Raw genomic sequence first — 69120 nt, 5'->3', positions numbered from 1 at the left:
TGAGATGGCAGCTGCTCCTTCCTCCTGTGCAAGAGAGGAGAGAAGGGAAGAGCCACCACAGGTAGAGGTGGAAGCAGAAAGAATCTGGAACTGTCCCAGGTGTGGGCTCCCTAGTTCCTGCCAAATGCTTGGGGATGGCCTCAACATCAGACAGGGAGGACTGGGGCTGCTGATGGACCCCTAGGACCTGCCAGTTACCTCAAAGGCTCTGGCTCACGATACCAAGCCCTGAGCTGGGCCTGCACCAAAGGCCGAAGACTGGTCTGCCCAAGGCGTCCACACGTCCCCGTGTCCAGGCACCGGGCAGGAGAGATGCAGCTCATCCCACAGATCCTCACTGAGCTCCTGCTGTGAGCCAAGCACTGGGCTACAGCACTGAGCAAAATAAAACCCCTGCCCTCATGATGCTTAGGTTCTAGGGGAGGGAGATGATGAAAAGAAAAATAAACATATAAAATATTTGATATACTAGTTGATAAGTGTTTCAGAAGAAAAGGAGGCAGGGAAGGAGGACTGGGAATTTAGGGAGGAGGTGGGCTGTGATTTTAAATAGAATGGGCCGTGAAGGCCTTCCTGAGAAGGGGAATTTCAGCAAAGGCGTAAAGGAAGTACAGGAAAGAGTCATGCAGGGCCAGGTGTGGTGGCTCACACCTGTAATCCCAGCACTTTATGGGAGGCTGAGGCAGGTGGATCACCTGAGGTCAGGAGTTCAAGACCAGCCTGGCCAACATGGTGAAACCCCATCTCTACTAAAAAATACAAAAATTAGCCGGGTGTGGTGGCGTACGTCTGTAATCCCAGCTACCCGGGAGGATGAGGCAGGAAAACAGGAGAATTGCTTGAACCTGGGAGGTGGAGGTTGTGGTGAGCCAAGATTACACCACTGCACTCTAGCCTGGGTGACCAAGTGAGACTCTGTCTCAAGAAAAAAAAAAAAAAAAAGAGTCATGCAGACATCTGGGGAGAGGCTTCTAGGCAGAGGGAACAGCAAGTGCAAAGGCCCCGAAGTGGGGCATGCCTGCTGTCTGCCTGCTGTATGACAGCGAGGAGCTGTGAGGAAGCTGGTGGAGCTGAGGTGCAGTGAGAAGGGGGACGGGACAGGATACAAGGGGAGGGACTCTGGGTTTTCCTCTGCCTGGGACAGGAGCCATTGCAGGATTCTGAGCAGAGGAGACATGAAGTCTGATGTAGGTTTTAATATTACTCTGGCTACTGCATGGAGAACAGATTTGCAAGAGGAAGTGGAAGTGCAGGGAGAGCTGTCATAACTCAGGAGAGAGGGCGGTGCCTTGGCTTCTTTATGAGGCTCAGCCTGGGGCCCAGAGCTGGATTTGAGGACCAGCTGAGGTTAATGTCAGGGCTTTCTTTGGGACTGGGATCAGAGGTCTGTCTGGAGAGAATACTAAGAATCATGCTTGGCCTGGGCTGGTGTGGGGCCTGGCTAAGCACCAGTTTCCTTTATAAGAAGCTGAGCACGTGGCTATAAATAGGAGGCGCAGGCAAGCACTTCCAGACCCACACATGCTCCCACCAGGGCATGGTGGGTCTCTGAAAGACCATCAACCCCTTCCGCCTCTCGCAAGTGCCCCCACCACAGCCCAGCCTTCACCTTCTTGGGTCTCAGCCCTGGCCCTGCCTGTCCCTCAGCACCCCTGTACTAACCACCCACCCACCCCCATTCTGACGCCTGTCCCCCTCCACCAAGCCCACGCAGCTTGGCAGGACAGCCACTGGGCTCTCCGTGTGCCAAATGGCTTTGTGGAGAATGGGAGACAGCAGATGTTCCTGGGCAGCTTTTCCCTGGGTTTCCTGCCAGAGCAGAGGAACCACACCGGACACTTCCACGTCCACTGACCTCCGTCCGCTGCCCAGCATAGCACGGGATAGCCTCGGCCTTCAGCCAGGCTTGGCCCCAGGAAAGGGATAAGGGAGTGGCTGCCCAGGCCTTGGCTCCAGATTGGGCCCCTCCTTGGCCTAGAAAATGCAATGCCAGCTCAAAAACAGTTCTGCCTAATGCCACCAGCACTGGAGGCCAACATGGCTCTGAATCCACAGACCCACTGGGCTCACTGGGCTAAAGCTGGAAGCAGTTGTGAGAGTTTAGTCTCCTCCCACTTTACTGAGGAAGAGATCGGGGTTCACAATGGTTGCATGGCAGCTGGAGGGCCAAAGAAGAGGCCTGGTGAGCCCTTCTAGTCCTACCTCCCTGTGTAGTCAGGGTCACTGAGGCCCAGGCAGGCACGGGCCTGCCCAAGGCCATGCCCCGTGCTCTAGAGCTCTTGCTGCCTCTCCAGGGTACAACTCCACATGCTGCCATATTTAGGGCCCACTGAGCCTGCCATGGGGCCCCCAAAGTGTTGGTAACAGAAGCTTAAATAGCAGACCACCCCTCCATTGCTACTTCTGGGAAAGGAGAGCCCAGACCATGGTGAAGGAAGGCCGCTGAGAGCCCCAGGCTGGGGGCCCTTAAAATGCCCAGAGGACTCACAGCCACCCCCAGGAGGACGGGCCTGAGGTAGGGCATGAGGCTCCCTGCCCACCCAGACCTTCGCCTAGAGATCACAGGCAGTGGTCCTGAAGATGCTTTTTCCTTAGAGTCCCAGCACCCACTCCTGCCTCTTCTGATGAGCAAGCCCAGACCCATGACAACCATTTCACAGGTGGGGGGAAATGGGCTCAGAAAGGGCACTTGCAGAGGGCCGTCCTGACTGGTCATGGTGTGAACCAGGACTAAGGTGTCCTGACCTCAGGCCCAGCTCTTCCACAAGGGAAGGGGTCAGGAGTGAGACCAGATGGAGATAGGATTTAGCTGCACAATTACCCCTCTCTCTCCTGGCAAGGCTGCCAGTGAAGACCTGGCCCACAGGCCTTGTCACCCCTCTCTGGGCTCTGGAGAGGAGCTGGTGGGCTCAGGAACCCATTGGCCAACTTCTCTCTGGTGGAGCTGCTTGAAACACACAATTTTAGTGCAAGAAAATGGCTCTGCCAAAGAACAAAATGTTTGCTATCACACTGTGTGGCTCCGAAACCAGGGAATCCCATCTGCTGTTCCAGGAGTGAGAACTGAAACATCCTCCTTAGCACCCAACTTGGCGATATCTAGCCTCATTTAACAGGCACATACCCTTTGACCCAAGAATCCCACTTCCAGCAACTGATCCCACCTAGAGCTGCCCAAAGCTCTATCTGTTTCTGATAACACAAGATGAAAAACAATGTACATGTGTACAAGCAGAGAGCTGGTGAGAGAAGGGATGGTGCATTCATGGAGAGGAGCATTATGCAGTCATTAAAAAGAAATTTCAAAACCCCATATGTCCCAGTATGGAGCAAATTCTAAGACGTGAAAAAAAACCAAAACAGAGGCCGGGCGCGGTGGCTCACGCTTGTAATCCCAGCACTTTGGGAGGCCGAGGCGGGCGGATCACGAGGTCAGGAGATCGAGACCACGGTGAAACCCCGTCTCTACTAAAAAAATACAAAAAATTAGCCGGGCGCGGCGGCGGGCGCCTGTAGTCCCAGCTAATCGGAGAGGCTGAGGCAGGAGAATGGCGTGAACCCGGGAGGCGGAGCTTGCAGTGAGCCGAGATTGTGCCACTGCACTCCAGCCTGGGTGACAGAAAAAAAAAAAAAAAACCAAAACAGAATAGTGTAAATAGTATGTTACCATTTGTCTATAAAAACAGGGGAGACACACACATACCCAAACATCTTTGCACCCATATAGTTCTTTCTGAAAGAATATACAAGAAGCCAGTAATAGGGACTGCCTCTGGGGAGGGCACTGGAGGTTGGAAAGCCACAGGTAGGAGGGAGACTTTGGGTTTTTTAAATCTTTACCAAGTGTATGTGTTAATTTGTATTTTTAATGACAGCCAGGAGCTCTGGGCTGGAACTCCCAACTGCCCCAAGACACCTCTGGAGCCTGAGAAGGAGGGGGCAGGGAGGTGTGTGAGAGCAGTGGGGTGGGGAGAGGGCCCAGGATGAATTATTTACAGGCCCCTGGGATGCTGGAGCTAAGGGGGAAGTCCAGGCTCCTATAACAGGTGTCTGCTGAGGGGCTGACCACTCCCAGCCACCTAATAAGTAATCCTCTGGGCCAGATGCCAGTGGATTACTGGGCATGGGTAGGAGGGATGAATGGGTAGGAGGGATGAATGGGTAGGAGGGAGAATGGGGAGCCCCCTCAGCTCTAAGGGTGAGCACAGAGGGGAAGAGCCTTGGGTAACTCACTGAAATGGGAGGCTTTCTCTCTCCAGTTTTGGGATGTGCAGAATGTCCCATCCATGTGGATCAGGCCACCACGAGAGGTAGCAAACTCTCATCCCCTAAAGCATGCACAGTACAGGCCAATGGCTCCCAGTGCCTGACCAGCAGCCTTGGAACTGCCTGGGAAGCTTTTTCACAGTGCAGATTCTGGCCCCAGAAATTCAAATTTAGTGGCGCTAAAATGGGTCTCAAAATTTGGTACTTGAATAGTCTTCCAGGTGACCCTAACATGTGGTTGGTTGGACTTTAGCTCCACAATTACTCCTCTCTGTCCTGGCAAGGCTGCCGGTGAAGACCTGGCCCACAGACCTTGTCACCCTTCTCTGGGCTCTGGAGAGGGGCTGTGGAGCCCAACAGAGGTACACTCTGTGACTCCAGAGGTGTCTTGGGGCAGTCAGGAGGTCCAGCCCAGAGCTCCTGGATGTCATTAAAACTAAACCTCTGGGGTTGTGGAGTGCAGCTTCTCACTGGCTGGGTAACCTAGGACAGTCTCCCCACCTCTCTGAGCCTCATTTTCTGTATTTGTAAAATGGGGAAGATTAATATTCTAATAATAGCCAACACGTCCATGTGCCAGGCCCTTTGTATACAACTCTCAATGACCCATGGAGTTGGGCAACTATTACTCTATTTTACAGATGAGAAAACTCAGGGTCAGAGAGGACCACGCATCAGGCAGGTGGGATTCAAAACCAGGTCTATCTGGCCTCAGAAACAGCAGTAGAACCTATCAGTCAAATGGTACAAGGTTTCTTGTAGTTCTCTCCAACCCTGCGGCATACAGGGGCTCACTTGAGATAGACGGACAATGTCTAAAGTCTAGCACAGTACCTGGCATGCAGGAGGTGCACGGGGAAGGGCAGATCTTACTCATTTCCAACAGTTGTGGGACGACCATCTGGCAGGAATGCCAGGAAATGGATCTGTGCAATGGGCGGTCTGCTAGAAATGACCATTTACTTATAAGGTCCCTTCCAATTTGGAAACGTGAACCTCCCAAAGTTTGTTGATTCTCTGATCGTGTTTGTTATTGTAGCTGAAAGAATTCTAAGACCAATTTCACAGTCTGAGAGTCTAGACACTGGGCCTGCCCACGGGGAGGATGGGGACAGGAGCCACAGTGGCCTGCAGCGAGGGCTCCCCATCCAGCCTGGGCCAGGCAAGGACAGTGTGGCTTCTGCTCCAGCACAATCAAATGGCCCCTAGGTCAGCACTTCCTTTGCCCTCTTCCTGCTGGGTGTGTGGCCCTGGGGGATGACCAGCTTTGGCCCCCCAGGCCTGGACCACAAATCCAGCCCCGAAAACCTTTGTGACTCCTCCCTGGGTGGTCCAGCCCCAACTGGCTGTGCTTCAAGATCCTAACCCCAACACACACATGCACACAGGCAAGCATGTCTGTACACACAAGGGCTTGCTAAAAATACAGATTCCCAGGCCCCACTCCAGATCTATTGCATCCTAATTTCTCTGTCATCTTTAGCGAGGCCCCTACGGATTCTGAACCACCAGCTAAAGTCAGTGGGTCCTGGTCCCAGTTCCATGCCATCTGTGTGGCCTAGAATTAGTTCCTCCTCTCCTCTGGGCCTTGGTTTAGCCTGTGCACCAGTCCAAGTGCCCTCGAGACTCTGCAGCTTTGAGCCCTCTGTGCAGCTTTGAGCCTTCCCTTAAAGATCAGACCTCCCGGCACCCCCCGCCACCTTGCTGCCTGCCACCTCAGGCAACCCCCACAGGGAGCACATGCCCCACACACCCTCCAGCCAAGTCCCTCAGAGACCCACACTGCATGCAGCAACAGGCACGGGGAGCTCACCCGTGTCTGTGATGCCAGCCTAGGAATGACAAACGGAAGGGCATAGGGCTTTTGGCAGGAGGGGTGTCAGGGGAGGTGGGAATAGGGTAGCCATAGAATGCTACTGCAAAGAGCCCCCTTTTCCAAGATAAGCAAGCAAGTCCAGAGAGCTTATAGGTCACTTGCTGTGGATGACTGCACGGCCGACAGGCAAAGGAAAGGGTGGGAAAGAGGGGCTCAGGAGGACTGATCTTACCCCAGATAATACTTGTAGGAGTGCTGCAAGGGTGGCAGGATGTGGGCCAGCTCAGAGGTGGTGGCACTTCTGGTGAGGGGCCTAAATTGTAGCAGCGTCACACTCTACTGAGGTTTGGGAAAGGCTGGTTGTTTGGGGTGAGCTTCCAGACCTTGCCTGGTGGCAGAGACCTGGGCTGTGGTCCAGCCTGGTCATCTTAGTTGAAGGACTTGACAAGTGACTGAACTTCCCTGGGCTTTCCTTCCCCTGCCTGGGGAACAGAATGGCTGTGAGGGCAGTCTGGAAAGGGTAAAAAGCTATGGAGACAAAAAGGAGAAAACAGAGCTATTTGCAGAAGTGGGCATGTTGGTGGAGTCCCTCGTGAGAGACAGGAATGTCACCTAATGGGGAGCCATAGGGCCAAGAACACGCTGGCCTGGGAGTGGGGAGATCTGGCCGGCCCACCAGCTGGACATGTGATCCCTTATTTGGGCCTGTTTCCCCATCTGTACCACCAGGGGGAGGGCTCTCCACTGTGCCCTAACCTCACCAGCTCTACAATGGATGGATGCCCTTCCTGGGACATCAGGCTTTCTGCCTGACCCACAATTGGGTCCTTGTCTTGGCTGATCTGGCAGTCCCAGGCTGCTAATATCATGGTTCCTCATTCAAGCCCTGAGCAGGGATGAAGCTGGCATGGGGGCGGCGAAAGGGGGACAATGGCCAGGCCAGCCATTTTGGGAGTCCTGCAGCCTTAGCCAGATTCTCCTCCCCACTGTCACCCTCCTTCCTAGTTAGAGTTCTTCATCATCTCTGCACCCTCCTCCTCCAGGGCCACCTTTGCATCATCTGCTGCCCTATCTTCTTCATCAAGGTCCACAATCTGACCCGGCTTCGGGAGGTAGCAAAGAGGAAGGGACTTTAGAGTCAGACAGAGACCGGTGGCTCTCCCCCAGTCTGGCCATGTGCCAGTGGTATGTCCCTGGGCAAGTTGCTGGACCTCTTTGAGTTTCAGTTTATTTATCTTTAAAATGAAGACATGAATACTTTCTTTATACGGTAGTTATGGAGACCAAAGTAATAACCTACTTAACAAAGTACTTATTAATAAAAACTATGAGGATGATGATGATACTACAGAGACAAAGAAGCTGAAAGAGGCGGGAGAGAGGCCAGGCGGGGTGGCTCATGCCTGTAATCCCAGCACTTTGGGAGGCTGAGGTGGGTGGATCACCTGAGGTCAGGAGTTCGAGACCCGCCTGACCAACATGATGAAACTCTGTGTCTACACCACTACTCGGAGGCAGAGGCAGGAGAACCTTGAACAGGAGGCGGACTTAGGCCGAGATTGCCCATTGCATCCACCTGGTGACAAGACAAAAAAAAAAAAGGCAGGAGAGATTCCTCAATGCAAGAACAAGAACAAGGAGCTTATGCAGAATGGATTTCCATTCTGGGAACTCTTGAGAGGGATTTTTCTGCACTGTCCAATATGACAGCAACTGGCTACATTAATTAAATAAAATGTAGAATTCTGTTTCTCAGTCACACTAGCTGTATTTCAAGTGTTCAACAGCCACGTGCAGCTGGTGGCTGCCTACTGGACAGCACAGATACAGAGCATTTCCATCCTGGTGGAAAGTCCTACTGGACAAACGCTGCTAGATCGAACTCCTACCAGGGTCCGGACACCCACACTGCAGCACACGCCTACTAGCTGCAAAGCAGCCAGTTCTTGCATCTGCCACCCATTTATATCCTTCCTGAGTTTTTCCATAGGGGCACCCTGAGCCCAAGACAGCCATTTAAGATTTAAAACAGCAACTGCATCCCTTCAGGTCTTCTCCTAGGCTGAAGAACTTGAGGCCTCTCTGAACTGTTTCCTGGTGGAGTTTCCAGGCCACTGCCCCCCTGGCCATCTTCTACTAGTCTAGTCTGAGAGTGAAGCCCTTGCTACTCCACTGCAGGTGTGGCTCCCGAAGTCTCACATTCGAGGTGGGGCTGCAGTGAGGGGCTCTGCCTCCAGCCCCTTCCTACCCCTAGCTGGCTGTGTGACCTTGGTGAAGACCCTCCCCTTAGGCCTTGGCTCCCTGAATGCTCTTTGAGGGTAGGGCCATGCCATTTAGCTCACCAGCACCTATCACATGCCTGACACACACAGTGAGTACTTGATGAATCCTTGGTGAATACATAAAACAAACCTGCTACTTCCTCTGCTTCCTTAACTCAATAAACAGCACCTCCATCCTCTAGCCATTCAGATCAAAAGCCAAGGTGGCACCTCTGAGTCCTGTCTTCCTCGCTCCCCACGTCCACTCCAGCAGCTGGTGGCTCAGCCTCCAAAGCACAGCCTTCTGTCCACTCCATTGCTCCTAAAACTTAGTTTGAGCCACTCATTTGATGGAGAAGAAATGTGCTGTTCCGGGGACAGAAATTTTGCATTTGAAAAAATGCTGAACACACTGAGCACCCAATAGATGCTGGTTCACATTATGATTACCATAATAACCGCTCAGTACTTATCTGATAAATAGTTCATTATCTCCTTCATGGCAGGGGAGGTAGATTAAAAACAAACAAATGAAATAGTGACAAACTGGGATTAGTAGCAGGAAGGAAAGCGAGCAATGAGCTAAACAGAGTGGTGAGGTGGGGGGAAGAACCCTACTTTACTCAGCTGGGGGAGGTCTCCAGGAACAGGCCACATTTAAGCCAAGACCTGAGGTTGAGAAGGAGGCTTCCATATCATGAACAGGGAAAGACATTCCAGGGAGAGTGAGCAGCAGGTGCAAAGGCCCCCAGGCAGGGAGGAGCAGAGTGAGGGCAGAGAGGGCAGCTCTCTGCGCACGGGTGGACCCGTCTGCCTTGTTCAGGCCATCATCTCCAATGCCTAGGAGCAAGTTCAGGACAGAAGACACTCACTCAGAGAATATTACTGCTTGCCTGCTTGAATGAACGAATGAAGGAGAGAGGCACAAGATGAGGCTGGAGAGGCCAGCAGATTCTGTAGGAGAGGGATGTGGATTTGGTTTCAAGAATAAAAGGAAGCCATGGGAGGGTGTGGAGCCTAGCTTGCTCCTTCTTTCTGTTGATGGGGGAGATCCATGTGGGGTGCCCCCACAAGCCTGAGGGGTGAGCGTGGCATGGGGAGGGTCTGGCATGCTAACATGGTGACGGCCCTGACTCCAGATGTGAATGTTGTTTCCATATCCCGGGAGCTCCAACACAAAAACCTGAGAGGCCAGCCCATTAAGATAACTTCCTATGGACACACCAGACCCTGCTGCTAACAAATCATTTTGGACCTTCACAATGATTCCCTAAGCTCTAAGCAGCAATATCTGTCAAAGCAGCAGGGAGAAAACACCCAACCAAAAAAAAAGCCTTCTGCCACCTTCTAACTGGGTCATTCCCTTTCCCAGCTACATCTGAGCGATGAGGTGTCAAATGTAGCTTCTGCCTGGAGAATCGGTTCTAAACAGCCAGGCCCCTGCTGGGTCCCCTCCTCCCCCAGCCTCTTACAGTACATCCCCTGCCTGGCCTCCTTCCCCCCCCAACCTGGCTGGGATGCCCATGGGGAAGGAGGGTCTCAGGCTCCCCTTCGTGAGTGTGTCTTTATTTCACAGACAATTGCTGGGCTGTAGACTGGGTGTAAACACTGTGCTGCCATGTCCTAGCTGTGTGAGCTTGGGCAGGCCACCTTACCCTCTCTGAGCCTCATTATCCTGATCTATAAAATGAGTATACTAGATCATTACACCACTCAGGGCTATCATGAGACTTAAGTGAGATCACCCACGCAAAGTTCTTGGCACAGTGCCTGGCACACAGTAAAGATTTAGCCAATGCCACAGTTATTTGCTTTATCACGAGCTCTTACTATGTGCAAGGCAGGGTGAGGATGGAACTGATTAGGACTGGTCCTTGAGGGACTACAGATGGTCAGTGGCAGGGATAAACAAGACAATGAAAGTAGACAGGCAGTGGTAAGTGTCATGAAAACAAGGGCCTGATACAGTACTTGGGAGGGAGGAATCAGGGAGGGCTTCTTACAGGAGACAACCTTGGAGAAGGAGCAGCATTTGAGCTGGTGAAGATGCAGGAGAGGGAAGGGAGGGCAATGCAGGTCAAGGGACCAGACTAGAGAGGCTGGGAGTGTGAGGTGTGTGCTCCAGTGCACCTGCTGAGGACTGGTAGAGGTGGTCACAGGCACCGATGCCCTAAGCACCTACTGTGTGCCAGCTGCAAGGCGGTGCTTTACAGGCATCTCTTCTGAGATGGAATCCTATTATTATCCTGTTACAGCCCAGGCTCTGAGAAATGATCCAAATTAACTTGCCTGAAGCTATACAGCTTCTTATGGAAATGCAATCCCAGGTCTGAGACTCCCAAGCCCTGGTTCTTAACTTGCCTTATCTAGGCAAAGTAGCAGGAGAATGGCTTCAACAGATGGTGAGGCCAGTTCTCAAGAAGGCTCTGATTGCCACAGAAATGGAGCTGGATTTTACAACAAACAAATGGCATAAAAGGCCGGACGCAGTGGCTCATGCCTGTAATCCCAGCACTTTGGGAGGCCGAGGCGGGCATATCACGAGGTCAGGAGATCGAGACCATCCTAGCTAACATGGTGAAACCCCGTCTCTACTAAAAATACAAAAAAATCAGCCGGGCGTGGCAGCGTGAGCTTGTAGTCCCAGCTGCTCAGGAGGCTGAGGCAGCAGAATGGCGTGAACCCGGGAGGCGAAGCTTGCAGTGAGCCGAGATCGCACCACTGTACTCCAGGCTGGGCGACATAGCAAGACTCTGTCTCAAAAGAAAAAAGAAAAAATAAATGGCATAAAATGAAATGGCAATTCCATGTCAGTAGGGAGCCACAGAATGCTCTTGAGCACGGCATGTGCCTTGAGAAGGTAAATATGGCAATGGTTTTAGAAGACAGCTGGAGCAGTATAGAAAGGCTGAAGGTGAGAGAGCAGGTTGGTGGCTGTGGCAATGGGCCAAGGGAGAGGGCCTGCAATGTGGGGGGAGGGGAGCATTCATCCCCTTCATGGGCCTCAGTTTCCCCATCTGAAAGTTGACGGGGTTGGACCAAGATCTAAACCTTGCTCCCACAGTCTCACCTGCGTGAGCATCTCCCTAGTCCTGAGACCTCAGCCACCCCAATGGGCCATTAACCTGTGGAGCAGGTTTATTCAAAGGAATTGGAGGCTGAGCCTTCCACAGGAAGGATGATGTGTAACCCTCCTAATGAAAATGCTGATATTTAAAACCCTCCTCATGAAAATGCAAAGAGAAAAGGAAAAAAAAGTACGTCTTGTAGTCATTTCCTATCCTGGCCTCAGTCAAATGATACTGATCACTCAGAACTGATTAATAGTGTCTTTTGGAATTGGAGACTGATTGAAGCCCAACAGCCTCTCTCTCATCTTCCCCATTGTCACTGCCCCCTCCTTAGAAGACACTGAAGTCTTAGTCCCAGCCTCAGCACCCCCACTTCCCCAGGTGAGTTGGGGTACCATCCAAGTCGAGAGACAGAGGCAGCCAGGTTTCCACTGACCTGAACTGCTTGGCTGGACAGTCACAGGTCCCAGTCCTAGGGCTGGGACCTCAGAAACCTGGGTGAAAGCCAAGATCTCACCCACTCCCCTGTTCCCCAGAGATGCCTTTTGTCCCTCACACTTGCCCTGTTCATTCACTCAACAAAATACATTAAGCACCTACTAAATGCCATGCACTGAGCTGGGTGCCAGGATGCAGTGGTGGGTTAAGCAGACATAGCTCTGGACCTCATGGGAATGGACAACATACAAACAAGTGTAAGGAAGTGAGTAGATTGGAATTAGTGCTCTGAAGGAAACACAGCAAAGATTTGTGATGGGTGTAGTGAGGAGTCCACTTTGGGAAATGATGGAGGGGTACAGAGAGGAGGTGACGATTAAACTAAGATCTGAAGGGTAAGAAGGATCCACTCTTGCAAAGAATCAGGGGAAAGAGCTTTCCTGGGAGAGAGAATAGCATGTGCACAAGACCTGCAGTAGGACTTAGCAGGTCTGAGGAACTAAAAGAAGTCTGGAATGGCTAGAGCTTGGAAGCCAAGGTGAGAGCAGCTGGGGATGAGGACAGGGAGGCAGGCAGGTGCAAATGCTGTAGTCTTGTAGACCTCAGGAAGGAATGTGGGGTTTATCCTACATATGATGGGAAACCATAGGAAAATTCTAAACCAATTCTTCTGACATCTAGCCCAGCTCAGCCCCGCTTGTGTGAAACTGGATCATTCTTCACAGACTCTGTACCTTGGTTCCCTCATCCACATGTGTGGTCTCTAACTGTTCAGTTTGTCCATTCTTGAATGCTGGAGGCTCAGAAGTGGCGGAAAAGAGGGCTAGCCAGGATTGGTGGCAGGCTGAAGACCTGGTGGCCAGTGCCAGTGGGGATTAGGAGGGCAGTGGCATGCACTGATCCTCCTTCAGCTGTCCTGGACAGCAGAATTGCACAGGAACCGCCCCTGGAAACCCTATGCCTTCATTGCCCAGAAGGAGAAACTGAGGCCAAAGACAGGAGGGGCTTGGCCTCTCTCTCAGGGAGAGTCAACAGTCCCAACCCAATTCTGCCCCCACTTCAGGAGCGCTGAATAGACAGTCAGATGCCCCGGGAAGACAGGCAGCACCTTCTAGCTTCAAGAAGGTCAGGGTTCCTGCATCCTCTGCAGAAGAGGGCTAACCTGGCTCCTGGGAAGTCCCTTTCCTGGAGCCTTGGGAACCCCCAGACCTCCTTCTGCCTTTCCCTCTACTCTCAGAGAGCAAGTGGGGGACATGCTTTTTTGCCTGGGGTAGACTCATCTGCCCGCAGACAACAGTTTTCAAGCGACTTTTGAGACCAGAGGATGAGCCGGGTTCAACAGCTCTCGTGCCTAGAAACACGGGGTGATTTGTACGGAAGCTCCTGGAATCTCCTCCAGGATCCCCCCGTCCTCTGACCCCCAGTGACACACTCCTTTTCCCTTACACAGTGATGGCCTCTCTCCAAGTCCCTACCCATAGGGAACCTCCCCATTCATCTCCAAAGTCACCCCATGAGCAGGAAGCAGAAAGTGGAACAGAGGAGCAGGAAACACAGGCTTCCTTCTCCAGAGCCTCACAGACTGGGAACTGCAGGATCCTAAGCACTGGTGCTGCCATCACCTCCTCTCATATAATACAGGATTCTTAACCCCGGATTTATGGATAAAGCTTCTGGTAGCCTCCAGAACCCCTGAAATTGCCCAACGATGCAACATTTGTACCTTTCAGCAGATTTTTCAAAGGAGTCCTTTTGTAACTTAAACAAGGGTACAAACCACTGCATAACCTCCCTTCTCTCTAATTTCACAGACGGTAGAACTGAAACCCAGAAAAGATGACTGATTTAAGAGGAGCTGTTGTGTAGAGAATTAGAGCACAGACTTAGTGGTTAGTCCGCCTGGGTTCAAATGCCAGCCCGACCAGTTACAGGTTATACGGCCTTGGGGAAGTACTTCAACTCTCTATGCCATAGTTTCTTCATCTTAAAATGGGGGTGATAATAGTACCCACAATGATGTTTTAAGAGTTAAAGGAGTTAATGCATGCAAGATCTTACTTAGGTCATGCCTGGTCCGTTAGTTAAGTGTTCCAAAACATTAGCTGTTATTTAATCAAGGCCACAGAAGCAAGTGGCAGAGTCTGGTTCCCTGTATCTCCCTGGAGGCAGGTAGGAGGTTCTGTATCCCTGGGACTTCCAAGAAGAGGATATGATTATGGCCAGAACCTGTAGCTCCTGATCAAGGCCAACACAGCATCTGCCCCGAGGCAAGCTGGGTGTGTGCGGGGAGATGGGGGTGAAGAGTGCGGGGAGATGGGGGTGAAGAGTGCGAGGAGGTGGGGGAAGTCCCAGGCTTATTCCCAGCTGGGGGAAGGGGAGGAGGGGCTGGACATCAAAGGGTGGGCAGGCCAGCTTCCCGCCCCCAAGGCTAGGTGGCCTTTGTCAGGACAGGCCGGACACAGTCCGGACAATGGAACGTCGTGTTCACTTTCTGGCCAACAGGAGTCACTACCGAGCCAAGGCAGAGCCAGTTACATGACAAAGGGGGCACCCATAACGGAGGTCAAGCCGCCCCTCATTAAAGTTGGGCCCTTTGTCCTGCCCCCTCCCCTGCCTTTGAAGAGGGCGGATCAGAGAGGCCTGCCTGGGGGCAGGAGGTTCACAGGCTCAGGAGCCAAACAGTAGCCCCCTTCCCACTGCTCCCGCTTCCCCTCCCCCGGGGTCAAGAGTTCAGAGAGGACCCTGGGAAGGTAAGATACAGACCCCTTGCCCCAGTCTGGCCAAAGAGGGCTCTTTTTCAGCCTGAAGGATATGACCCAGTAATTTCTTGACTGTGTGATGGGGAGACCCAGCCCTGGCCAGGAAAGTCACCTGCCCTGTTCACACAGTTAATCGTCCCTTCTGGGGCGAACTTGCCGCCTTTGCCTAGGGCTGGGTTAGGAGTGGAAGAAGCAGATGAAGAGCACGGAGTCGGTGTTGCTAAATGAGTGTAGGACACGAGTCTGGGAGCCTGCGTTCTACTTCGGGCCTTGCTCCGCGGCCGCAGGCGCATTTCCGCACTTCGCAGGGGGTCTCGGTTTCCCTATCTGTACAGAGAGAGGGTTAGGCTGTGCTGCTGAAGGCTCCAATAGCCTGAGACTCAGGAGAGGGAGCCAAAGAGCAGCCCCCCGGGGCGAGAGTGGACAGGAGGGCCACACTCCCGGGAACCCGAGCAGGGCCAGAGCAGAGGTCAGACAGGGGGCGGCCTGGGCCGCGCCCGAGCACCTGCAGGTCCATAGGCGCAGGGCGAGGGAGGGGTCCTTACCGCTGCCACCGCCGCCTCCGGCCGCCACGCTGCGCCGCATCCACTCGTAGGGCGTCCGCCTCTGCGCTCCGGGCGAGGACGGTATGCCCGGGCCCCCGAGGGGCTGCGCCAGGAGGCCCGGGCCGGGCCCAGGGGGCGCAGGCACCGGGCTAAAGTCCGGAGGGGGCCCGAATGCCAGCGAAGCTGGGCTGGCGGCAGGGGCCGCGGGGCCCGGGCCGTAGGCGGCGGCCCAGTCGTCCTTGGGCGCAGGGAAGGGCGCCCCCCAGGCCGTCGGGGGCGCGGGGGCCGGCTCCACGTGAGAGTAGCTGGGGAAGTCGGGGTACTGCGGGGGCGCCGGGGGCGGGGCCGGGGGGCCGTAGGCTTGCGGGCCCAGGCCGAGGCTGGCGGGCCTGGCTGGGCCGGGGTACACGGGCGAATCCTTGTCCAGCACATAGCCCACATACATGGTGGCCGCGGGGCCCCCCGCGCATGCTGGGCCCTGGAGCCGCCGCTGCCGGCCGCCCCGACGACGAGCAACCGCTCACCTGAACTCGCCTGTCCTGCCGCCTCGCCCGCCCCACCCAGGCCTTTTATAGCTCCGGGCCGCCCGCGGCCCCAGCCGAGGCGGGTTTGCATTTCAAAGCGGGGGGAAGCCTCCGGGCCGCGAATCAAAGGGGGAAACCCGTCGGGGGCGGGGGGTTCAAAAGGAGACAAATTGCCGCCCCAAGCGGGAGGTGGACTGGCCAGGGCCTGGAGGGGGTGGGGGCGCGGAGGGCGCGTCTTGGGCGAGGGTCGAGGCCGCGCTGCGAGTGGGAATCGCTCGCCAGGGAGCGGCCTGGCGGCCTGAACACCTTGTCCTTCCGGTGGCCGCGTGGACGGCCCTGCAGCCCCATTTTACAGGTGGAGGAACAAGCTCCCAGGGGCCAGGGGGATTCTAGGCCAACTTCACACAGTGACCAGCTTGAGGTGAGGGGCAGCGCAGACTTCAAACAGGGCTCCGGTCTGTAGGAACGCAGGTCCTTAATCTTTTGGCGGGGAGGGGTCACGACCCCTCTAGTCATGGAAGCTGTGGATGTTTTTCCCTGGGGAAATGCACATATGCACATACATACACGAGTCTTCCTTACAGTTGGGGGGACTGCCTGGGTTGGCCTTCTAGAGAAAGTTCTCAACAGGCAGTGTGTGTGTGGGTGTGTGTGTGTGAGAGAGAGAGTTAGGGGGGGTCTTCTGGGGACATTACAGGAAACTTTTAGTAAATTATCTTGATGACCCTCTACCCTCTTTTTTAATTGAGAAGTTTAAAGCATACACAAAAGTAGAATTGTATAATGAACTGCTGTGTACCCATCACCCTGCTTCAACAACTATTAAGGTTTTGTCACATTTATTTCACCTACTCCCCGCTTTTCTGAAGTATTTTAAAACAAATTCCAGACATCATGTCATTTTACCCCTACATACTTCAGCACGCATCTCTAAAACACATGGACATTTTCTTACATAATATGCCATTATCACATCTAGCAAAATTAACACAAATTCCTGGGTATTACCTAACACACAGTTCGTATTCAAAGTACTCCAGTTGATTCAAAAATGTCTTTTTAGCAGTTGGTTTGTGTGAATCGGGATCCCAAAGCCCTGATCCATTTATTATAGCTGGAGCCCCCTTGGGATTTTAAATGCATCACATGTTCCTCCACTCCATGTTAAAGACTGGCAAACATTTCATAGCTACCTAAGGGGGAGTGGGGGCTGGGAACACTTGAGGGGGTGTCAGTGAACTGGGAGTGGGGACAAGGCTGAGGGATTTGGGGAAGGATGCATGAAGGACAGGGCTCTGGGTCAGGAAGTCAGGTGGGGTCCCTCCCCACAAGGGCTTTGTGCCAGGAGATATGCAGAAGCACCCTGTGGGATTGGATGGGCCCACATTTCCAGGGTTCCTCTCAATGGGCAGGGATGTGTGGGGTCCCCAGAAGAAGGTCAGAATTAGGGTCTTATCTGTTCAACCTGTCTCTCTCCTGGGTCACCACATTAGCCGAGGGCTGGTCAGTATCATCTCAGGGCTGGGCAGATGTTTCGGGATCAGGACATAATTTGCAGGGCCCGGAGCAAAATAAAAAATATAAGGTCCCTTGTTCGAAAAGGATTAAGGATTTCAGGATGGTGGCAGCAGAGCATTCACCTGAGCCCGGGGCCCTTCCACACACTGGGCTCTGTGTGATTGCAATGGTAACCCGCCCGGGGAAGCTGGCCCTGGTGAGACTCTTGCTCTTCTGGAGCTCTGATATGCGATAGAGCCAGAGACTCAGCCAGCACAGGGCTCCCTCCGCTTCCTGCTCAGAGGAACCCTTTCCACTGCACCGGTAGAAGCATTGAGGCTCAGAAAGGAAAGGAGTAGTGCCCAGTGTTTGCAGCAAAATGAAGGCTGCTTGTAGGAGAGGGGAAGGGAGATCCTGGCTGTTGCTGACCGGGCGGAGCCCTTGGCTACCTTGCAGGAGCACATGGCTGCCCACATGTGTGTGGATCAGCACATGACACAGATGAGCACATGGCTGCCTCAGCAGGGAAGATCCCACTTTCCCAGGTCAGGAAGTGGATGCGGTGCTGAAATGTTTCTCAGAAGTCATCTGGAGCTCTGGGCTCTGCTTAAGACTCAAGTTTTCAAGGGATTGGGGGGAAATTGGCAAGTACACAGAGGAGGGAGAAGAGGCTCAAGAGGACTGAATTCCACTTTCTGAGCTGAGAGAGCTGGAACTGCTTGGACTGAAGGAAGAGAAGACCTGGAGTGGGGTCTGAGTCTGGGGAGGAAGACAGGGCAGACTTGGGACCTCAGGGAGGAAACTGCAGGCTACAGATGTGGATTTCAGCCCGCGCATACGTAAGAAAGTGCTCTGTAAGGGACCATCTGTCAGGAAATGGGCTGTCATGAGAGAGAGAGTGAGCTCATCATCACAGGAGGTATGTAAGCGAGTGCTGGAGGTCAGTCTCACGTTAGGGATGCTGGGGAAAGGATGCCTATCCTGGGGGAAGGGTGCTCTCTAGGTGCCCTCTAATTTCAAGAGTATGCTCTGTCAGGCCTAAATGGTAGGCTTAAAGGTTGGAAATAGGCATACAAATTCATTTCTTTATGCATTTATTCATTTGAAAAATATATATTAACACACCTCCTTTGTGCTAACACTATGTTAGGTACTGAGTGAGGCCCTGCCTTTGCAGTACTTACAGTTGGGGTCTGGCGCGGGTAGACAGGTATGAATCAAATAATCACAAATAAAGGTAAAGTTACATCTTGGCAAGGGCCAGGAATAGGGAGATTTGACCCAGAGGGAGGAGTCAGGGAAGACTTGCAGGAGGAAGTCACACGTGAGTCAAGGCCCTGGGGAGTGGGGAAGGGCGGCAGGGGTCAAGGGTCAGTATGAACAGAGGCCCTGAGGCCCGAGGGGACACTTGTTCCCCTAGCACTGAAAGGCCAGTCTGGAGTGGTAGGGGCAAGAGAGGAGTCCAGCAAGGGGCAGAGCAGGCCCTGGTGGGACAAGCCTGATGAGGGTGTGGAAGGGTATTATCTAGGGGTTAGAGTGGCGGAGGGCAGTGGCGGGAAGACAGCTGTGGCTGGTGTGTGGAGAATGAGCCAGAGGAGAGGCGGGGCGCCAGAGAGCAGCAGGAAGCCGGGAAGGGGTCCAGGAGTGGTAGAGATGGTGGCCAGGACTAGGTGGTGGCTGAGAGATGGAGGCCAAAGCGGCAGTCCTTTCCCAGCAGAGCAAAGACTGTTTTCCTGATCAGGCAGAGGGCAGAGCCAGGGACCCGCACGACCTGGGGAACCCCTCCAGCTGCTCTGTGGTCCCATTAGTAGTGTGCCCTCCCAGGGTGGATGTCCCTCCCACTCCACGGACACATCCTGGGCTGGGCCCCCACCCTTCCTGTGGATTCCCCTGTACTAGGCTTTCTGACTCCTAGCTCAGTTCTCTCTGAGATTTCAGGGTTTGGCCCTTGACATTTTGCTGGAGTAATAATAACAACAACAATAGCACTGCTATGTATTAAGCATTTACTAAGTGCCAGGCATCATGCCAAGCCCTTTGCATGTGTTATCTCAGTTCCTCCTCACAGCAGCACAACGAGGTGGGGTTGATTGTTAGCCCCATTTTGCAGGGGAGGAAGCTAGAGCTCAGAGAAGCAAAGTCATCTGCCTGAAGTCACACAGAAGTCAATATCCTAGCTGGAAGTTTTTCTTTTTTTTTTCTTTCTTTTTTTTTTTTTTTTTTTTTGAGACAGAGTTTTGCTATTGTTGCCCAGGCTGGAGTGCAGTGGAGCAATCTCGGCTCACTGCAGCCTCCGCTTCCCGGGTTCAAGCGATTGTCCTGCCTCAGCCTCCTGAGTAGCTGGGATTACAGGTGCCTGCCACCACGCCCGTCTAATTTTGTATTTTTAGTAGAGACGGGGTTTCTCCATGTTGGTCAGGCTGGTCTTGAACTCCCGACCTCAGGTGATCCACTGGCCTTGGCCTCCCAAAGTGCTGGGATTACAGGCGTGAGCCACTGCACCCGGCCAAAGTTTTTCTTTCTTCTACATCTGGCCCCCGCTGCCAGGATAGCGAGCTGTGGGTGCCTCCCTGCCCCCTAGTTTGTTAGTTGGGATTTTGCTTAAACAAATAGGTGGTTCCTCTTCCTCCTCTGACTTCTTCATGCAAAAAAGCCTCTGCTCTCCCTTCGCCCTCAACCCTAGGTGGGACCCCCTGTAGAAGTCCTGAGCCAGCCCTGATGTGGCATCCCCAGTTTCCCCCCAACCAGGACACTGTAACCTTGTTTAAATGACCCAGGCTGGGAGTCTGAAATTGCAGGTCTTCCCACCTTGGCTTCTGACTCGCTTTGTGACCCTGAGCCCCTGGGCCTCAGTCTCCCCCTGTGCTCACTGGGACTGGGATAGCAGTCCAGCGTGGCTCTGTGCATGGAGAAGGCCCAGTCTACCCTGTCCTGTGGGCAGCCTCTTCCTCTCTGATATCGCCTGCCCCTGGGAGTGGCTGTTTATTGGACCCCTCCTTCCTCTGGCTCCGAGGTAGGCCCCTCTTCCCCCTGGAAGCCCTCCCTCCAGGCTGCTCTCACACACCCAGCCAGGGCCTCCTGGGGTGGGGCACAGAGCTGATGGCCTCATAAAGATCTTAGTGATAACTTGGTTTTTCAATCAGGTTTATGGCCCTAGAAGAGAAAAGTTTCTGGGCTCAGCTTTCTGTTGCAAATAGTTTGCCTAAGAAAAGCTGGTGGGCACCAGGGCCAGTGTTAGGCCCACTGCACCGCACTGCCAGCCTCTTGAAGCTCTCTCTGGACTGTAGTCCAAGGGCTTTGGACTGGGGGCCCATCCCAGCCAAGCCTTAGTCTCGCTCTGTGAACTTGGACACGTTAACTCCCTTCTCTGAGTCCCTGCTTCCACCTCATAATCGGGGATCTTAATTCCTGCCCTGCCCACCTCCAGGTAGGGACAGATGTGGGGGACTCCAGTGAGGCATCTTTGCCTTCCAGAAGCCTCTCTCCTCCCAATACCTTTCTTCTCCTACCCCTCCAGGGGCTGGGGGCGCCACCTGCTGGCACTCCTGGGTACTGCTGGAGGACTCGCTGTACTGTTGCCTTGTCTCAGTAATGCCTGGATGCCACTGATTATCCTAGGGAGACAGAGGTGTAGAGAAGGGTGGCAGTCCCCAGGACACAGACACTTAGGTAGTAGAGGGGATGCTAGAACCAGAGGCCCAGGGCATAGATGTCCTTATCAGAGAAGCACTGTGTCTTACCCACTGTGCAGAGGAGGATACAGAGGCCAGGGAAGGAAAAAGGCCATACTGTGAGTCAAGTGGCCAGGCATAGGCTGGGACACAGAAGCCCAAACTCCCTGTTGAGATGCATTCCTGCAGCCTCTCAGGTAGATAAAGAGTTGGGGGCAGCACGGAGCAGGGGTGTGTGTGTGTGCAGCGTTCAGTCCATGATCGGCCACTGCAGCCTCCACACTCGTCCCATGCCTCCCTCCTGCCCCCTTTAGTCCATCCTCCACAGTGCACTTGGGTGACCTGGTCTTATCAGTCCCCTGTTTAAAATCCTGCAGTGGCCCCTACTGACCCTCAGGATAAAAGTCAGACTCCCTCAGGCCCACAAAGCCCTGATGCCTGGCCACTGACCACCTCTCCAAGCTTCCATCCCACTGCCCGCTCTCTGCCTCAACCATTCTTTTCTCTTTGTTCGAACCCATCAAGATCTCTCTGGCCTCCAAGCTTTTGCAGATGCTTTTCCTCCTGCCTCGAACACTGTTCCTACTCCTGAATGTGTGTGGCCTCACAGGCCCGTTTCCTCCCCACAGAAGCCCTATTGTACCTGAACAAGAACTCCCATCCACCCAGCTCATTGTTCTCTCTCTTTCATCACACTCATCACAATTTGATATTATTAATTTGTGGTTTCCTCGGTGTTTGCTTGTGAACTCTGTGAGGACAGGAGGACAGGGCACATAGTAGGTCCTCAATTAACTTCTATCGCATGGATGGATGGTTGAAGGAACAGTTATCTTAGTGATAACTGGGTGTTAGACGGAGAGGCCCCACCCTAGGTCTGCTGTGCGCCCTCAAAAAAGTTCTGGTGCTCTCCAGACCTTAGGAGCCAGTGTATTCAGTAAGGGTGAGGGCCCTGCTCTTCTGGGGATCTGTGAGCCATCTGCGTGTACCAGATGGACACACTCAAGTTGCCCACGGTCCTGGGGCACTGAGAGGGAGGCCAGCAAGGGGGTGAGGAGAGGCTGAATGGGCAGTGTCTTGAAGCCTTTATCTCCTGGGATCCTGGCAGACCTCGGTGGCTACAGTCTGGCTCAGTAAGACGGTCCTAAGAATCTAGGGAGGGAATGTGGCCCAAGGCCCCCACTGGTCCTTTGCCCACTCAGAAAGCCACTACACTGAGTGTCCACGAGGTAGGGGGACAGTTCCCACTCTGTGCCCCTCTGGCTCCCCAGCCACAGGCACAAGGATCTACGTACTCTGCTCAGGGCATGCATGGGTGGAAGGACACTGAGCTGGGGATCAGGAGTCCTGTATTCTAGCTTCCCTCAGCCCCACCGTGAACCTCAGAGGAGTCCCCTCCACTCTCTGGGCCTCAGTTTCCATGCCAGCAGAAGGGACACATCTTAGGGCCCTGACGTCTAAGATGACTGGGTCAGCGCCTGGGATATGTGTGCTGCTTCCTCATCACCCCCCACCCCCACCCCACAACCCTGCCTGGGGAGCCTGGGAGTCGGGGCAGAGCCGGGAGCGTGGGAGAGCCAGATGTGGTGGCCGCTGGCCTGCCTGAGTGAGGGCTGAGCAGCCTCCTGGGAATTCTCCCACTCAGGCTCCCTTTCCGGTTCCCTCCCCCTGCCCCACTGAGAGCAGCAACTTCCGGCTCTGACAAGCGTGGGTGGGGGAGGGGGGGCCTTAGCATGGGGGTCTGTTCAGCCTGGTTCCCTCCTCTGGGGAAGAGCATGGGCCTATGAGTCTAGACAGAAAGCCTCGGTTCCAGTCCCAGTCTGTGGCTGACACATCACAAGGCCTTGCACAAGTTCCTTTCCATCACTGGCCTCAGTCATACCGGCTGTGAAATGAGCATGTTGGTGAGCTTCCCTCCAGCCCTGATGGTGGACTTCTATGACAGCAGCTCTTGGTAACACCTGAGGATCAGTCACCTTTTTTTTTTTTTTTTTTTTTTTTGAGACGGAGTTTCGCTTTTGTTGCCCAGACTGGAGTGCAATGGTGCCATCTCAGCTCACCACAACATCTGTCTCCCGGGTTCAAGCAATTCTCTGGCCTCAGCCTCCCAAGTAGCTGGGATTACAGGCATGCACCACCACACCCAGCTAATTTTGTATTTTTAGTGGAGACGGGGTTTCTCCATGTTGGCCAGGCTGGTCTCAAACTCCTGACCTCAGGTGATCCACCCACCTTGGCCTCCCAAAGTGCTGGGATTACAGGCGTGAGCCACCATGCCCAGCTGGATCAGTTACCTTTTGTGGCACTTCCTTGTTTTGCTCGAGGGCTTGACAGAATGCCTGTGGGCATGGCTTATTCAGGTCTCTCCACAACCCTGTGAGGTAGGCACATGTGTCCCCATTTCACAGTTGAAGGTACTGAGGCTCAGAGAGCTCAGGTCATATCATCGCCCAGCATCACATGGCTGGGAAGTGGTGGAGCTGGGTTGGAGCTGCCAACATCAGAGTCCAGACATTTAACTCTTGAGTGTGCCACTGTGCTGTGGGGGAAGGCGGTGTGGAACCCTAAGGCCCAGAGCCCCCCCTCCCACTGTACCCCATCCCAGTCCACCTCAGGCAGGGCTCCCCACATTCCGTGCTCTGCCCACCTACTCTCAGCCCAGGCTTCCCCAAGACAGCATTGTCCAAGGCTGAACTGGGTTCCCAGTATCTGGGTAGGTGTGAGGATGTTCATAGCTTGTCCTGTCCACAGTGGGGCTGGGGGCCACGCTGACCACCCCAGGGTGATGGTGCTGCACTGCGCATGTGCTCTGTCCATTGCCGCTGAAGGCGGAGTGCACAAGGGGAATCCAAGACACAGAAAAGGGAGGGCTCCGCCCAGGAAGACACAGTGATGGAATGCCGCTCAAATGAGGAAACTCACTATTTCAGTAATAGTGTACACTTAGTACACTTTGAGGCAATGTACTAAGTCCTTTGTACAAACCAAAGAGTCTTATGAATCAGTCTTTGACTTATCTCCATTTTCCGGAGGAGGAAACCAAGGCCCAGGAGTTTAAGTCACTTGCCTAAGCTCATGTAGCTTGAAACTGGAGCAGCTGGGATTCGAACCCAGCTCTATCTCTAGCTCTCCAACCTCCTCTGTCAATCATGACACTTTTGCCTCTTGGTGAGTGCCCTGGAGTGCTCTCTGTAGCTCTGCGCCTCCCACCCATATCTCAGTTGAGAGGAGGAGTGACAGTCCTGGTGCCCACCAAGGGTTAATGGTGGTAGGGGCTAAGTAATTCCAGATGGGCCTCAGGACGGCTGGGCTGGCCGGAAACCGGAGGCCGCCAGCTTCCCAGGGGAGCCACCGCCAACTGCCCCTCCCCTCTGTGCTGCATCTCTGGCCCCCAGCTGTACCCCTGCCCTAGGGCCCACCAGCCTCCTCTCCCTTGCTAGAGTCCAGCTCTAAGGGAAATTGCAGACAGACCATCCCAAGGGCCTTGTAGCACAATGAGTCCACACCTGTTATGTACAGATAGGGAAACCGAGGCTCAGGCAGGGCAAGGGACCTATTCAAGGTCTCCTGATAAGTCTGTGGCTGGGTCTTCTGACTCCCAGACTAGCTTCTTTGGGGACTAGGGGGTTGGTGTGTCTCCTGGCTTCCCCCAAGCTGGCCTGGCTGCAGAGGGTCAGCCAAGGATTCAGAGGTGAATGTCCCAGGCAGATGCTAGGAGGGGAGTCGTAAATTTCTGACAGAGTCTTTGGGCAAAAGAAATCCTTGTGCAAGCCTGACCTTGTGGCCTGTGGGATCTTTTCACATTCCCCTATTTCCCTGCTGCCACAAAGACCTGGCCAGGCCCCCTCTCTCGGGGTACTCTTATGGTCCCCAACCCGTGGCAGGGAACCAGTCTGAGAACACTTCTCCTTCGGTGTGGTCCAGCCCAGATGCTCTGCTGGGCAATCCCAATTGGGACTAGACCAAGAAATGATTGCAAGATACTTGACTGTGGTGGGCATGGAATCCCAACTCAGGCAAATCCTCTGCTCTGTGAACAGGGGCCTGGGGGAAGCTGAGGAGGAAAGACTTAGTGGCGCAGAGGGAAGAGTGGAAGGAGGGCAGAGCCAGCCTCTACCTGTGTCACCTGGGACACCTTTCTTCACCCTCTGGAATTCAGTTGCCCCGTGTGGGCAGTAGTGGGAGCAGGGGTGGTAAGCCCACTCTATATGCCCTTCTAAAATAATGCCCTTTGCCATCTGAGGGCTAGGAGTCTGTAACTGGAGATGTCTTCTGATCTGAGAAGCTGAGGGTGGAAGAAGAGACCCAACCGGGGGAACTGGAGGAGTCTTGGCAGACCCTGTTGGGAAAGGAGAGCCAGAGAATGGAAATGGAACAAAACAGATACTTGAAAGTATCTTGTTGAGGCCGGGCGCGGTGGCTCAAGCCTGTAATCCCAGCACTTTGGGAGGCCGAGGTGGGTGGATCATGAAGTCAGGGGTTTGAGACCGGCCTGGCCAACATGGTGAAACCCCGTCTCTACAAAAAATGCAAAAATAGCCGGGTGTGGTGGTGTGCACCTGTAATCCCAGCTACTTGGGAGTCTGAGGCAGGAGAATCACTTGAACCTGGGAGGCAGAGGTTGCAGTGAGCCTAGACTGCACCATTGCACTCCAACCTGGGAGACAGAGCAAGACTCCGTCTCAAGAAACGTAAAAAAAAAGAAAGTATCTTGTTGAGTGACTGAATGAAAGAGCCATAGGGGGAACCTAGAAAGAAAGCAGGGCAGGGGGTTCATCCACACTGGAATAGGGGTCTCGGGTGGGGGTCAGATGACTTGTGTCTCTTCCATCATGTGTCTTATGAGACCTAGTTCTGCCCCAGCTCTGCCATTGCTGTGTAAGCTTGGGAAGCTTATTTTGCTCCTCTGGGCCTCAGTGTCCCCATCTATAAAATGGGGCAAATAATCCTCTCCTTGCACCCCAGGGGCTTTGAGACGCGAAAAGGAATGTATCTGTCAATATCCAGAGATATCCGATCTGTGCTGGATGACCTTGACCAAATCACGTTCCCTCTCTGTGCCAATTCACCCCTGGGCCTTGGTTTGTCCTCTGAAAAATGGCTGATCATCTTGGAGGATCTTTCCATCTCTTCCACATCACCTCTTCTCAACAGTGCTCTCTGATTCTCTCAGGCTTCCATTAGGGGTCCTTCTAAATGCACTCTCAGCCTCCTGTCTGCCCACCAGGCACCTGCTTGCCCAGTGAATATCTCGCTCACTAGCCTGGGTGCTTCTGAGGTCAGGACCATGTCTTGCTACTGTCCCCCGCCCTCAGTACAGTGTTAGAATGTAGTAAGTGCTCAGTATGCTTGTTCAATGAATGAAGGTTGACTGAATCAACCACAGAGATGATCAGAGTCTCCTTTACAGATGGGGAAACTGAGGCACTGAGAAATGATCTCCATGGGTGCCATGACAAGGGGAGGCCGCCACCCGAGATGGGCATCGGGAAAGTGGGGCCCAGGCCACTCTTTGACAAAAGTGACTCAGCGGCTGGCGGCTGGCGTGGGCTGTGGAATTTCTAAGCATCCCCTCACATCCTGAGAGAACGGGCGACGGGAGGGAGTAAGCAGAGGGAAAAGAAGAAAAACAAGAAACTTGGGGGAAAAGAAAGAGAGAGGGGAAAAAAAAAACTGAAATTGAAAACAGACGCACGCGTCCACCCTCCCTGCCCCACCACCCCCCCTTCTCCCAGCTGGGCCAATCAGAAGCCACCCTGCAGCCTTTCCCCCAAAGTGGCGGGGGAAGGGGGGGCATGGAAGCCCACAGTGGTGTGAGCTCCTGAGGCTGCCAGCAGCCAGCAGTGACTGCCCGCCCTATCTGGGACCCAGGATCGCTCTGTGAGCAACTTGGAGCCAGAGAGGAGATCAACAAGGAGGAGGAGAGAGCCGGCCCCTCAGCCCAGCTGCCCAGCAGCAGCCTGCGCTCGCCCTGCCCAACGCAGACAGCCAGACCCAGGGCGGCCCCTCTGACGGCTCTGCTCCTCCCGAAGGATGCTTGGGGAGTGAGGCGAAGCTGGGCCGCTCCTCTCCCCTGCAGCAGCCCTCTTCCTCCATCCCTCTGTTCTCCTGAGTCTTCAGGAGCCTGCACCGGTCCTGCCTGTCCTTCTACCCAGGTGTTACCCACTCTGGGACCGGCAGTCTTTCTGATAACGGGGAGAGGGCAGTAAGGAGGACTTCCTGGAAGGGGTGACTGTCCAGAGGCTGGAACTGTGCCCACACCAGAAGCCATCAGCAGCAAGGTAAGTGCTGGAAAAAGTGGGAACCCCAGCCCCATGCCCTGTCCCTTTGCCCTAACCTGCATCTCTTTGAGTGGGAGGGGAAAAAAAAGGAAGATATTTTTAACAAAACCAGATGAGAGGAAGCTGGGAGACTGTGGGTGATGTCAGGGCTGGAGGAGCCAGTTTTCTCCTTTTCCCTGCTCTGGGGTGAGTGGCCTCCACCTCATCATCCCTGCTGCCCCTGCTTTCATCAAACAACCCTCAGGGGTTTCTGGGTGCTGACTGGGGGCCTCCAAAGCACAGCACAGTCAATGGGGAGTGGAGAGAGCTGGGAAGAGCGAGAGAGGGAAATTGGGAGAAGGCAGGCAGGGTACACAGATAGCAGGGGACTGGGGACCTCAGGACCATAGCCACTGTTCCTTGGCCCAAGCCTTGTTTCTAAGAATCAGTCTGGCTGTAGGCCAGTCAGCCGCCAGGCAACCTTTGGGGATTTAAATGGATTTGCAAATTTTCTAGATTCCTAAGATATCCTTCTAAACCCCCAGCAGCTAGAAAAGTTTGAGGGCTAGGAAAGTTCGAGGGTGATGGGCGGCCATGGCAAACCCCTAGCGGTCATGCTGCTGGGGCCGGGGGCTGGGACCTGGCTGTCAGATCTGGGGGCTCCTCTGTGAAGAAGGGGTCAGCCACTGGGCCATTTCCCTTGGTCCCAGGCAGCTGCTCAGGCCTCCTCGTTGTCTCCCTCCTTCTGGACTCTACCCCTTCTCCATGCCATTCTAAAGCATAAATCCAATCACACCACCTCCCTGCCCAGGATCCGCCTATGGCTCCCCAGTGCCTGGAGAAAGTCCCAGCTCCTAACAGAGGCTGCCACTGCTTGACACTTACTGCACGCCGTGACTGTGCTGAGTGCTTTATGAGACTGATCTCATGTAATGCTCACCAGCAACCCCAGAGGCAGCGACTGTTTTTACCTCCGTTTTATACATGAGGAACTTGAGGCTCACACAGCCACGTAACTGTAGCCACACAGCTAGTAAGTGGCACAGCCTGGAGAGGTTGGAATCTCCCCGTGCCCCATTACTCCAAACTTGGGCCTTTTGTTCCCGCCAGTCAGATCCCAGAATTCCCAGAAGGAATGCGCACCATCCTGCTTGTGGGCATTTGCCCTCCCTCTTCCCCCTTCCTGGAATGCCCTTCCTCATCACTTTTCTTTCAGGGATATTCCGTACTCCACCTCTTCCAGGCAGCCTTCCCAGGTTCTTCCTGTCTTCCAAGTGCTAGCCCTGCGCTTTGTGCTGAAGCCATGTTACTTGGCCCTCCCCTGTTGGTGATGTGTTTATGTTCTGTTTGTTCATCAGAGATTGTTCAGGCCCCAGCAGTCAGACCTGAGGCTGCACTTTCTCCTGGGGAAAGGTTTAAGGTTTCCCCATCCTGTGCTCTGCCCCCAGTGCCCAGCCCTGGATAGGCAGTGTGGCTGAGAAAATGTCCTGGTGAAAGGGCGGAGGAGCTCACTGAAGACCTTCTGCTCCCAAGTGTGAGACTAGAACCCAGGCCTCCAGCCTTCTCACAGGTGCCCTTCCAGGACATCGTGTGGCTCCTCCAGACGGCATTTCTCTATTGCAAGCAGGGAGGAGTATCTCTGCTTCCCTCTGTGACCTCCTGATTGCACAGAGGCCTCTAGTGACAAGTTCTGAAGTCATGCAGTCCTCCCCTGTCTCCAAGCAGGAGACGCTGAATCCACAGCCTTCAGGGACATACAGTCCCTGAACACCTACCTCATGCAAGCATAGAGCCTGGTACTTCACACACCTTGGAGTCCTCATGGCAAGTTTTTGAAATCAATGTTATTACCTACTTTTTGTAGATGAGGAAGCTGAGGTCTGGAGAGGCTAAGTGACTTTCTCAGGGCCATACGGTGAGTTGAGGTGGTGTTTAGGCTGAAGTCTGCCTGACTCTAAAGGCTTACCTCGTGCTCCCCAGGAAGCTCCTAGTCAGAGGGAAGAATCTCCATCCTCCTGCAGAGCCTGCTCCTGGCTTCAGCACCTTCCCCAGCAGAAAGTGCAGCCTCAGGTCTGACTGCTCCAAGGTCTGCCCGGGCCCTGGCTTGGTCTTGAGAGAGGAAAGAGACCATCTGGTCAGCACCCTCCTCCCAGACAGCAGTTATCAGCAGCCCCCCTCCTCTGTGGGAAGAAGAGCTGGGACTTATGATTGCCCACAGATGTGGGGCAGGCAGTGGAAAGCACCGTGGATCCAGAGTCCGGAGACCCAGTGCTTGCCCTGGCTCGATTTAAATCCACCGTGTGGCCAACCTCAGACCCCCCACATCCCATCTCTGGGCTCCTTCTGCAGCTGGGAGGCAGTGAGCGCTGTGGGTAACCAGCACCAGGCTTGGGCATCAGATGACTATGCATTGACCCCGAGTCAGTTTCTGGCTGACTGTGTGACCCCGGGGCAGCACCTTGCCTCTCTGGGCCTCAATCTCCTTCTCTGTGAGCAGCAGGACGGTGTGTGGGCTCCATGAGACAACAGCATTGGCAAGGTGCTTACCACAGTTCCTGCACTTCACAGCTGGACCTCTGGCCACTGGCTGAGAGAACCACTGCTCTCCCGGCCTCCTGCATTGGAACACCTGGCTATGAAATTAATCTGCAACCTGCAAAAGGCTCTGCCCATGGAAGGGACCTGGACACCATGTATGTTCCAAAGATCCGTGTCCATCCTCCAGGCACTGGCCACAGTCTGACTCTGAGACCAGCTGCCTTCTAGGCTAAAGGAGGGTGCTCTGGGCATTGGCTCAGAATAGGCTGCTGCTGAATGCAGTGGGAAGGGAGAAAGGGATGAAAAGGTCTTCTGAAATGCCCACCCATTTCTTGCATTTGACTCAGAACCCAGTGGGCAGTGGGTTCTTAGAATGGGAATCTTTTTTTGGTGCCCCCTGTCTTCTGACCCAGAGCGTTAGGAGGGAAGGGAAGGGGTGTTGAGCGCCTTCCCAGGGTCGGGGCTTGTAGCACCTCAGCTGGGAAGCAGTGTGAGCATGATGATATAACAGGAACCAACTCGTTCTTAGCACTTTCTGTGTCTACTTCAATTGTGCTTTACATCTGTTACCTCGAAGTTGCTGCTGTATTCCTCAGCGCTTGGAACATGCTGGGCATTCAGGACATTCTTAATAAATATTTACTGGATTAATTTAAGCATCGAGGCTGGGCACGGTGGCTCACACTTGTAATCCCAGCACTTTGGGAGGCCAAGGCAGGTGGATCACTCTCAGGAGTTTGAGACCAGCCTGGCCAACATGGTGAAACCCTGTCTCTACTAAAAATACAAAAATTAGCCGGACGTGGTGGCGCCCACCTGTATCCCAGCTACTCAGGAGGCTGAGGCACTAGAATTGCTTGAGCCCAGGAGGCGGAGATTGCAGTGAGCCTGAGCGACAGGGCAAGACTCTGTCCCCAAAAAAATAAATAAATAAAAAATAAATAAAACCATCACAGCAACCTCAAAATTAGATATATAAACTCTCCCCACCTTTTTTTTTTTGAGATGGAGTCTCACTCTGTTGCCCAGGCTAGAGTGCAATGGTATGATCTTGGCTCACTGCAACCTCCACTTCCCAAGCTCAAGTGATTCTCCTGCCTCAGCCTCCCAAGTAGCTGGGATTACAGGCACGTGCGCCACCATGCCCAGCTAATTTTTATATTTTTAGTAGAGATGGGGTTTCAATGCGTTGGCCAGGCTGGTCTCGAACTACCTGACCTCAAGTGATCCGCCTGCCTCAGACTCCCAAAGTGCTGGGATTACAGGTATGAGCCACCGCACCCGGCTAAACTCTCCCCATTTTACAGGTGAGAAAGTGCGCGGAGTCAGTTGCCTAAAGTCCCACAGCTCGGAAGTTGCGGAGCTGGGTTTTGCACCTGGGTGTTTCTGACTCCAGATCCCCTTGATGAGAGGCTGGATGGGGCCTGGGATGCCCCTGGGGATCCAGTGTAAACCCTGAGAATGTGCCTCAGCTGTGGGGGCCCTCAGCATTCCAGAGGTAGTCATCAGACCCTAGAACCCTATGGGACTGTGCACAAGTCGTTTCCTCCTGGGGCCTCAGTTTTCCCATCAGTCAAACAAGGAGGTTGACCCAGATGATGGTAAAGCTTTCTTCCAGCCCTAAAACAATTTCAGGATTCCAAGCCATGCCAGCCCAGATTGGCAGCTGCACAAGCCTTGCTGTGTACTCAGGGATCATGCATATTTAACTTCACAATGAAAGGGTTTTTTTCTTACCCTTTCTCTACACATTACAGAAAGAGGTCAGGATCGATGACCACTAATGGAAAACTTTAACCTGCAATAACAAGGAGGAACTTTCTGACAATTAGCGTGGCCCCTTAACATGCTCAGTTTCTTGAGGAGCTCAGAGGGCTCCCACAGTCCCCACATGCCCATTTTCCTGGGATACTGAGCAGGGAGGGTCGGGGAGGTAGGCCCACTAGGGGCTGTGTGTGGATGCTGTAACCCTTTAGGTCTCTTCCAGTGCTGAGTTTTCGAACCTCATATGCTCTAATTTCAAGAGGAAGCAAGGCTTTGGCCCAGATGAGTGATGGGATCCGGAGGGGAGGGGAGGAATGGACACAGGGACCTACCTCCGGTGGAGTGGGTGTGAAATTCGCATACTTGTTGCTTCCAGTGTGGAAGCCCACCTCACATCCCTCCTGAGCCCTCAGGCCCAGATCCTCAGGATAAAGTCTTCCTGAACCTCCAAGCCTTGGCCCCAGAGCCCACCCTGCCCCCGCCCCCTACCCCTACATCCACCAGATGCTTCCTGGGGTAGCCCACCCCCAGCCTGGTGCAGGAGGCTGAAAATCAAAGTGTATTGCTTTAACCACATTAAAATCCCCTCCTCTCCTCAGTTCAGATCAGGGCTATTTGATGTCTCAGGTGCCCAAAACCTTTTATCTGCCAGAGGTACCAGCTTCTCCGCCCTGTGATGGAGAGGGCTGTCCCTTGGGAGGGTCAGGGGGTCTGAAAGTTCCTGAATGTCAGAGATGAAAAGGACTTTTGGGGGTCACCTGATTCAACTGCTTTATTGTAGGGATGGGAACTAAGGTCCAGAGAGGGGAAGGGTGGCACCTAAGGTCTATACAGATCATTGGTGATGACACTGAGCCTGGGACCTGGGCTCGCCTTTGTTCCACCACAGGTGCTGGGTCTTTAGCATCTCTCTGAAGGCCTGGAGAGACCCAGCTCCACCTCTGTGGTTCAGGGCTCAGCCTCCAGGTCTGTCTGGGCTATGGGCTGAAAAGGAGCAAAGCCGTCCCAGCAAGAAATGGGAATCTTCCTGGGTGGTTTGCTGGACCCCCCAGCCTTTGGCCATGCCACTTCTTCATTCTAATCATAGTTTCCTCTTATAATAAAGTGGGGAGAAGCCAAGGGAGAAGCTTAGTGACCCCCAGAGGTCCTTCCAGCTCTGCCCTTAGCCCCTGAGAGTTCCTACCATGCTTCTTGTGACTGTTTTACCACATCCTCATTGCTGCTGCTCTGTTACCTTCCCTTCTGAGAAGTGGAAACCCAAGGGCAGTGACACCACCAGCGTCTCCACTTCTGAGGCTGAGCCTCAGTGGTTATAGGGTGGGGCAGGGTTTCCAGTTAGCCCTAAAGGGGCAAGGCTCAGCTTTCTAAACATGTCACAGAAGCCCTGGCCCCTCCTGGCCCAGAGCATTGAAGGTAAAGGTGCAGGTTTGACCTGGTGGACTGTGGGTGGCTCCCATCTCACCTGCATTTGTGTCCTTATCAGTGTCCAACCCAGGGCCTGTCTGCTGAATGGATAGTGAAATAGTCACTAGATAAATAAATGCATGTAGAGATGCATAAATGGATTGGTGGGTGGGTGGATGGATGGATGGATGGATGGATGGATAAATCGATGGAGACAGACAGATGGCCTCCCCTTTAGTCCAGGGCATAGAGATGGCTTCATGAGCACTCATCCTCCTGAGGGCCCCATGCTTAGAAGGGCCTATGATGACTGCTCTGCAGTCATCATCTTGAAATTGTTAATAATTTTTAACAAAGAGCCCTGCATTTCCATTTTGTGCTTGCCCCACAAATTATGTAGCTTGTCTTGCCAGGGAGTTCAGGCTGAGTTTGGGACGGCTTCATCCCCAACACTGGCCTTGCAGCCTCCACTGTCCCCATCCTAATCCACAGCCTCCCACTAAATGCCAGCCTGCTGGTGTCATCCTCCTGCATGGAGGCCCCCTCCCCACAGTGCCTGGAGTTACAGCACTGCCCTGCCCAGCCAGCAGCTACTACCCGCCATCACTATCAACGCCTTGAAAAGTTGGTGGTCCAGAGCAAATCCTCACACAGCACCGCAGACCTTTCCTGAAGTCTCCCTGCCTCCTTCCCTGGCCTCCTGCTGCCTCCTTCCCTGGCCGAGCATCATCTACCTGTTTGCTGAAGAGCCCCAGTTTGTAGCCCAACAGATCTCTCCCTGCCATTTCTCCCAGATGCCTTGCCGTCTCTCACAGAGCCCTGGCAATACATTTCCCTGGCATCATCTGCCAAAAAACTCAAGAAACCCTGGAGGCCTAGCTCAAGGCCACCTCCCCCAGGAAGCCATACCCCCTCTCCTCACTGGAGTAATCATATACTCTTATTAATTACCATTTACTGGGCACCTATGATGTGCCAAGTGCTGTACGTCATCATCTCTGGCCCTCCCAGAAATGGAAAAGGAGGTCTCCCATGCCATTTCCCAGGGAATTGAGTCTCGGATAAGTTAAACTCAGAGAACTAGGGCTTGGACCCAGGAATAAGTGGCTTCCAGCTGGAACCACTGCTCCCAGCCTGGCGGGGCTCCCTGCCCTGGATGGCATCAGGCGCAGCCTGTTGGCTTCAGAGTGCCATATGTCTGTTCTGCCCTCACCAGCTCATCTCCATCACCTCCCTGGAAGGAAAGAGTCACCATTGCCTACCCATGCCAGTTCCCTAGCCTAGTGAATCCTGTGTTATTAGGAGGCAGCTGAGGGCCCAGGACTGAAGAGCTGACCCTACGGAGCCATTTAATCTCTCATGTCGTGTAAGCATTTATTGAGCACCTACTGTAGGCCTAATCTCATATTAGGAACTTGGAGAGAGTCCAGATCGTTGTTAGGTAGGTATCCTGATTTGTGGGAAGTCATATTAAAGGACTAAGACAAAGGTTCAGGAAAGAAGTAATTGACAGACAGTGGACTCAAGGTTATTAGACGGGTCTGGCCTTAGGTTGGCCACTGAATCCCTGAGTGTGCTAGGATGAGACACTCCTCACTGAGCCTCAGGACACTGAAAAGGGCTGTTGCTACTGATTGTACCAATAATCAGCAGCTACCTCTTCCTGAGGAGCCTTTTTTGGGAGAGGCCTTCTTGCACTGTCTCATTTATCACATGCATCCCTTTGCTGAGAAGCCTAGTCCCGTGGAGTCTTGGCTGTGCGCGCAAGGCCGAGTGAGTGAGTGACTTCTTTTCCCTCGAGTGAATGAATAATAATAATGTGGCCACCAACTTAGCAGAGGGCTGTGTGCCAGGCCCTGTTCTAAGCATTTTGCTTGTGTTAACTCCTTCAATAGCCCTGACAACCCAGTGATGAGCCCCAATCTACAGATGCGAAAACTGAGGCACAGAGGGGAGGTTAAGTGAATGACCAAAGACAGGGGTGGAAGGACGATGCTGAGACAGTGAGAGGGTCAGTGAAACACGGGGGTTCTCTGCCCTCCTGCTCTGTCGCCCAGGAGGGCTCTGAGGGGAATCTCAATGTTCGGTAATTGGCACTGATAAGTGAAGGGTTTACTCATTAGCTAGCTACCCCTTCCCTGTTTGCAGGCTCTGGGTCTGTGGGGGAAGGCTGTGTGCTGGTGGGTCAGTGTGAATGGCCCAAGGCCTGCCTGTCCCCTGCCCACTTGGCTCTGAGAACCCATTCTATTTGCGGCCCCCACCCCGGCCCATGGCTGCTCCGGGCTGGCAGCAGCCCGGGGAACAGAAGGTTTGCTTGTCTGCGCCTGCCGCACCCCCCTCCTCAGTCTCAGCCTGGGACCCCTCTCAGGGGCTCCTTTGGCTGCCAGGGCCTGGCACTCTGTGTTGCCATGGCACCGGCCGGAGATGAGGCTCTGGGGGGTGGGGGCGGGGAGGGCAGCCGCAGGATGGTGGAGGCCTGGAACTCTGCAGCTACAGAGGCCCTGGCCCTCTGCAAACAGTGGAAGGGGATGCTGGGGCCCCCACAGGGGCAGGCCTGGACCCTGAGCACAGCAGGCCTGTGACAGAGCCAGCCACACACCTGGGCTGATTGCCTGGATGCTCTGTCTTACAGGAGCACTGCCCCTGCCAGACCCTGGCTTTCCTAAGCAAAGACCCTCTCTCAGCCTTGTGTGCCCACCCTCAGCCTCTGCAGCGAAGTTGTGGAGTTCTATCCCTAGTCCTGAGTTCTATCCCTAGCTCGACTTTAAAATTATTGGTGACCCGGGGCAGGCCCCCCGCATACACTGCCTCTCAGTCAGAGCAGAGGTGGGACCCAGATCCCTGAGGATCTTCTCATCGCTGAGATCCTGGATTCCATATGGACGCCATTAGAGGGAGAACGTTTCTCTGTGGACAGATGGACAGAACTGTTGCTGGTCAGGAGACAGGCAGTCTGGCATGACGGGCAAGAATTCAGGTTTTGGCAGTTGTGGTGATGCGCACCTGTAGTCCCAGCTACTCAGGAGGCTGAGGCGGGAGGATCACTTGAGCCCAGGAGTTTGAGGCTATAGTGAGCTGTGAGCTATGATCATGCCACCACACCACTGTACTCCAGCCTGGGCAACAGAGTGAGACCCTGTATCTAAAAAAAGAAAGAATATAGGCTTTGGAGTCAGGCCGGCCTGAGTTTGCATTCCAGTTCCTTTGCATCTTACTTATTGTGTGTCCTTGGGAAAGTTACCAAAAGTCTCTGAGACTCAGTATTCTCCTCTGTAAAATGGGAATAATGAGTGTACCCCCCCCTCACAGGGTGGTGGTGAGGATGAAACAAAATCTCCAGATCATCTCATTTAGCAGAGTGCCTGGCTCTACATTAGTAGGGGCTTCTGTTTGTTTCCAGATTGGGGGGGATCAGAACAATAACTAGAAAGATGTCCTGTGTTTGGGGAGAGGGTGGTTGGTGGATAGAAGCAGGACCAATAAGCAGAGAATACAGTGAGATAAACTGTACTCAGCATAATTAACAATTCTCAATAGTCTGCCCTCTGAAGAGTCTAAGCTGGCTAAGAATGAAATGGGCCACAGGTGAGGTGGTGAGAGCCCTGTCATGGGAGGTGTGCAATTGCAGAGAAGGTGGGGGAGATGTGAATAGGGGGAATGTACTAAGATTGTAGGGCTCTGTGAAAAATGGACTGTTTCCCACTCAAAGTGTCAGCTTCAGCTTTACCCAGCTCAAAAGACAGCGTGAAGGAGTGAAAGGAGAAGTTGGGACAAAGAAGGCGAAAAGATGAGGCTGACGGCTTTATTTTTTAATTTATTTTTTTGAGATGGAGTTTCACTCTTGTTGCCCAGGCTGGAGTGCAGTGGCGCGATCTTGGGTTCAAGCAATTCTCCTGCCTCAGCCTCCCGAGTAGCTGGGATTACAAGCGCCTGCCACCATGCCCGGCTAATTAACTTTTTTTTTTTTTTATTTGAGCTTGTTCTGTGCCAGGTACGGGGCTGTCCTTTTTGCAGGGCTCCTCATCTTTGCCTCCTGCCACAGAGGGGCTGTCTCATGGGCACTGGGCTGTGTGCTCTGGAGCCTGTCTCCCCAGGATTAAACACTGGAGCCACCACGGGCAAGCTGTTGGGCAAACAATGTAAACACTCTGTGCCTCAGTTTCCACATCTGTAAAATGAGGAAGCAGTACTGATGTCATGGGATTGTTCTGAGGACTCGGTGAGATCATTTATATAAGGAGCTTAGCATAGATAGTGGGTGATAAGTACAGCAGACCCTCGAACAATGAGGAGGCTAGGGACAGCCACCAACCGCTAAGTCGAAAATTCATGTATAGCTTTTGACTCCCCAAAAACTTAACTGCTAATAGCCAGCCTACTGTGGGCCTTACTGATAATGTAAAGCCAATTAACACGTATTTTGTCTGTTATGTATATTGTATACTACGTTCTTATAATAAAGTAAGCTAGATGAAAGAAAATCACAAGGAAGAGAAAATACATTCAATATTCATTAAGGAAGTAGATCACTGAAAAAGACTTCACCCTCGTCTGCACGTTAAGTAGACTGGGAAGGAGGAGGAAGAGGAAGGGTTGGCCTTGCTCTCAGGGGTGGCAGAGGCGGAAGAGGTGGAGGAGGTGGAAGGGTGGGAAGGATGTGGATGTTTCACATGTGTGAAACATTCACGTGTTAGTGGACCTGCACAGTTCAAACCTGTGTAGTTCAAGGGTCAACTGTACTAAATCAGAGGTAGCTGTTATTATTATTGTTATTTTTAAGGCTGTTGGAGGCCCAGATGGGGCCGAGGTTGGTGGGGGGACTCTGGGCCAGGAATCCACCGGGCCCTGGGTGTAACCCTCAAGGCACTGCAGGAGGCAGGAAGTGCTTGCTCTGCAGCCGGTGGGCAGGGGTGTGCAGCAGGCCTCCCTCCCTCACTGACCTCCTTCTCAGGCTGCTTCCCAGCCTTCCTGGGGACCCAGGCCCCCTCCCTTGGGCCCCCAGCAGCCGTGAGGCACACACTGAGCGCTTTCCCACGCACCGTTCCAAGTGGCCAGCCGCATCGCTGCCCCCACCCCCAAGCACACGCACTCTGACGGGTGAGGGGGTGTTTGCTGCAGGAGAGTGGGGCTTGGGCTGGGGAGATCAGCCCATTCTTTATCAGCCTGGCTCCGTTCCAGACAGATGTTTCATCTTATTTTGGACTTCCAGAAAATAGGTCATTTCTTTCCATTGTGTTCCCTGGGGAGGCCTCATGGGGAGAGGAGCACGCAGTGAGTGACGAGTGTGAGGGCCTGGCTTGGGCCCTGGGGAGCTGGAGGGGCAGCCGCCTTCCTCCCTCAGTTGTGAGGGAGCTGTCAGGGCCAGGGCCAGAAGATTCTGAAAGGCTGGGCAGATAAGCCAGCCTTTGCCTGAGGGGCATGGAGAGCAGAGGAGGGCTGGAGAGGTCACATAGGTATTTCAGAAAGGTCCCTCTGGCTGGGGTGTGAGAACAGGTGGAGGGGACAGATTGGAGGTGAGGAGATTGGTGGTGGGACAGCCAGAGGTGGCCGAGCCTGTGCTGGATGGGTGGGTGCAGGGGGCTGAGCAGCCTTCCAGGGAACCAGCGCCGTTCTTCCGTCCAGTTTGGACTTCCAGAGCAGTGGGAGCACACACCAGGCCCCATCTTAGTCGATTTCTGCTGCTTTGTTCAGGGGACTTTGCAGACACCTGGAAACATAAAGAGGACCCCGGGCCTAGAAGCAGCGTGGCACAGAGAATGGCTCCAACACTGAGTGGCCTGTGCCAGGCTGCGCTCTTTCTGTAGCCCTTAGAGTGATCCCGAGGCTGGTGGGGAGGTTCATGGTGCAGGGGTGGAGCACTGAGCCTTCTCTAACAACTGGAAGTGGAGCGAGCATAGGATTGAAGGGGGCGGGTGGGAGCCTCGGCCACTTCCCCAGTTTCTCCCCTCCACCTGTAACTGTCTCCTCACCCTCCGATCCTGCTCTTTTCTCTGGCTCCCAGGATGGGGCTCCCTGACCACATGATCCGATCACACCCACATCTCAGCCTGCTTGGGGACAGCCACATGGGGCAGACTCGCCGCCAGACCCAGGCTGTGCTGCTGTCCCTTTCCTACTCTTTAGCTGCTGGCGGGAGGACTCCATCCCTGGCTCCAGATGCCTCTTGCCCCCACAGACTCCCAGGCCTGGAACTGGCAGCCTTCTCTGAGCTGAGTCATGACATGGGTCCCTCCCCAGCACCCCCACCCCAAGCCCAGCATTCCAGCTAAGCACAGCTGCCTTCCCAGAGTGGAGCCTGAGGGCCACAGCATGTCAGCCCTGAAAGTGCTCTCAAGACAGTCTTGCCCACCCTTTTGCACAGATAAGGAAACTGAGGCTCAGAGAGGGTCAGGACTGTATAGTAGTCACCCTTAGCTGCAGTTTCACTTTCTGAAGTTTCAGTTACCCCAGATCAACTGTGGTCCAAAAACATTAAATGGAAAATTCCAGAAATAAACAACTTACAAGCTTTAAATTTTGTGCTGTTCCAAGTAGTGTGATGAAATCTTGCACTGTCCTGTCTGTCCCGCCCAGGAGTGAATCATCCCTTTGTCCATATACGCTACCCTCCTGTTAGTCATCAACGAAGTCCACTCCTGACATCCAGCCATCAACACCATCATGGCTCCGTGGTCCAGGATCACTTGGAGCAGATGACCTGATCCTTCTGATAATGTCTGGAGGTCAGTAGTAGCCTAACGCTACTTCACAATGCCTACGCCATCACCTCACTTCCTCCTTATCACGTAGGCACCGTGTCATTCCACGTCTTCACAAGAAGAAGAGTGATACGATACAGTAAGATATTTTAAGAGAGAGAACACAGTCACATGACTTTTATTACAGTATATTTTTATCATTGTTGTATTTTATTATTGTTGTTCATCTCTTACTGTGCCTTATTTATAAATAAAACTTCATAATAGGTATGTATTTGTAGAGATAAGAACATAGTATGTATGGAGTTTGGTTTTATCCAAAGTTTCAGGCATCTACCGGGGCCTTGGAATGTATTCCCTGCAGATAGGGGGGACCACTATCCTATAAGTGGGTGTCACAGCCGGGACTAGAGCCAGGTCTTCTTACTTCCCACCCCAACCCCGCTCCAAAGTCTGTCCCAGGCCTGTAAAGTGCCCCAGTACGGAGGACAGAAGACTGGACTGGGTCAGGAGCCTGGAGTCTGTGGCTCACTTCTCCCAACAACTTAGCAAATTACCTCCTCTGAGTCTCAGCCGCCAATCCCTGCCTGGCTGGGCCCGTGCAGAGAAAGTGACTTTGAAACACAGGTCAATGTGTGGCAGGATAGAGGTGTGCTGTGGAGAGGGCAGGGGCAGCTATAGCCTGAAGCTTGGGGCCTTGAGCCACCAGCCTCACATCTTAGCAGGGGCTGGAGGTGGGGAGCTGCGCAGGCAGGTGAGCTTCAGCCCCACTGACCACCCGAGCCCATCTTGTCTAGGCCAAAACAGTGGGCCCTCTTGCTTTCCTTCCCTAAGCCTCAGTTTCCCCACGAGCACAATGGAGCACAGGAAGGCAGTTAGATCAGATAGATGATCCCTGAGGGCTCTGGCGTGCTGACATTCCAAGACTCTGACCCCATAACCCCATGGCCAGGCCTCCTCCTCCCTCAGGCATTTGGTTTATTCAGAGCATCCCAGGCCTGAGACTGCCTGCCCCCAGCACCCCCCTCGCCCTGCAGCACGGCCCTCTCTCTCTCATCTTACTGCTGTTTCTACCCGGCCTGTTCCCAGCCTCCAGACTGAGCATCCCGCTGTCCCCTCAGTGCCCACAGACCCTCCCTATCCTAAACCTGCTCAGTCGCAGCTCTCACTCCTGCTGTTTGACCTCATTCTCATCTTGGAAAATGGCATCGTCCCCTCAGCACGTGCGCGTGTACACACACACACACACACACACACACACACATACACATACACTTCTGCCTCCCAGCATTCCAAGCCAGATACAGAGGTGCATACCTCCTTCTCCAACCCCTCAATATTAAATCACCCAGTCCTGTCGATTCTCAGCTAAGTATCTCTCAAATCCATCTGTTTTCATCAGTCCCCACTGCCTTCTCCCCAGACCCAACCAAACATGCACGTTGGTCAGAGAAGTGGTGGAGCTGCTGGCATAGAGCACGGAGTCACACCACTTCACTTTAATCTCTGCTCTACCCCTTCTGGCTCTGTGTTCCTAGCCCAGTTATTAAATGCTCTCTGCCTCAGTTTCCCCACTGTAAAATGGAAATGATCACTGTATCTACCTCACACAGTTGACGGAGGATCAAGTGAGCCAATACGTGCCAAATGCTCAGAATGGTTCCTGGTGCAGTAACATGGGCTTTCTGGCTTGTCTGTTCATGCATATGGCTGTGTGTTCAGGTGAATTTGGGGTTCTATGTGCACATGTTCTGTGCATGTTGTATGTGCTCCATACACATGTGAACTGTTGCACACGGGTGCATCTCCACGGGTGCTGGGCACAGTGGGAGCTGCGCACATGTGTTTTGTGTGGGTGTGTACATGTTTAGTGCCTGCATGAGGGCTTGGCACCCACATGGCCTGTTGCATACGTATGTGTTTCAGAGGAGCGTGCAAGGAAGTGCGTAGGCAGGCATCTGTGCATCTGTGCTGTGTGTATGTGCTGACCATGTGCAGGCTCCCCCCATCAACCCCCGCAGCAATGCAGGGCCCCCTCCCTGGCCTGCCTGTGTCGTGGGAGCCTCAGGACCCTGAGGGAGGGAAGCTGTTGCTGGCGGATGTGGCCAAGATGGGCTGGATTTATTTAGATTAAGGCGGTGGGAAAGGAGTGGAGAATTTTACGTGCTGGGAGGAGGGAAGTCTGGGGCTCTGAGAATGACTCCCCAAGCATGCTTGCTCTCCTGGACTTGGGGCACCCACTCCTCTCCCCTGGACTTGGGGTCCTTACTCTGCTCCTTTGGACTTGGGATCCCCACTCTGCTTCCTTTTGACTTGGGGTTCCCAGTCTGCTCCCCTGGACTTGGGGTCCTTACTCCACTCCCCTAGACTTGGGGCCCCCCACTCCTCTCCTCTGGACTTGGGGTTCCACTCTGTGCCCCTGGACTTGGGGTCCTCACTCTGCTCCCCTGGGCTTAGGGTCCTCACTCTGCTCCCCTAAGGGGTCCCCCTGAGTCACGTGAGGAGCTGGGCATGGTCTCCACTTTGGGCCTCTGAGCCTACAACCTGGCCAGAATAGGTGGAATCAGGAGGGGTTCCTGGCACACAGCACTCTCTTCATGGGCAAAAGGGGGACACCTAGGGGTCCCCTCCCTCTCTCTGCTCTAGAGGCCTCCCTGGGCAGGAGAGTACAGCAGATGGGGGGAGTGCCTGCTCTCTGACTGTGACATCCAGGTTGTCCTAGGTGGCCCTTCCCTAGAGTACAGTCCTCCTAAAGAGGGGAAGTTGTCACAGGCAAGCCCACTACCACCAAGTCAGCTGCCTGGGCCTCCCTGGGATTGGCTAGAACCAGAGCAGCCTCTGGGAAGCACAAAGAGGCCTAACGCATTGGGTGGACAATGGGGGGTGTCAGGGAGTCATCCAAGATGGCCTGGGAGGTCATGTCTGGGTGCCCTAAGCCCTGCTCTGCCTCCGTGGCCTTCCAGCCTCTTGTCCCTACCACTCTTTCCTTGCCACCTCCTGGGGTTCCACATCACCAGCGGAAAGTCCCCTGAAACACTGTTGAAACACTGTTGTCTAACTCTTTTTTTTTTTTTTTGAGACAGAGTCTCACTCTGTCACCGGGCTGGAGTGTAGTGGCACTATCTCAACTCACTGCAACCTCCGCCTCCCGGGTTCAAGCGATTCTCCTGCCTCGTCCTCCTGAGTAGCTGGGACTACAGGCGCCCACCACCATGCCCAGCTAATTTTTGTATTTTTGGTAGAGACGGGGTTTCACCGTGTTGGCCAGGTTGGTCTCGATCTCTCAACCTCGTGATCCACCTGACTCAGCCTCCCAAAGTGCTGGGATTACAGGCGTGAGCCACGGTGCCCAGCCTCTTGTCTAACTCTTAATTGTATAGATGGGGAAACTGAGGCCCAGAGAGGGAAACAACTTGTCAAAGCCCACACAGCAAGTCTGTGGCTGAATAGTCATGGAAATTCCATTTGTGGAGTGAGATGGCTGGTGGATTCTTATGTGACTCTAGCCTGAGGAATGTAGCCCCCTCCTGCTTACTAGCCCCCACCTCCTCAAAAGACCCTGGTAAGATTCATGGTGACTAGAATCTTCTCTTTGGCCTGTCAGAAAGGCAGAGCTTCACCATAAGGACAGCTCTTTGAGATGACACCTGCCAACCTCTCTATATGGATGGGGACGCAGAGTCCAGAGAGGCCGGAGACTCACTCAGTCTCACAGTGGGTCCCAGGGCGCTTATGAGGGGAGCTGATTGCTCTATTCATAGTGAAGCCAGTCCAAGATCCGGGGGTGCCTACACCCTCCCTACGGCATCCACACTGCCTGCCTGTCCTCCTCCCACAGCTTGAATCTGCCTTTTTGCTGTGTGACTGGGGCATGCTTCTGTCCTTCTCTGGACCTCTGCTGCCCATTCAAAAAGCATCCCCCCAGCTCAGAGTCTCTGAGCCACCCCCAGCCCCAGGCCCAGCAGGAGAGAGCCTGAAGGGGAGAGGATGGAGTGCCACATGGGAGCAGGGTCGGGGGCTGAATGCCATGAGGGCCCAGCCCACATGGCCAGCCCAGCCTTCCAGAGCCAGGCCAGCCCCGCTGCAGTGACCTCCCTTCTCCTGGCCAGCCGGCAAAATTCCTCCTTTAGAATAATAAACAGTGTGGCCAGCCAGGGAGACTGGGAGAGGAGGGGCAGGGAAGCTGAAGTGACCCCCTCCCCCAGCCTCTGCTAATGATTTTCTTTGGCTGAGATCTCTAGCAGGAAGGGGGCAGCCAGAGGGGCACCGACGGAGGGGCAGATGGGCCTCTGTGGGGGCTGCTGGCTCCGCCTTGGCGCTGCTCCCTCCTGACCAAGGAGGCCTGGCATCCAGCTGGAGGGGCTGGGGCAGAGGGATGGTGGGGAGCAGAGGCTGGAGGGGGCATCAGAAGGGCTGGGCTTTGAGTCAGGAGCAGTTCAGAGAGGGGAGAGGAAGAAACGAGGAGACCTTCAGGCAGGCAGTCTGAAAGGGAGGAGGGAGGAGAAGAGCTGATTTGCTTAGACTGTTTCTTGGGGTGTTGGGCAGAGCTAAGACTGGGGGTCCATAGGCGGGAGGAGCCTTGCCTCTGTCCCACCCCTGACATGTGAATGCAGCCCTGGTATGTGAGGTACTCACCATCATCCGCTTCCAGAGCTGGTGACTTAGGCCACAGGGAGAGCGATGGCACAAGAGGTGGCATGCTGGGGCCTGAACCTGGTCCGCAGCCCTAAACTGAAAACAAAAAGGGGTGAGATGGGGAGGTAGGGACAAGCTGGGCATGGCCTTCAGAGGCAGGCCAGGTTGGGCAGCCCCACAGCCAGAGGGGGCTCCTTGTTGCCTCATCACGCCATCACCTCCCAAAGCTCATGCTCTGCGACCCCTGTCCTCTGGCCTCCTTCCTGCCAATGCTGCAGGCAGACTCTTGGCATACCTGTCTCCTGGTGGTCTCTTGGGACCTGAGGTGTGTCTTCCAAGATAGAGGAGAGCAAGGGCCACCCCCATTCAGTCTGTCTCTGTCTTTGTCGTTGCTTCTGTCTCTGTCTTTGTCCTTGCTTCTGTCTCTGTCTTTGTCCTTGCTTCTGTCTCTTAGTGCCTCTGGTGCTGTCTCTCTGGGCACCTCCTCTCTGTCTCTGTGTCTTTGTCTCTTTTTACTTCTATCATTCCAGGTCTCTCTCTCTCTGTCTCCCTCTCAGACAGGCTCTGCTGTGGAATGTTGGGCAAACTTCTCACCTTCTCAGAGCCTCAGTTTCCCCATCTGCACCCTGGGGGTGGGGGTGGGGAGCCTGGTTTCACTGGTCTCCAAGGACCTGTGAGGCCTGGCTGCTCGATGGGACCTCTCCTGGGCTTAGCCTCTAGCCGCTGTCCCCTGGGCCTCCCTGTATGCTCTGGGTTGAGTAAAGGTGTCCAGGCCCACCTCCCACATTCCACAGCCCCGGCTCCTCCGCTTGCCTTCCCACAGCCCACAGCCTCCTCCATTTCCTGTTGTGCTTGTGGAGCTGCGGGAGTTCTCTGGGTTCTGGCCTCCCCCCTCCTCCTCCCATGCCTTTCATCACACTTTCCCAAATATTTGTCCTGGCAGATAACAGCCTGGTATTGGAACTGTCACCCGGAGGACAGGCTGTCAGAGCTGGTAGGCTGCTGGACACCATCCAGCCCAACTTCCCCTCCCTCACTGTACAGGCGGGGAAACTAAGACCCGGAGAGAGGCTGGGGACGCAGCCGAGGCCACATGAGAGTCACAAGCAGAGCCAAAGCGAAGGCCAGGACCCCAAGGCTAAGTCCAGGATGGAGAGGAGACAGCCTGTGGTCATGAGTGCCCTTTCAGGCTTGGGACATGGTGGCTTTTGACTTCAGCCTCTCGGACATGAAGGCTGGGTGGCCCAAGCTGGGGGTCATTCTGCAGGAGCCAGGTGGTGAGATAGGCCCTGGCGCTGCCTCCACCTGCCCTGGGCCCTGACTCCTGTTTAACTCTGCAGGACACCATGCGGCTTCCGGGTGCGATGCCAGCTCTGGCCCTTAAAGGTAGGTAGATGGGAGATAAGGTAGGGGACCCGGGGGGCTGTGGAGTGGAACCCTGGAGCTGGCAGGGGTGATGTGTGCTGGTGGCAGGCACACTGCCCTGCTCTTCGGCTTTAGTTTCCAGGATTTCCAGTGGGCTCTGTGGAGGCCTCCAGCTGCCAGCCCTTCAGCCCAGAAAGCGTCAGTGGGCCCCTGCTTGTCCAGAACCATCAGCTCAAATCCTTTGATTGGCCCTCCAGACCCCATCCCACCTTCTGGCACACACCCCTGGCCTCCTGTCCTCTGTCTGGTGGATCTGTGGCACCCGGCTTGGACCCCTCATTGGCTGGGAGCTTCCAAGTCCCTGCTGGGCTTCTCAGCACACCCACCCCTCACTCCTGCCCGTTAACATGTCTTCAGCTCTGCAGGGGCTGAGCGGCTGACCCAGCAATTAATGACCAGCCAGCAGCCTGCCCAGCAGCTGGCCATAAGATGGACTGGCTGCCTGACTGCCCACCTCCCCTCCTGATCTGTATCACCAAGGGGCATGGAGGGCGTGGCCTGCAAAATCCTTCTCCAGGGGATATCACGGAGGGGGACCAATCACTTGACACACACACACCCCCAACCCCAGTTCCCTCCAGCCCAAAGGGGCCTCAGCATCTTTTCTGCCCCCACTCTGAGCTACCTGAGCCCCTCCCTCCCATCTCTCTCCCACCCAGAGCCACCTCTGGGCCTTGGGCAGAACCTGGGCAGTCGGGGGAGGGGGTAGGGAGCTGTAGGGAAGAGGCTCAGAAAGTGACCTGGGAAGCAATGCAGGAACTGGAGGCCAGGGAATTGCTTCCCGAGGATTTCCTGGCCCCTTCTGGTGCCTACTGCCTACACACGGCACTGCTGAAGGATTCAGAGGCTGGGGTCTAAAGGGACTGACGTAGGCAGTCCGGAGGAATCCATGGGGCCCTGGAGCTGGGCAAGCAGTCCTCAGAGCCATGGCTGGAGAGCCCCAGTCTGTCGGATAAAGGAGCTGTGCTCCTCAAGGACTTGAGGGCTGTGCATACATGGCCTCCTCGCTGCCTCAGCCTTGGGAGAGGTGCTGAAGCCCCTGTTCCCTGATGTCTGATACCTCCTTTCCCAAAGGCCAGCTGCTGTTGCTGCCCCTCCTGTTACTGCTGGAACCACACGTCTCTCAGGGCCTGGTCATCACACCCCCGGGGCCAGAGCTTGTCCTCAATGTCTCCAGCACCTTCGTTCTGACCTGCTCGGGTTCAGCTCCGGTGGTGTGGGAACGGATGTCCCAGGAGCCCCCACAGGAAATGGCCAAGGCCCAGGATGGCACCTTCTCCAGCGTGCTGACACTGACCAACCTCACTGGGCTAGACACGGGAGAATACTTTTGCACCCACAATGATTCCCGTGGACTGGAGCCCGATGAGCGGAAACGGCTCTATATCTTTGTGCCAGGTAAGGGCCCCCAGCCTGTGTGACCACTCCTTACTCCTCTTGTCAACTGGAGGCATCAGGGGAAGTCCAGAGAGTGCTTTAGTTTGTTGTGAAATGCAGCCATCCTAGAAAAGCAGACAATCGTGGAACCAGCCTGGCTCAGTCCAGGAGTGTGTTCGCCCCCACTCCTTGGTCTGGATGATCTGCCTGCTTCCTGCCAGTCACCCCATTCCTGCCTCCCAAGAACTCTATATTCTCAGCTGCTTCCAATCTGCTCCCTCTTGACCCCACATCCCATCTTCCCCATTCTCCAAGCTCGAGATATCAGCTGGATTTCAACTTGTGACTTGCCTTCTTTCTTACCCTGGCACTGTCAATATCAAGCATTAGAGCTGAGAGGGACCAGCTCTCACCTCTGATTTATGCTCCTCTGGGAGCATCCCTATTCTGTAATGGGGAGACAGAGGGCCAGAGACGGCAAATGACTTGCCACACAGCAATTCAGGGGATGGCCAGAAACCCAGTTCCCCTGACTCATTCACTGCTCTACTCCTGGCAGATCCCACCATGGGCTTCCTCCCTAATGATGCCGAGGAACTATTCATCTTTCTCACGGAAATAACTGAGATCACCATTCCATGCCGAGTAACAGACCCACAGCTGGTGGTGACACTGCACGAGAAGAAAGGGGACATTGCATTGCCTGTCCCCTACGATTACCAACGTGGCTTTTCTGGTATCTTTGAGGACAGAAGCTACATCTGCAAAACCACCATTGGGGACAGGGAGGTGGATTCCGATGCCTACTATGTCTACAGACTCCAGGGTGAGCCCCCTTTCTGGCCTGATGCTCAGCAGAGGCAAGTATAACCCACCACAGAGGAATAGCCCTTTACAGTTTACAAAGTGTGCGACTCCACTTCCCAGTGGATTCTCCCCACAGCCTTCGAAGGGAGATAGTGTTTTCCCCATGTTACAGATGAGGAAACCCAGGCGCAGAGAGAGGATGGGGTTTGTCTCCTGTCGCAGAATTCGATAGTGGCAGAGCTGGCCTGTGTTACATGGTCGGTGAGGGCACCAGCTTCAGAGCCAGCTGGGTCGAAATCCCAGCTTTGCTATTTCCTGTCTGAGTGACTTTACACAAAGCGCATAATCTCTCTGAGCCTGCTTCCCCTCTTGTAACGTGGGGATAACAATGGCTGCCTATCTCATAGGATCAATTGTGAAGATTAAACAAAATAAAAGATGGAGAGTACCTGGCACATGGTATGTGCTCAATACATTTCTCCTGTACATAGATCTCCAGAGGGTACTTTGATTTCCAGACTGTTATCCCTTCTAGAATGTCAGCTCCATAAGAACAGAGATTCTGTCCACTTTGTTCACTACTGTTGCTCCAGTGTCCAGAATAGTACTTGGCATGTAGTAGGTATTCAGTAAATATTTGTTGAATGAATGAATCTTCTACATTAGTCATCCTTTCCCTCTCTAGCCCCCTACCCTCTCCCCAAGCTGAAGTGCTAGTGGCTGGTGGTGACTTCCCCAGACCTAAGCCAATCTCTCTCCACCAGTGTCATCCATCAACGTCTCTGTGAATGCAGTGCAGACTGTGGTCCGCCAGGGTGAGAACATCACCCTCATGTGCATTGTGATCGGGAACGAGGTGGTCAACTTCGAGTGGACATACCCCCGCAAAGAAGTAATGTGGGGCCAGGCAGGGGTCGAAGGAGGGGCAGGAACAGGTGGATATCTGGCTTGCAGACTGATTTCTCCCCGGCCCCTCTTGATTTGGGGGGCCTGCCCAACCTGTTGCTGCAGAGTGGGCGGCTGGTGGAGCCGGTGACTGACTTCCTCTTGGATATGCCTTACCACATCCGCTCCATCCTGCACATCCCCAGTGCCGAGTTAGAAGACTCAGGGACCTACACCTGCAATGTGACGGAGAGTGTGAATGACCATCAGGATGAAAAGGCCATCAACATCACTGTGGTTGGTGCGTGCCTTGGGCTCAGCCCAATCCCCAGTCTGAGCTGTACCCAGCGCCTGTCACAGCCCCGGGGTATAGTCAGCCACACTCCAGTGCAGCCCTAGCTAGCCTCTGTGCCAACCAAAACCCCAATTCCAGGATAAACCCAAACTGAAATGCAGTGTCAGCCCCAAATCCAACCCTATCTCAACCTAGACTTTTTGACTAGCCAGCGCCCCAGCCTCAACCTGACTTCCAAACCCAACTGCCATCCCAGGTCCAGGAAGCCCCATCCCCAAATTCAGCCTTATCACTAGTTCAACCTTATCACTAGTCCCAGAATCAGTCACAATACTGACCCAGGACAGAGAACTGTTAGTACAACTCTGGTCCCAACCTGGGAGCCGGCCCCAACATCCACGTTAGCCACAAATTTGGGCCCCTTCTCCAGGCCCCGTCCCCAGCCCAATTTCAACCTCGGCTCCGGAAACTCCATGGCCGGCAGGGTCCCCAGGCCTGAAGCCCCACCCCACAGGCTGGCCTCCTTTGGGATTCAGTTGGTGCCCTGCCCCCAGGGCCCCGCCCCTGATGGTCACCCCTTGCAGAGAGCGGCTACGTGCGGCTCCTGGGAGAGGTGGGCACACTACAATTTGCTGAGCTGCATCGGAGCCGGACACTGCAGGTAGTGTTCGAGGCCTACCCACCGCCCACTGTCCTGTGGTTCAAAGACAACCGCACCCTGGGCGACTCCAGCGCTGGCGAAATTGCCCTGTCCACACGCAACGTGTCGGAGACCCGGTGAGCAGCTCGCTCCCCCACCCCATTCTTGAAGTTATTTTTCTTTGCAGCCGCCAGGCAGCCCTCGGCTTTCAGCCACAAACCTAGGCCCAGTTTTCTGAGAGCATATTAGGTGCCAGGTGCTGGGGATGCTGCAGCGACCAGAGCTGACAGTTCATCCCTCCTAGAGTTTCTAGTCTAGTGGAGGAAACAGACGTCGGTCAGATGATCACCCAGATGTTTAGTTGTCCTTGTGATGGGTGGGGCCAGCAGTAGCAGCCAAGAAGTAAACTGGGGAAGAGGGTGCCAGGCAGGCCACTCATGGCCTGTGGTATCCCTGAGGCTGGAGATTTGCTGGCTGACAGAGACTGTGATAGGTTAGGATGGAGCAGTGTCCACCTTTCTGAAGGGGAGAGAAATAGGACTTTCCTTCAGCGCTCCCCACCCCCACCCACAGTTCTTCTCAACCCTCCCTCTTGGCCTAGGGGAACCGCCTATGGGTGAGGATTTACGAGACCTGGTTTGAGTCCCGGCTCTGCTACCAATGCCGAGATGACCTTGGCAAGCCCATCCCCTCCCTGGGCCTTGTTCCTGTTTATACCAGGAGGGTGGGGAGAACTGTAAGAGTCCTTCCGACTCTGACAGCTGCCTTTCCTGCTCCCCAGGTATGTGTCAGAGCTGACACTGGTTCGCGTGAAGGTGGCAGAGGCTGGCCACTACACCATGCGGGCCTTCCATGAGGACGCTGAGGTCCAGCTCTCCTTCCAGCTACAGATCAATGGTGATGAGCACGTCCCTCCCCATGTCCCTTCTTCCCCTCCCTGCCCCCATTCCCTCTCCCTTCCTGCACTGTCCACCCACCCATGGGAGGAGTGGGAGAGGGAGCCTGGAACTCAGGAGATGGATTCTAGGCCACTGATCCACTGCCGTGTGAACCTGGCCTCTGGGCCTCAGTTTCCCCAGCTGTATAAGGAGGCCATCTGGCTAGATTGGTGTTTCCAAAACTTCAGGCACTTAGGTACCAAGGCCATGATTTTCCCTTCTCACATTCCACTTATACTGTACTATTAACTCAATAGGTATTTATTGAGCAACTACCATATGCCTGTCTGTTCAAGGTTCTTGAACTTCCCTCCCTGCCTTTGTGCAGCTTGCATCCGAGTAGGGGAAGACAAACACTAACAGTAGGGAGGAAAACCCCAGCAAATTACATAGCTTAGAAGGTAACTAACACTGCGGGAGAGGAAAAACAGGGGCCGGGTAGGGAAAGTTGAGAGTGCTGGGTGCAGAGTGATGGTGAGAGTTGCATTTTTGATACAGTGATCAGGGCTGAGGAAGTGACATTTGCATGAAGACTTGAAGAAGGTGAGGACATTAGCTCAGTGGATATTTGGGGAAAGGGTACCTCGGGCAGTGCAAAGGCCAGAACAATCGCTGAAAGGCTTGTGTGGTTGGAACAGGGCTGGTGGGGAGAGTGGTGGGAGATGAAGTCAGAACGGGGATAGGGCAGTGGGGGCTGGGAGAAGGGCAAATCGCATAGGTCTTTGTGGGCCTGATGCAGACTTCGGCTTTTACTATGACTGAAATGAAGAGCCATGGCAGGGTTTTGAGCAGAGGAATGACATGACAATGACTTAATGTTTTGTCAATTGACTTTCTAAAAACAAATTTATTTTGAAAGACAAAATGTAACCTCTCTATTGTAGGTGGAAAATCGGCATCACATGTCATAAATATAAAGCAACCACTAAAATAAATTCAGAGAAGAGCAAACAATGCTATTAAATGCTGGCTTCATGAGCTTGGTGGTCCAGGACTCTGAGCTTGAGGCCTAGCCTCCCTTTGTTAAAAGGGAAGATTAGCAAGTCTCAGAGAGGTGTTAAAGACAGACCAGCACCCTGCTGAGGCGTTCCCTTTGAAGTACCCAGAAGGGAACCCATCGGTTTTCACACTGATTCCTGGTATTTAATGTTCACCTGCAGTCTACAGCCCTCCTCCCCCAAGAGAGACTCGGGGCCAGGTCCTGGGGTCAGTCCTGTTAACTGTCCTGACCCTCCTGCCTCCTGACCCAGTGCCCTCTCCATGCAGTCCCTGTCCGAGTGCTGGAGCTAAGTGAGAGCCACCCTGACAGCGGTGAACAGACAGTCCGCTGTCGTGGCCGGGGCATGCCCCAGCCGAACATCATCTGGTCTGCCTGCAGAGACCTCAAAAGGTGAGCAGACCCAGGCCTCAGTCTCCCAGTGTCCCCAGCTGGCTAGAAAAAGCTCGTGAAGGTTATCTAGTCCCTCCTGTTCTTCTTGGCATATTGTTCCAGGCATGGAGTTGCATCCTAGGAGGCCAAGTCACCACCTCCTTGGTCCTACTCTGTATGACCTAAATGGTCCCTTTTCCTTACCTTTACCCCTGGGCAGTTTGGCCTAGCAAAGTGCAGGGTCTGAACCCCAGAGATCTCACCCACCCTGTAGATCAGTTCTGCACTCCTGGCCAGGCTGATTCTAATGTAGTGGACAGAGGCAGGATTCAGTGCAGGTTCTGCCTCTACTCCATACACTGTGTGACCCCGTGGGTCAAATAAGAATGGATTTTGCAATCAGCATTGTCAGTTCTGGGGTGGGAGCACCCCCTGCTGACCAGTAGAGGGAGCATAGGAGGAGCCCGCTTGGAAACAGGCAGTGGGACATAGGAACTGGACACGTCCTGCCTCCTTCCACCAGTTTCTCCTCAGTTTCCCTGTCTGCAAGGGGAAGGGGCTGGCAGCCAACCCTACCGGCTCTCCTGGCAGGTGTCCACGGGAGCTGCCGCCCATGCTGCTGGGGAACAGTTCCGAAGAGGAGAGCCAGCTGGAGACTAACGTGACATACTGGGAGGAGGAGCAGGAGTTTGAGGTGGTGAGCACACTGCGTCTGCAGCACGTGGATCGGCCACTGTCAGTGCGCTGCACGCTGCGCAACGCTGTGGGCCAGGACACGCAGGAGGTCATCGTGGTGCCACACTGTGAGTCCCCAGCCTCGGTGGCCCCTGACGATCCCAACCCCTACCTTAACCCTGCCTAATTGGTACTGTGCCCATGTACCCACAGCAGGCCAAAGGAGTTAGCATGCCCAGGGGCAGACAGGAGCATTGTGAAACCCTGTTGTGTACATGCATAGGAACACGTTCCAGCATACACAATATGGGTACACACGTGTACAAACAGAAGTCTATAAACCATGGATATGAATATCCTTCAGTGTGGTGTACATATACTATATGTAGGTCGTAAGCCATGTACATGAGCATGCCTGTTCCTTGAACATAGGTGCAAATCCTCTGTGTGTAGATATGTAAATCGTCTACTGAAGAATGCCCAATCTCCAGTCACTCCTGTAAAGCTAGAGTGTATGTGTATAAGCATACACGTGTGCACTATGCCTGTCCATGTGTGTAAACCCACCACGTGTTTGTAAGCCATGTACATGAGCATGCCTAACCCCCAGACATCTGTTTAAACCCACAGTGTATGTCTGTATGCATGTACCTGTGGGTACACAATTCCTATACATGTGTACAAGCAAAGCATGTACAATTCCTTTGCATGCATGCAAACTGGCATAGTGCATGTCTGTAAGCATATAATTGGAGCACACCTTTCTAGAAAAGTGTACAAGCATAATTCCCATACACATGTGCCTACTGTACAATGCACATCTGTTAGCAGGTACACATACATGTGCGTGTGAACAATGCCTACCAGTGTCTTGATGCTTTTGTGTATCTACCTGCCTGTCCTTATGCATACATGCACCTGTATGAGTGTGCTTCATTTATTCACCTTTCTTCTTCATTCGATAAATATGAGGACCCAACTTCTCATTGAAGTATAAAGGTCAAAGGGCTCAGCCCTGCCTGGACCTCCTAGTACCCATAGTCCAGAGAGAGAAGGCAGACAAGGAACTTGGCAATTCCCCCTGGGATCACCACATTAGGGGCAAAGCCTGGAGGGAGAAGGGGTCCCATGCCCAGCTATGGGATTCAGGAAAGTAGTCTAGAAAAGGGACCTTCAGGTGAAAACCTAAAAAATGACTAGGAGTTAGCCTGGTAAGGAATGGTGTCCCACTCAGAGGGAATGGCCTGTTTAAAAGCCCAGAGGCAAAATGAGTTCCTAGAAATGAAAAGAATTCAACTCAATCTGGCTGGAGGATTGAGTGTGTGGATACTTAGGGGCTGGAAGGGCGGCAGATAAAGGGGAAGGAAGTGCTGTGGGATGCAGCTACAGGGGTCGGCAGATCTAGAGCAGGCAGGGCTCCAAAGGCCATGTGAGGTGTCTTGGTCCCTGTGTATGCAGGTCCTTGGGTGTGTTCATGCACGTGCCTGTCTAGAGCTGCCTTCTGTCCCCTGCCGTGTGGTGGATGGGTGGGCTTCTTTCATCCCCTCATTTCACCCATGCTCCCACACATGCATACACATTCTCTGAGCAAGTGGGTATCTGGGCAGACAGTGTGGACAGCCTGAGTGGAAGACCAGCTCTGAGCCAAGGCAGATGTGACACTTCTGTGTGACTAAAGCCTGAGCGGGAAGCTGAGCACCAGCACACAGGGCCTAGGATGGCTGCAAGAGGGCTCTTTCATGCCTCCAGTGATGGCTGCCTAGAAGATGCAGGCTTCCTTCCCAGGACCGAGATGTGTGACGAGTGGGAGGAGGGAGGAGAAGAGGGATGTTGATCTGGGACCCTGAGGAGGAAGGCATGGCCAGGATGGGTAAGGGTAAGGGAGAATGGATAAAGGGTGAAAGACGAAGTTGGAGAGGGAAGCAGAGGTAGAGTCGTGAAGCCTCTGCTTTATGTGCCATTTTAGGATTTTGGCCTTTTTCCTTTACTGATAACATGGGGAAGCATCCAAAGTTTTTTGTTTTTTTTTTTTTTTGAGATGGAGTCTGGCTCTGTTGCCCAGGCTGGAGTGCAGTGGTGTGATCTCGGCTCACTGCAAGCTCCGCCTCCCGGGTTCAAACAATTCTCCTGCCTCAGCCTCCCAAGTAGCTGGGATTACAGGAGTCCATCACCACGCCCAGCTATTTTTTGTATTTTTAGTAGAGACGGGGTTTCACCATATTGGCCAGGCTGGTCTTGAACTCCTGACCTCGTGATCCGCTCGCCTCGGCCTCCCAAAGTGCTGGGATTACAGGCATGAGCCACCGCACCCAGCCTGCATCCAAAGATTTTAAGCATAAGAATGGCATTCACTTAGTAATTCAACAAATAGTACCAGATACCTACCATGTGCCAGGTGTGGTTTTAGGGACTGAGGTTATAGCAATGGATGGGGGAGGAGGAGGTGGGACAGGACTCCTTGGGAAGCAAAGAAGCACAAATGGGGGACAGAAGAGGAGGGAATGAGTTCCATGAGACCTCATGGGTGGCCAGCGGAGCAAGGCAGGGGAGAGGCAGGTCTGGCAGGGGCGGATGGGGAGAGTGGGAAGCTGTACAGCAAAAAGGCTGAGGACTTGAGGGTGGAGGAGGCTTGAGGCTTGTAAGGGCCAGTGTGAGCCCCACTTTGTAACTACCGACCGTCACCACCCCAACCCCAACTGGGCCCTTTGGGTGAAGTGGGGAGGAAGCACCCTCCATGCTGAGGTCTGGATTCATCAGGCTGGGGGTCTCAGCCATTGCTCCCTCAGTGGCCACTCACTCAGTCCACCAGCCACTCGGTCAGGCATGGAGCTTGGAGTCTGACCGAGCCATGGCAGCCCCAGCAAGGGTGTGGACTCAGGGGAGAGGTAAGCCACAACCCAGCCCTCAGGGGCTCCAGGGCTATTGGGAGGTCCAGGCAATGGACAGGAACCCAGAACAGGATTTGCACCCCGTCCAGAGCTCTGGCAGCAAGGCCAGACTGACTGGCAGGGCTGAAGGGACATGGAGGCCAGCAGTGATCTGAGTGGAGGTAGTTACTGAGGGGATGGGGTATTTACAGGACAGTCTGAACGTGTGGCCTAGAGCGAGAGGCTGAGGGTCTGACACTGCAGGCTGATGGGGAGGTGGGCGCTTCTATTCTGGACAGGATGTGTACGGAGGGATCTGTGATGCCAGAGATGGGGTGAGGGGAGGGCAACTGCCCAGTTTGCTCATGGCCTGCTCTCATCTCTGCCTCCAGCCTTGCCCTTTAAGGTGGTGGTGATCTCAGCCATCCTGGCCCTGGTGGTGCTCACCATCATCTCCCTTATCATCCTCATCATGCTTTGGCAGAAGGTAAGCCCCTCCCTGGCCTAATGGGTGAAGACTGGCACATCATTATTTTGCATGAATTCCACCCCTCTGCCCTCCTTGAATGCTGCATGATCTGGCCACATGCAGGGCTCAGCATGGAACTCAGGTGGGGATTTACGTAGAGTGACGCTGGCTGTCCAAGCTTCCTCCACCCCCAGCAGTCTGGGCCAACCTGAGCCTGGCCCGAGCTATCCAGGATTCCCTTCCCCTACTGTGTCACTAAGTCCCCGGGTCCTGCTGAGGCACCATTCCTCTCATCCTAGCCATGGAGCATGGGACCTTTGAGGTGGACTGCATGGGCTCCAGGATTCTTCCAGCTCTCACCCATGGAGAACCTGTGATTCTACTGAAATGCGTTCTGATCCTATTAGTCTGTAATTTCAGTGTTCTGCTTTGAGATTTTACCATTCTGTGATTCCAACATTTTAAACTTCCTAAATCGGGATTGCAGCACCTCATGATCCCATCATTCTAAAATTCCAGTCCTGTGGTTCCAACACCCTAAGATGTCAACATTCTAAGCTTACATCTTTCTGACTCACCCAGCATGGGGAGGGCCATCCGCATCCAGCCGAGTACCCTACCTGGTGTCACTTTCTGGGGTCATCTGCTCTACCACTTCCATCTGAGGAGCAGCTAAGGCTGGGAGAGAAGCTAGAGAGGAGGTTCTCATGAGCCAGGCCCTCCGTTGCCAGTTGCTCCTCAGTGTGCCAAATCCTGAAGCCTCCCCTGGGGTCCCTTGGTCCCTGTTCCCTCTGAGCCCATGAAGACCTTGGCTCAGTTGAGCACTTGCTATGTGACTTCAAATATGCCCCTGCCCCTCTCTGGGCCTCAGGGTCTCCTGCCTCATGTGTCCTAGACGGATGAACCTAATGGGCCTCAAGGCTTGAGATGCCCTCTGATAACTAATTCCTGGGGTTGGTCCTCCAGAAGCCACGTTACGAGATCCGATGGAAGGTGATTGAGTCTGTGAGCTCTGACGGCCATGAGTACATCTATGTGGACCCCATGCAGCTGCCCTATGACTCCACGTGGGAGCTGCCGCGGGACCAGCTTGTGCTGGGTCAGTCCTGGGAGGCCTCATGTGGCAGTGGGGGGACTCAAATTGGGTGGGAAGACTCTCTGAGGTCTGGTCCCAGCCTTGCCATGACTAGCTATGAGACCTAAGGCTGGTGTCTTGCCTTCTCTGGCCCTCCATCTCCTACTATGTACAATGAGAGCAAGACCATCCCCCAGGAACTGCCTAGCATTGAGGTTCTATGATTCTGTGACCTTGTGAGATGGGATCCCTATTGGCAAAGGTGGAAGGATTGAGGACAGGCTGAGTAGCAGGCCTGGTCTGGCTGGGGAAGCTGAGGAGGTACAGAGAAGCGTGCTCCCTTGGGGAGGGAAGAAACTTTCCAGAGATTAAAGATGGGGCAGAAAGCAGGCAGGACTTAGATGAGATACCAGGAAAGACAGGGAGGCACTGTGGTTGCAGGAGTGTGTTCAGGGAATACCCTGAGTCCAGGGTGGTTTAAGTAATGTCTAGGTTGACCTAAGAGAGTGGCTCTTTTCCCTCACTGGGCAGGAAGGGTGACAGCGGCTGAGGGTAGGGGAGTGGGGGGAGGGGTGCAGCTGGGGGAGCGGTGCAGCTTCCTGGTAGGCCAGGAGCTAATGGATCATCTCTGCACCAGGACGCACCCTCGGTTCTGGGGCCTTTGGGCAGGTGGTGGAGGCCACGGCTCATGGCCTGAGCCATTCTCAGGCCACGATGAAAGTGGCCGTCAAGATGCTTAAATGTGAGTAGTCCTTGGAGCCCTCCACATCTGGGCCCTCACCTCTCCCTGCCCCTCCCCACACACTTAGCCTCTCCCAGGGTGGCCTGATGCTGATTTGCAGGCACTAGAGGGGCCATCACACTGCAGCAGGCACTGCTCCCGAGTCTGGGTCTGTTTTGGGAAAGAGGGTTCCTCACCCTGGCCTCCTTGGCCTGCCTCCCCCTACGCTGGCATCTTCCCCTCCTCAGAGTGTGGGTGCTCACCCCCGCCAGGCTGCCTGGGTCTTGCAGCACAGGGCAGGGCAGAAGAGTCAGAATAGGCTCCTGTGGTGGGGCCTCCATGGAGCCTCCATGACTGGGCCTGGCCGGGGGCCGCCATTTTCCTCAGCCACAGCCCGCAGCAGTGAGAAGCAAGCCCTTATGTCGGAGCTGAAGATCATGAGTCACCTTGGGCCCCACCTGAACGTGGTCAACCTGTTGGGGGCCTGCACCAAAGGAGGTACCGAACCCACTGCCCCAGAGGACTCAGGGAAAGTGCCCACCACCAAGGCCAGGCCCCGCCTACCCCCTCCTCAGGCCTCGCACAACAGCACACTCCCGCTGGAGGGTCCATGCCCACCCGCTCCAGCGCCCCCACTGCACGCTCCCAGAGCACGGTGGGGTTTAGAAACTCACAAAATCACGACACTGTCACGGCTGAAGGATTAGTCAGGTCACCAGTCCCAGCAGCTTCCAGACCATGGTGTTGGCTGACACTTTTTTATTTTCCCAATACATTTTGAAAACCAATAAATAACAGCTCACATGACATTAAGATGAGTTATATGCCCACCATCGGAGACCACCAGCTTGCTACTTGGGACCTACCTTCGTTTGATCACAGAAGAAAGTCTCTGTGGCCAACTGGGTCTATTTGAAGCTCTGATTGCCAGTTAGGCTGAAAAAAAAAAATGTTATCACCATTTGCAGCTGCTTATTGTGAGATTTGGGATTTTCCTCGGCATTATGCAACCAAAATAAAATACAGAAGTATGTTGGGTACATAGACTTATTCACATTTGCAATGATCACTCATTTCAACATTTTCATTTGCGTAGATATCTTCAAGTTCTCACTGACTGACTTTAAGTAAATGCATTGTAGTTGAATTTAACTACTAAAGTGATCATTGTAAACAGTGGCCTTTATCTGCTTTCTATACTGGGCTCCAAAGTAAGCTTTAGTTTGAAAACATATCAATAAGAGCCAACACTGCGGGCTTGCCACATGCCCAGCCAGTAAAGACATCATCCCATTAATCCTCATGACAGCACTTTGTGGTGGGTTTAATTAGCCCCACTTAACAGCTGGGGAAGGTAAGGCTCAGGGAGACTAAGTACCTTGCTCTCCGCCACAAAGGCGGGAAAAGAACCCAGATTTGCAAGGCACTAAAGCCTCCTAGCCGTCATGCCAAAGTGTCTCTCCCACATCCAGCCCCTGATTAGCCTCATGGCCTTGAGGGGACACCTGAGGCCTCCGTAGGGACTGTCCCTGAGCCTGTCCCTCCGCAGGACCCATCTATATCATCACTGAGTACTGCCGCTATGGAGACCTGGTGGACTACCTGCACCGTAACAAACACACCTTCCTGCAGCACCACTCCGACAAGCGCCGCCCGCCCAGCGCGGAGCTCTACAGCAATGCACTGCCCGTTGGGCTCCCCCTGCCCAGGTACCAGGAGGGAGGCCAGGGACTGAATCTTTGGGATACCTGAGGAGCACCGCTCCTTCCCCTCCTTTTGTCCAGGAGGAGAAGCTGAGGCTGTGACAGGGCAGGGGACAGAATCACTCCTGGAGCTAGGGCTGTTCCACAAGATGGTCCACCCCAGAAGAGGGAATAACAGTAATGCCAGGCCCTGTGCTGCTAAGCCCTCTACAGATGTGACATGCCATCCCTGTGTCATGGGTGTTTGCCCTTCAGTCCAGGGCACGCAGTGATGGAGGAGGGGGCAGAGGCTGTGGTGAGACGAGAGCCAAGTCTCCCAATTTGCACAGTGGTGCTCCAGGCTGTGTTCCTTTCTGCAGCCTCTACACATCAGCCTCCACACTGCCTCTCAGGGAGCTCAACTCCTGTCTTTGTCTTTTCCAAAAAGAACATTTCTTAGTTCTTTTGCTGATTACAAAAACAAAGACGAGTACCTTCAGAAAAGCGTAAAAGGCCTTAAAACTCACTCCTGCCCTCTCCAATGTTTTGATCAATTTCCTTCCCATCTTTTTCCTGCCCATAGAGACAGAAGTTTGTAGAGCCCCACAGCTCTTTGGGGAGCTGATGCTACAGGCATAGGTATCGGGGTGAATCCTGGCTGCCTATGCTGGGTTGCAGCCAGGCACTCCCATGGCCAGGTGGCGCTGGGGAGGCCACAGGAAGGCGCCTCTGAACACACCCATCTTGTGACCTTTGTCCTGGGGTGCTGTAATCGCCTGTGGGTGTGAGCTCTCTGGGTTCTGTCATTTTGGTAGCCTCAGTGCCCAGCTTAGCCCAGCAGGTTGGTTGAAAAGGCTCGATCCATGGGCTTTCCTACTGGTATAGACTGAAGGAAGATGAGTGAGTGTGTGAGTGAGAGAAGAAATTCATGAGTGGCAAGGGGCAGGAGGGGAGGGGAAGGCAAAGCCTGCAGGCTCTCCTGTGATGATCCTTTACCCCCAGCCATGTGTCCTTGACTGGGGAGAGCGATGGTGGCTACATGGACATGAGCAAGGACGAGTCGGTGGACTATGTGCCCATGCTGGACATGAAAGGAGACGTCAAATACGCAGACATCGAGTCCTCCAACTACATGGCCCCTTACGATAACTACGTTCCCTCTGGTGGGTGGACACAGTGACATAGTACCCCACACCCACACAGGCTGATGCTCTTCATATGCCCAGCCTTGCCAAAAACCCTGAGAAGAGGGGAGCCTCATGCCCATTTCATAGATGTAGAAATTGAGGCTAGCCACCTGGCCAAAACTGATCTGTGGTGGACCCCTAAATGGAAGCCCTGTTTATGAATCTGGAAACATGCATAGAACCCACAGGGAGGGAGAGAGCAGGGATGTGGGAGGACCTGGCCTTTTGTCGTGCTAGGGAAAGTGATCTACTCAGCTTCAGCCCCAGGCTGGTCTAGTGTCTCTGAGAGGCAGGCAGGCCAGGCTGGGCCAAAGTGGCCCAAGGGCTAATGCCAAAAGGCCAATGAAGGCACCGATAAAGCAGGAGAACTTTGAGTTCGATATTAAGAAATCATTCTCCTTTTAGGGGAGACCTAGACGATCAGTAGCCACCTGTCTTGGACATTCAGTCTCCCAGGAGCCAAAGGGCAGGGGTCCTGTGGGCCAGAAGGAGACAAGATAGCAGGTGACCCTCTGCTTCTCCTCTAGCCCCTGAGAGGACCTGTCGGGCAACTTTGATCAACGAATCTCCAGTGCTAAGCTACATGGACCTCGTGGGCTTCAGCTACCAGGTGGCCAATGGCATGGAGTTTCTGGCCTCCAAGAACGTATGTGTGGTTTTGGTGGGGCAGAGTGGGGGCTGTGGGGAGGTGGGTCACTCAGCCAGCCAGCATCCTCCTAGAGCACACCAGGGTGGCCTCTCGCACGTAGGCAGTGTTGTATTTTCCTAAAGCCCTTGACATGGAGGGTCTTTCCCCACAATTGTCCCCAAGGCCCCAGCTCCCCTCTCCCCAAACCCAGTGCGTCCACAGAGACCTGGCGGCTAGGAACGTGCTCATCTGTGAAGGCAAGCTGGTCAAGATCTGTGACTTTGGCCTGGCTCGAGACATCATGCGGGACTCGAATTACATCTCCAAAGGCAGCGTGAGTACTTTCCCTGGCCCCTGCAGGGCAGTCACCATGTGCCTGTGACTGCAGGAACAGACTCCCTCCTGACCAGTGTGGCTGCAGCTCATAGGAAATCTGTGTAGGGCTCCTCGTGCCCTGCCCTGACAGTGGTGATGGGCTGTGCCTGCCCAGCTATGTGTGCAGGGACAGGAAGGGGAGCCTCCCAGGAGCGCATGGAGCAAGTATAGCGGTGGGGAGGGCTGGCTGTAATGGGTCCAGGGTGGGGGAAGGGGGAACAGGCTGAATATGTTGTTCCAGCGGTGGTGGGCAGAGGAAGAAGCCCAGGTGACAGGGCAAGAAAGATGAGCAGGTCACACACAGTAGCAGGGATTGGTCTGGTTAAAACGTGATCATCCTGCCTGTCTCTCATCTCCCCTCTCTTCAGCAAACCCCAGATGGAGGGACTCTAGGCCCAGAGATCAAAGGCAGCCAGGATAAGAGCTTAGGGGGTGCCTTGACAAGTCCCTGGCTCCCCCACTTCACTACTCACACCCTGGGGCTTTTCCACAGGGACAGGGGCTGCCTTGTCCCCAGCTAGTGAGAAAAGAAACAGCCTCTGGTCCTCTGGCCAGCACTGGGATGGACATGGGAACTGTGCTGGGCAGAGACCAGGGCCCTCACAGGGAACAGGAGGGAGAAGTGGTTGTGGGTGGCAGCTGCCAGCAGGTATCCTCCTCCCGTCCCAGGTGCAGAGTGGGGCTGAGGCCCTTCCTTGCACTCAGCACCTGTCCTGACCTCCCTACAGACCTTTTTGCCTTTGAAGTGGATGGCTCCGGAGAGCATCTTCAACAGCCTCTACACCACCCTGAGCGACGTGTGGTCCTTCGGGATCCTGCTCTGGGAGATCTTCACCTTGGGTACGCTTGCTTCCTCCTCCAGCCCTCAGCATCCTGGCCTGGTGTCTACCTCGGCCACTCATGCCTCTGGCCTGGTGGGGCTATGGGACGAGCCCTGATACAGGGATCCTGGTTCAGGTCCCAGCTCTGCTACCTTCTCCCTGCTGTGTGATGTTAGCAAATTCTTTGCCCCCTCTGGGTCTCTTTATCTCCCTGTCTGAGTATTGACAGGTTTGAACAGTGACATCAGAAAGCCTGCTTGGCTCTCACATTCTGGCTGTCTATCCTGGAGAGGGTTGCGGTCTCTGTCCAGAGCCCATGAAGGAGCCCACAGTTCCAAATGCCAGGGGCACTGCCCCCTTACCCATAGCAGGGCCAGCATGGCTCTCCTTGTCCTGTAGAAGAGGGTGCCCTGCCACTTTTCCACCCCTGAGCCTGTGTATCTCTTGTCTCTGCTCCCCAACAGGTGGCACCCCTTACCCAGAGCTGCCCATGAATGAACAGTTCTACAATGCCATCAAACGGGGTTACCGCATGGCCCAGCCTGCCCATGCCTCCGACGAGATGTGAGTGGAGCCTCGTGCATTTGGGAGGATTTTGTGCTGCAAACAATAGATATCCAACTCTACTGGCTTAAACCAAAGATGAGAGATTTGTTAGCTAAGAGATCTAGAAAGCCTTGGTGTAAGTGGATCCAGCCATTCAAAGGATGGCATCAGGAACCTCTTGTTTTAGCCCTGAGCTCTGCTTTGCTCCGTGTGGCCTCATTTTCAGGCCAGCATTGCCTAAATGGCTACCAGCAGTGCCAGCCTCATGTCCTACTGCTTGCTCCATAGTGCCAGCAAAAGTCCCAGAGCTGACCTTCAAGGGCTCAGGTGGGGTCACATGCCATCAAGAACCAACCATGGAAGCTGCAGGGCTGAAAACTATTGGCCAAGCTTCAGTCCTGTGCTCACCCACGCATAGTCAACCTGTGGAACCATGTGGAATGGGGGCTCTGAGAGGGCCTCCCAAGGGAATATCCAGAGGAAGGACCTCTGGATACACCCAGCCACCACTTCCCTCCAGCTCCTTTCCATGGCTCACCTTGTTCTGAGAGGCAGCAGCCTCCTGCTCCCCTATTCCTGCCTTGTCCCCTGAACCCTGGGCCAGAGACCCTGATCCTTCTCCTCATCCCCAGCTATGAGATCATGCAGAAGTGCTGGGAAGAGAAGTTTGAGATTCGGCCCCCCTTCTCCCAGCTGGTGCTGCTTCTCGAGAGACTGTTGGGCGAAGGTTACAAAAAGGTATGTTGAGGCAGGGTAGGGGTGGAGCACAGAGAGCTCTGGTGCAGAAGTCAGACACCGAGTACAAGGCTCTATGTGATAGGCTGGCATTTAGGGGACCACCCTTTGTCCTCTCTGGGCCTCAGTTTCCCTGCTGGTTCTAGGAGGGGATGGGCTGGCGCTATGAGTTTATTTTAGCAGCACAAAGCTTTATGAAATGGAATCCTACATGGAAGCTGATCGATTAGATGCAGGGAGGGGGCCTAGAGCCCTGTCTGTCCTGCTGCCTCCCTTGGGCCTTTGCATCCATACTGAACCGTGGGGCTCCTTCAGAAGTGTGAATAACCCCAGGTTACATGACCATGAACCGCCTGACCACTTGGATCCTGTCACAGGATTGTCTATCCAAGGTCCAAAGAGCCAGTAGGGCCCTGAAACCCTGCCCCGTCCAACAACAGGGGTCCAAGTGGGGAGGAAATACACATCGCCTTTGACACAGAGGCAGCTCCTTCTCTGGGTCCATTTCTCACCCCCCACTGCCCCCTGGGGATGGTCCCAGGGACCTGGGAGATGGAGTAAGGTCATCACCACTTCACAGCAAAGGAAACTGAGGCCCTGAGGAAGGAGGCTGAGGCAGCATGAGAGCCTGTGCCTGTCTGCTCTGAAGTGGGGGAAGAGTTAGAGTCCTGGGTGCTGATCTGATAACTGTCCCTCCCTGGGTGGTCCTGAGCTCACCATGCCTTGTAAGATTCTATGTAAGGTAGGAGGGCAGCTCAACCATGTGGCTTGGGCAAATCCCTTTCCCCTCTGAGCAGCGGGGGTCTTATTTATACAAAGGGGGATGGGCCCGGTTAGAAGCTCCCTGAAGGCATTTCTGGCCTGACCATCCCTGTTTCTTTGGTTCTCCCTGCCCCGGGAGCAGAAGTACCAGCAGGTGGATGAGGAGTTTCTGAGGAGTGACCACCCAGCCATCCTTCGGTCCCAGGCCCGCTTGCCCGGGTTCCATGGCCTCCGATCTCCCCTGGACACCAGCTCCGTCCTCTATACTGCCGTGCAGCCCAATGAGGGTGACAACGACTATATCATCCCCCTGCCTGACCCCAAACCCGAGGTTGCTGACGAGGGCCCGCTGGAGGGTTCCCCCAGCCTAGCCAGGTAGCCACTCTGGCCTGGGGCCAAGGAAATCATGTGCAGTGTGTGTGTGTGTGTGTGTGTGTGTGCTGTCAGGTTTGCCTCAGAGGTAAGTTACCTAGGGTAAGTACTTATCCCTACCAATGAACAGAAGAGAGAGTGGAACTCATTTGAACTTTGATGCCCTGAGGTAGAAAGGGCAGGCTAGTAAAAACAAAAGTATGGGCTGGGAATTTCTTGCAAGGTAGCTATTTCCTTTAAAGGAGCCCCCAGAGGTTATCTATACTCTCTCACCTCTAGGTCCTGTCCTAGCCCCAAGGAGAAGAAGCAAACCTACTTAGCATCCCCAGCACCCCAGCTGTTACTCATGGCCAGCCTGAGGCCTATGTTCTGTTCTTCAGCACCACGCCCTGGGGCCAGAGGGAGCCTGCTTGGTTGTAGGAGTCAGAGGTGCCTACAGGAATTCAGGACAGAATTCAGACTGGGAAGGAGATTCATGGTTTTCTTTTGCCTTGGGAAGTGGTGAAGTTACAGCTCAGAGGGGGCTTTCTAGGAGGACCCTGCTGTTGCGGGGACTTGATATTCACACAGGATCTCCCCTTAACTGGAGAGAAGGGCTCCCCATGAGGCCACGCCCACCTCCATAGCAAGATCCAGCCCAAGGTGAAGTGGCTGGAGCCCCAGGCTGGGGTACAGTCCCAACTCTGCCACTAGCTGCTATGAGACCTGGGAAGGCTTCTCCTCTGCGAGCTTCAGTTTCTCCATATGTGCCAGGAGTGCACACAGGCTTTAGAAGGCCCCAAAGGCCCTCATTGCTCTAACTGTTGAAGAGATGAACCATCCAACAGTCCCAGTGGATGGCGCAGAGGAGTGAAGTGCAGCGCTCATACAGCTTGAGGTGTGAATGCTCACCCTGTTTTGTGCCCTCAGACAAGCTGCTTCACTGTCTAAACATTGGTGTCCTCTTCTTTTTTTATTTTATTTTATTATTTATTTATTTATTTATTTTTGAGACGGATTTTCGCTCTTGTTGCCCAGGCTGGAGTGTAATGGCGCGATCTTGGCTCACCGCAACCTCCGCCTCCCAGGTTCAAGCAATTCTCCTGCCTCAGCCTCCCGAGTAGCTGGAATTACAGGCATGCAGCACCACACCTGGCTAATTTTGTATTTTTAGTAGAGACAGGGTTTCTCCATGTTGAGGCTGGTCTTGAACTCCTGACTTCAGGTGATCCGCCCGCCTCGGCCTCCCAAAGTGCTGGGATTACAGGCGTGAGCCACCGTGCCCGGCCAGTGTCCTCTTCTGTAGAATACAAACAGTAAAAGTACTGCTATTAGGCGGTCATTGCAAGGATTAAATGAGATAGCATACACCTTTAGGAGTGCAGAGGAGGGAGATGCTGGTGGGTGAGAAATGAGCTTTGGAGCCAGCTGACCCTGCTCCGAAGTTCCAGCCCCTGCACTTCCCTGCTGTGTGAAGTGGGGCAGTGATATAACCTCTCTGAGCCACACTTTCCTCACGGTGCAGGCCTTGCATAGTTTTCACAAGAGTTAAATGAGCCAGAGTGTGTGAAGCCTACGGTGCAGGGGCGGACACACCGAAGGCTCTTCATGACTGCTGCTGGAATCCCCCTGGGCTCCTTCCTAGCCCCTCACTCACTGCCTCTTTCCTCTAGCTCCACCCTGAATGAAGTCAACACCTCCTCAACCATCTCCTGTGACAGCCCCCTGGAGCCCCAGGAGGAACCAGAGCCAGAGCCCCAGCTTGAGCTCCAGGTGGAGCCAGAGCCGGAGCTGGAACAGCTGCCGGATTCGGGGTGCCCCGCGCCTCGGGCAGAAGCAGAGGACAGCTTCCTGTAGGGGGCTGGCCCCTACCCTGCCCTGCCCGAAGCTCCCCCTCTGCCAGCACCCAGCATCTCCCCGGCCTGGCCTGGCCTGGCCGGGCTTCCTGTCAGCCAAGCTGCCCTTATCAGCTGTCCCCTTCTGGAAGCTTTCTGCTCCTGACGTGTTGTGCCCCAAACCCTGGGGCTGGCTTAGGAGGCAAGAAAACTGCAGGGGCCATGACCAGCCCTCTGCCTCCAGGGAGGCCAACTGACTCTGAGCCAGGGTTCCCCCCAGGGAACTCAGTTTTCCCATATGTAAGATGGGAAAGTTGGGCTTGATGACCCAGAATCTAGGATTCTCTCCCTGGCTGACAGGTGGGGAGGCCGAATACCTCCCTGGGAAGATTCTTGGAGTTATTGAAGTGGTAAATTAACTTTTTTCTGTTCAGCCAGCTACCCCTCAAGGAATCATAGCTCTCTCCTCGCACTTTTATCCACCCAGGAGCTAGGGAAGAGACCCTAGCCTCCCTGGCTGCTGGCTGAGCTAGGGCCTAGCCTTGGGCAGTGTTGCCTCATCCAGAAGAAAGCCAGTCTCCTCCCTATGATGCCAGTCCCAGCTTTCCCTGGCCCGAGCTGGTCTGGGGCCATTAGGCAGCCTAATTAATGCTGGAGGCTGAGCCAAGTACAGGACACCCCCAGCCTGCAGCCCTTGCCCAGGGCACTTGGAGCACACGTGCCCATAGCAAGCGCCCGTCTCCCTGTCCTTCAGGCTCATCAGTCCTGGGGCTTTTTCTTTATCACCCTCAGTCTTAATCCATCCACCAGAGTCTGGAAGGCCAGACGCCCTGCATCTGTGATGAGAATGTAAATGTGCCAGTGTGGAGTGGCCACGTGTGTGCCAATATATGGCCCTGGCTCTGCATTGGACCTGCTATGAGGCTTTGGAGGAATCCCTCACCCTCTCTGGGCCTCAGTTTTCCCCTTCAAAAAATGAACAAGTTGGACTTATTAACTCCAAGTGCCTTGCCAGCACTAACATTCTAGAATATTCCAAGAGGTTGCACATTTGTCCAGATGAAGCAAGGCCATATACCCTAAACTTTCTGGGAGATTCCAGATCACACATCACACTCTGGGGACTCAGGAACCATGCCGCTTCCCCAGGCACCCAGCAAGTCTCAAGAACGCAGCTGCCCAGGCCTTGACTTAGAGTGACAGCCGGTGTCCTGGAAAGCCCCCAGCAGCTGCCCCAGAGACATGGGAAGACCACGGGACCTCTTTCACTACCCACGATGACCTCCAGGGGTATCCTGGGCAAAAGGGACAAAGAGGGCAAATGAGATCACCTCCTGCAGCCCACCACTCCAGCACCTGCGCCGAGGTCTGTGTTGAAGACAGAATGGACAGTGAGGACAATTATGTCTTATAAAGGACAAGAAGCTTCAGATGGGTACCCCAAGAAGGATGTGAGAGATGGGCGCTTTGGAAGTTTCCTCCTCACCCACCAGCTGCCCCATCCCTGAAGCAGCGCTCCATGGGGGTATGGTTTTGTCACTGCCCAGACCTAGCAGTGACATCTCATTGTCCCCAGCCCAGTGGGCATTGGAGGTGCCAGGGGAGTCAGGGTTGTAGCCAAGATGCCCCAGCACGGGGAGGGTTGGGAAGGGGGTGCAGGAAGCTCAACCCTTCTGGGCACCAGCCCTGCATTGCAGGTTGGCACCTTACTTCCCTGGGATCCCCAAAGTTGGTCCAAGGAGGGAGAGTGGGCTCTCAATACGGTACCAAAGATATAATCACCTAGGTTTACAAATATTTTTAGGACTCACGTTAACTCACATTTATACAGCAGAAGTGCTATTTTGTATGCTGTTAAGTTTTTCTATCTGTGTACTTTTTTTAAGGGAAAGACTTTAATATTAAACCTGGTGCTTCTCACTCACAGACTTTGTGGTGTCTCTCCGGTTTGAGTTCCTATCCATGGGGAGTGTGGAATGGGGCACATGGGGCTCACCCAGACCCAGACCCCCAGACAGGTCCCTTCAGCTCTGAGTCTCATTTCATTCAACTGTAAAGTGGGGATTTTCGCTCTCCCACCCCTCGCTAGAAGCTGGGGGGCCTAGACCTTGGGCTTGGTTCCCCAAGGTGGAAAGTGAGCAGGCTTTTCTGGCTCCGCAGAGCCTGGCCTTGAGTCGAGCAGGAGGGTGTGGGGCTGCAGGGCTGCTCCAAGGCTCTGGTGCTGAGGCACCTCACTGCTTCCACCATGTGCTTTGGCTTTGGCTATCAGCTGGGACACCCTCCCCTCCACTCCGCCCACAGGCCCGGATTGAGGCCAGTGTGCTCTGTGACAGGCAGCTGCTAGAGCCCAGATTCCAGGTCCAGGTGAGTCATGATCAGGCCCCAAGTAGAAGGGAAGATAGAGCGTCCAAAAGCGTGAGAGCACGAAGTGAGGAGAAGGTGGAGAAGAGAGAAGAGGAAGAGGAAGAGAGGAAGCGGAGGGAACTGCGGCCAGGGTAAGGACAGGGG

The 69120-nt window shown here is 54.2% G+C and overlaps 2 protein-coding genes across 3 annotated transcripts in view; one reads left to right on the top strand and one right to left on the bottom strand.

Annotated features, from left to right (window-relative positions):
* The window catches only part of CDX1 (caudal type homeobox 1), an 18043-nt gene extending 2343 nt beyond the window's left edge, over positions 1 to 15700 (bottom strand). The window contains exon 1 of the mRNA XM_032155981.1: positions 15157 to 15700. Coding sequence (XP_032011872.1) covers positions 15157 to 15601 — 445 coding nt within the window. The 5' untranslated portion in view covers positions 15602 to 15700. The remainder of the gene's footprint in view (positions 1 to 15156) is intronic.
* Positions 15701 to 26680: 10980 nt separating this feature from the next.
* Positions 26681 to 68538, top strand: PDGFRB (platelet derived growth factor receptor beta). 2 transcript variants are annotated; one of them, XM_032158342.2, is made up of 23 exons: positions 26681 to 27129; positions 45488 to 45533; positions 46647 to 46970; positions 47509 to 47775; positions 48521 to 48648; positions 48768 to 48942; positions 49521 to 49713; positions 50358 to 50473; positions 51781 to 51904; positions 52475 to 52686; positions 55818 to 55912; positions 56861 to 56993; positions 57607 to 57711; positions 58078 to 58188; positions 59240 to 59399; positions 60375 to 60535; positions 61087 to 61205; positions 61399 to 61521; positions 62291 to 62402; positions 62848 to 62947; positions 63562 to 63667; positions 64569 to 64801; positions 66451 to 68538. In XM_032158342.2, exons 2-23 carry the CDS (start codon positions 45494 to 45496, stop codon positions 66632 to 66634), a joined length of 3321 nt encoding a protein of 1106 aa, XP_032014233.1. In that variant the 5' UTR covers positions 26681 to 27129; positions 45488 to 45493; the 3' UTR covers positions 66635 to 68538. The 2 variants fall into 2 exon arrangements, with proteins under 2 accessions (XP_032014233.1, XP_058296014.1); XM_058440031.1 differs by lacking the exon at positions 26681 to 27129 and having other exon boundaries at positions 45324 to 45533; positions 66451 to 68532.
* Positions 68539 to 69120: the final 582 nt, after the last annotated feature.

Source organism: Hylobates moloch, unplaced genomic scaffold (assembly GCF_009828535.3).
Source record: "Hylobates moloch isolate HMO894 unplaced genomic scaffold, HMol_V3 SCAFFOLD_6, whole genome shotgun sequence".
Taxonomy (NCBI): Eukaryota; Metazoa; Chordata; class Mammalia; order Primates; family Hylobatidae; genus Hylobates; species Hylobates moloch.
The sequence above is the reverse complement of the archived record's forward strand: the minus strand, read 5'-3'. Positions and strand labels throughout refer to the sequence as shown.

Excerpts from the sequence above, each read along its gene's own strand:
- PDGFRB (XM_032158342.2), top strand. The coding sequence starts at position 45,494 with ATGCGGCTTCCGGGTGCGATGCCAGCTCTGGCCCTTAAAG. Across the intron at positions 50,474-51,780 it reads CTTCCAGCTACAGATCAATG|TCCCTGTCCGAGTGCTGGAG; the intron begins GTGATGAGCACG and ends CTCTCCATGCAG. Across the intron at positions 61,206-61,398 it reads AGTTTCTGGCCTCCAAGAAC|TGCGTCCACAGAGACCTGGC; the intron begins GTATGTGTGGTT and ends CCCCAAACCCAG.